At 40.2% G+C, this 60,948-nt stretch overlaps 4 protein-coding genes across 5 annotated transcripts; 2 read left to right on the top strand and 2 right to left on the bottom strand.

Moving 5' to 3' along the window:
• Nucleotides 1-1,041: 1,041 nt before the first annotated feature.
• Nucleotides 1,042-2,497, bottom strand: LOC115013765 (prostaglandin D2 receptor 2). The gene has a single exon (XM_029440261.1). The coding sequence runs from the start codon at nt 2,495-2,497 to the stop codon at nt 1,079-1,081; it is 1,419 nt and encodes a 472-aa protein (XP_029296121.1). The 3' UTR covers nt 1,042-1,078.
• Nucleotides 2,498-14,512: 12,015 nt separating this feature from the next.
• Nucleotides 14,513-25,496, top strand: vwa11 (von Willebrand factor A domain containing 11). Its single transcript, XM_029439763.1, has 17 exons — nt 14,513-14,695; nt 15,453-15,589; nt 15,714-15,858; nt 16,280-16,373; nt 16,686-16,814; nt 17,401-17,587; nt 18,212-18,381; nt 18,718-18,830; nt 18,923-19,039; nt 20,127-20,300; nt 20,415-20,547; nt 20,688-20,840; nt 21,610-21,702; nt 22,766-23,037; nt 23,192-23,325; nt 24,812-24,971; nt 25,122-25,496. The coding sequence occupies exons 1-17, from the start codon at nt 14,513-14,515 to the stop codon at nt 25,494-25,496; spliced, it is 2,769 nt and encodes a 922-aa protein (XP_029295623.1).
• Nucleotides 25,497-25,873: 377 nt separating this feature from the next.
• On the bottom strand, nt 25,874-36,937 carry LOC115013328 (mucin-5AC-like). Of its 2 annotated transcripts, none has more exons than XM_029439554.1 (5): nt 36,476-36,937; nt 33,223-33,356; nt 33,048-33,141; nt 30,526-32,897; nt 25,874-29,685 (listed from the first exon to the last, which is right to left on the bottom strand). In XM_029439554.1, the coding sequence occupies exons 1-5, from the start codon at nt 36,750-36,752 to the stop codon at nt 27,703-27,705; spliced, it is 4,860 nt and encodes a 1,619-aa protein (XP_029295414.1). In that variant the 5' UTR covers nt 36,753-36,937; the 3' UTR covers nt 25,874-27,702. The 2 variants fall into 2 exon arrangements, with proteins under 2 accessions (XP_029295414.1, XP_029295422.1); XM_029439562.1 differs by having other exon boundaries at nt 33,048-33,114.
• A 219-nt stretch (nt 36,938-37,156) lies between these two features.
• LOC115007837 (uncharacterized) lies at nt 37,157-48,632 on the top strand. Its single transcript, XM_029430856.1, has 8 exons — nt 37,157-37,851; nt 38,760-38,890; nt 39,110-39,218; nt 39,453-40,606; nt 42,528-42,909; nt 42,989-43,131; nt 45,259-45,361; nt 46,038-48,632. The coding sequence occupies exons 1-8, from the start codon at nt 37,596-37,598 to the stop codon at nt 47,207-47,209; spliced, it is 3,450 nt and encodes a 1,149-aa protein (XP_029286716.1). The 5' UTR covers nt 37,157-37,595; the 3' UTR covers nt 47,210-48,632.
• Nucleotides 48,633-60,948: the final 12,316 nt, after the last annotated feature.

The raw sequence follows: 60,948 nt of genomic DNA, 5'->3' as shown, positions 1-60,948 counted from the left end.
CTTTTACTCCTACATGTGGTAGTGATCCTCTTCAGCCTCTTGTGGCCAAAATAGGTATTACATCCTCTCTTTTCACCTGTTCTTAAGTCATATACACAGGAGGGAAAACTATTTGGATCAGACTTATCAGAAAATACATCACCAGAATCTTTATTTCCCTCACTTCTCTCTTGCCTTTCAGGGCTTCTGTTCTTTTTTTCATATTACATTTAATAATAAACATTTGGTGCAGAAGAAATATTTGTTTTCTTTCATCTCCCCTTATTTATATCTTGTTACCCCTTACTTGTTTTTTGGTTTATATTTACAGTTTAATTTAAGAAGGGAAAAGGTAGGGAATTTTAGGGCAGACAAATGACAATGATAACAAATAAGAAGAGCTCACTAAAAGGTTTCAACAAAGCCTTTTACAAAAACAAGTTGACAGAAAATTGACAGAAAAACCAAACCAGACCAATAATTTCTATTTGTGCAAACTTTGTTTCAATTTAATACCAGTGTGATTCAGACAATCAAAAACAATTTTCACTTATGGCATTGAGTGAAGCTATTCAATGCTGTGAAGTCAAAATGCAAATATTGGAGTAGGTTCCTACTGTAGAAAAGTAATACTAAGATTAAGACTAAGAGTCTACAGTCATGCCAACCTCATGGTGGCGCTGGATGCAAAGTCAGGGGATCACCAATGTAATCAAAACTCATCCTCTGGGGAACATAAACGTCGGTATAAAATTTCATGGCAATAGTTTTCGAGATAATTTAATGAATACAAAAATGTCAAACTCATAGTGGCGCTAGAGGAAAATTCTCCAGTCGATCCAATTATTGTTGAGATATTTCACCAACGTGATGAACAATCTGAGCGACAGATTGACATTGCAGTCCTTAGATCCAGGTGCTAGCATGGCTTAAAAAAACTGTACCAAACTAAATGACTTATTCCTGTTCCACATGCTTTATGTGGTGGTCCCAGCTTTAATGTGACAGGTCAAATAGGTCCATTGAATTAGGCTTACATGTATATTAAGACATATCAGCCATGATTACACAAAATCAAACACGCCAAAAGTCCAGCGTCTCAGCTATGCTCCACATCATCTTTAGAGTCTTGTCTTGTATGCTCCATGTTGGTGTCTTTAAGATCTTCAGAGAACGAAGGCAGTGGAAAGTGCAATTGGCTGTGAGGTGGTAGACGTGGTGAAAGTGAACACGTCGGTGACCCCGGCGTTGCAAGGTTCACATCTCGACTGCTCTTCCGCCGAATATGAGCTCTTAAACTTCTCCCTGGTACCATCAGTAACCCCCCTCCTTCCTCTACCAGGCCGTCAAACACTGCTCCCAGACTCTGTCGTATCCTCACGCAGAAGTTTGGGCAGCTGAAGGCATACAGAATGGGGTTCAACACGGGATTCAAGAATGCAATAGTTGTGGCCAAGGGCAGCCCCACCTCCACCAGGTCGAGATTTTCGAGCCAGTACTGGGCTGTCACTTCGATCAAGCAGATGATGTGGTAGGGAGCCCAGCAAAGTACAAATGCTGCGACCACAAATGTCACCATCTTGGTGAAGCTCTGGGACAGCTGACTGTGATTATGGGTAGTGGGTGACAAGGCAGTAGGTGTCAGGGGTGAAGATGGACCGGAGGCCGGAGGCTTGAGAAAGATATTAGTGTTTTTTGTGCTTGTCGGGGTATTTGTAGTTCCTAATGCCCCATCTTTGTTTGACACATTCAGTGCATCAATGAGCCTGCTGGCACTCTGCTTCCTCCTCCTGCTCCTGTTCCTCAGGCTGAGAACAATTTGGATGTAGCTCCCTGCGATTACCACCAGGGGGAACAGGAATGCGAGCAGGAACTTTGAGATAGCTGTTGCCGCCTGCCTCACTTTGCAATCGCTCTCCAGAGTGGCTTGAGAGGATGAATATAAGGCAAAATTATGATAGCACAGCTTCCTCCCATCCTGTTTCTCAGTCACTGAGCGGAACAGGAAGTAAGGCAGTGTATTGATTACTGCCCACATCCAACCCAACGCACACACCTTCCAAGCTCCCGGCACCGAGCGATGATTCTGGCTCCACACTGGCTTGGCTGCCAGAAGGCAGCGGTCCACTGAAATGGCTGCCAGCAGGAAGGCAGACACAAACATGTTCAAGAAGAAGATGGACGCCTGCGTCTTGCAAAGTAGGCTGCCGAGCTCCCAGCTATGCGAGGAGTTAAGATAGAAGGTAAAGAGTGGCAGCGTCAGAGTTGCCAGGAAGTCAGACATGGCCAGGTTGAGCACCCAGACAGAGGCTACCGTGCGGCGCCGCAGGCGGAAGCCCACCACCCAGAGGATGAGTGCGTTCTCCAAAATCCCCAGGCAGGAGACCAGACCGTGGATGCAAACCACCACCAAGTTGGCCTGTGTGTTGTTGTTGAGGCGGTGCTCCTTCATCCTCTCTAGCAGAAGACAGACCAGCTGTCCCCCTGAGGCATTTGGGGTGCTGGTTGAGTTTGACATCGGTGCTCTGTAAGAAAAAAGACAGCATCAAGAAGCTGATGGAGAACTGATTACAATCAGAGGCAGGGTCAGGAGGTACTGGTGCATGTCAGTGACAGCCCAGTACTGCACACATGTTTGTTCTTGTTTGAAAGCTATACACGTGTTGCAGTTTCTTCTGTAGCTGCTGCTGTCCATGCATGTTCATGGTGGTACGGTGGATAAGATTTACCATAACAGGGACGGTTGATAATGATAAGACCAATAGACGTGCCTTTGCATGTAGACAGCTGATAAATCCCCACTCCCTTTCCTCGTACACAGTGACTAAATTAAATAGGCACCATCATCGTCTCGCTTGTTAAACTTTATCGATCAATTACAAATCTACTTTGCTGCCGGGGAAACTAAATAGAATCTTGCGAAATGCAATTGAGTTGATAATAGTAAGAAATAAATCAACAACATGACTGACATGAGGTGATGAAATCTAATCTTCCTCTGCTGTACTCGGCTGTGTTAAATATGTCAAGACAGCATATCAAATATTTGGAACAACAGTCTCCTAGGTTTTTCAATTTGAATAGCAAGAGCAAGAAAGACATAATGCCAGGTAATTTCATGTATCATATTTTCACATGCCATGCTACAGCCTTTCAAGTAGCATAATGACACCCTTACGTAATGGCTTTCCTTGGGTGGCACATGCAGTTGAGAATTTCTAGGGGAAACTGGTGGACATACCAGCTAGTAGGTGTGCATCACACAAATCACTACAAAGGACTTATGTACAGTTTTTCATCTCATATTCCTCCCTCTCTGGAAACTGAACAAGTAAAAAAGAAGCATTTACAATTGTCCCTTTGAAACAAACCAAACATGTCAAATCCTGTTCCTGTGGTCTAACCACATACCAGCTCTTGGGTAACTGCAAAATATTCAGTTACAGCCTGGAAATGCTTGAAAAGCTAAGGAGAAACCAGCATGCGGTTTATGACGGTTATGTGTCCATCAATCTCTTTTTTATTGAGGTTAACCAATGAAACTACCAGTATATACATTCATACAGAAATGAACAGAAAGTGAAAGTAATAAAGGTAGTGTGTTTACGATGGAAACCCCATTGTCCCAGACTGTCTCCACGGCAATTTAGTCATCAGCATGGCTAGATGTACGATAAGTATTGTATATGTACGATAATTTTGCCCTCTGTGCGATGTAACAATGACAAAAGAGCCTTAATGTTTCGATCATTTGATCATTTTGTATTGCTTACAATCAGTACTTGGTTTCACTTCCTCATTTTAATTCATTTCTGGATAGCAAAACATGTATTTTATACGACTGTGTTTACGCATCTCTTTCTAGCCAATCACACTTGTTGTAGGCTGTGATATTGATGGACGTGACGATACACGTCTGTCCCGTAAGTCCCGTAATCTCATTTTGTAATAGCAGGCTATTTAAAAAACGGTCAGACTGACAGGCACCCCCCTTCTTACGCATCATAATTACTTCGGCTTGCTCTACAAAAACTCAGATGTAAGTTGATTTGTAAGTGTGTCAAAAAGTTGTTGAAATATGCGTCTTGTAAAATGTTAGCTCAAATGAATGAGCTGATACGGAGATGTTTGTCTGTTTTGTTTCAAATGGCCCAACCCAGTTACAGGGTAACTATCATTTTAAACTGTCACAGTGTGTGCAAATCAATAACCAAGCTGGTAGCAAATCGGCCTACGAAAGTCACCTGAACTGGATAACAATTAATGAGAATGAAACATACTGTAAAGAAATTGAACTAAGGGAATTTCAGCTATTTCTCATGTCCACTTCTCTCTCCCATTGTATTAAAAACTATTCAAATTTAGTGTTGCTGTTGTGTTACATCCGTCTTCAAATGTCACATCCCCCAGACTGCCTGGATGAGGTCAACACGGCACCTTGTCTGTACATGAATACAGACATGACATAATGCTAACGTGACTGCTTTCCACATCAATTGTAAACTGCATATATGGTAACAAATAAGAGGGTGTTTTTGCTCATAATAAAAGTTTTAGGTTATTATTTGAGATAGGATCATGACATGACAGCTACTTTTAAAATGATAAAACAAGTTAAGAAAAACAAGATGCTCTGTGGGTTTTATTCTCACTTCCTTTGATGATTAAATTTCCATGAACACAGAGTTGTGATTTATGGCTCAGTGTGCCGATGTAGGTGCCTGATAATGTAGCCGTGCACTTTAATGTACAAGTGGATATCTATATTGCACGTGTTTCCACATTGTGATTGACACTGTAACCGCTCATTATTAGCTGCTCTGCTGTTTGGTTGCTTTTGATGTTTAAATAGAGAGAATCAACTGGCACTTTGACATAAATGAGTTGCACCAAATATTAGAATCACATTTCAGTATGAAGCAATACAATGCACCATAAAACAAAGCTTCCACAATGACCATAAAGTTGAATCAACACTGCTCGGAAACTTCCACACCAAACTAAACAGTATAGGTGGGATTTTACATTACATGTCATTTAGCAGACGCTCTTATGCAGAGCAACTTACATTGAACTAAGTACAGGGACAGTCTCCATGGAGTAACTCAGGGTTAAGTACCTTCCTCAGGGGTACACTGGTGGCAGCCTGGTATTGAACTCCTGACCTTCTAGTGTTTTGTTTGGAAGACGTGCCACTAGACCACTAGGCCATCACCACCCATGTATAGCAGGGTTTACTTATTAGACGGCAGACATTCTCAGGCAGGTGTAGTTGTGGCAACAGAGTATATACAGTATATTAGGCCTATTTATTATATTCTTTTCATATATCTTTATTTATTTTCATATTTTCTTTTGCAAAATGTTCTATTTTATATTATGTCTATTGATGTTTTTGCATTGTTTATTATTATGCAGCATATCACGAGACAACTTCCTTATAATAAACAGTAATTAAAGTGTTTCTGATTCTGATTATATGAACATAGCAGAAAATTAGATGCCATATTGTAACAGTCTGTAAATCCCATATATCTATTCTCCTTTTTCATACAAAACATAAAACTGTATGATGAATGAAATCACCAGATAAGATACTTGTACTTTGCTTTATTTATTTTAATGTAATTTAATACTTCTACTGCACAACATCTGAGGGAAATATTGAACTTTTTACTCCACTACCTTTGTCTAACAGCTTTAGTTACTCCCCTTGCTGAAAACCACGTCTCTCCAGATGTGTTGATTTTTAATGTTTGTGATAAACTGAAGTATGTAGTGTTCCTTTTACGTGTTGATAAAATTCTCCTCTTTAAGTTAAATAGTCTTTAAAAATTCTCTGGGATCTGATGGAAAATGCATCGTCACAATCCCGGATAAGCAGTAGACGATGGATGGATGGACAAAGCTGAAAACAGGTTTTTCTGAGAAACATTCTAGAGATACGTGGTTCCCACAGGACAGAGCTACAAACATATGATGCATTTATACAATATGATGCATTGTGTAGATTAAACTGCCCAGCAGTATATACAGGAGTTCAAATGAGCACAACCATAAACACGTACAGCAGTAAATTGCAATATTAATGCGGCAGTAATATCAAATCAAACACATTTTATATAATAGTAAAACTGACAGGGAACATTTCACTGCACAGCCAATACTTTTACTTTGAATACTTTAAGTACATTTAGCTGATAACACTTACATACCTTTATGTATTATGAACTTTACGTAAAGGATCGGAATACTTATTTCACCCTGAAAGTAAATAAGCACCACATATGATTGGGCACAAAATCCCCACGTTTAAATTACATGATATACAACTGTCAATTAAATATCAAAAAAACATACCTACTTTGGGAGAATTAGAGCAGCATTGGGAAAAGAAAGTAGGTCTGCAACACACCTTAGTTTGCATTAAAGATTTCTTGTAAAAAACATTCCTGTTCTGTCCTGTTCCTCTTACTGTCACACACCCAACCCTCCAGTTCTGTCGCTTTCTACAGCTCTCCTGTTATGGAGACACCCACTGACTTCCTGACACCCACTGACACACACACACACACCTTCCCTAGCGTCACCCTATATGCCGGGAAGAAATTTGATGAATGGAGAGCTTGTGAACGTGTATGCAAATTTAAAATTAGACAGGTATATTGGAAATAGTGAGACATAGGGATCATGTACGAGAAATGGACTAAGAGACTGAAACATGATTCCTGTGATATGTCATCGTCTGTTCCACTTCACTGATCAAGGCTGAACTTGTGTGAATAGTTCCCCTGACACTTCATATACTGCACTGTAGTTTCCATGATGATACATGACGTCATCAACACAAAATCTTCACACTGACACATCCAAACTTTCTAACAACTAGAACAACAACATTCAAATATGACTTATGAAGAAGCTCACAGTATCTATGAGAGCAAAGAGTAAAAGAGGACAAAAGATCAGTGATTACAAAGGTCTCTGCCGCCATCTGGTGGTGAACAGATCAGTTATTCTTTATGAATGTTTTTTATGATACATTTTCAGTTTGTATAGCAAATTTCTAAAATATAAACAACCACTTTACAGGCAGAATCACAGACGTGTGGGGCAGACAACAAATGAAAGAATAAACATCAATGTCATCAATTCTTCTTGCACAAGGATTAAATGAAGGAATAAAAACTACAACAATCATTGCTGTATATTTCTTAAACTGCTGTATTGTCCATTAATATTATACTAGTGGTATATAGTATACTACTATAAGAAAATACAAACATGTTTGCTGATGTTTTAGGTGAAAGTAATTTGGAGGATTGTTGTGTAGACTCTAGTCTTGTCTAGTTGTTATCTTTGTACTACACATTGTGGCTGTAAAGGCCCTGTCACACATATCCGTATGACAGAAGCGTATGCCGGCGCATACAAAATATCGGCAATAGGTTGATATAAATTAAGGGTAAGTTATGATCATTTGAAGGACGCAGACGATACGCCGAACACGCCAGACATACACAGTTCCGTATGGCAGAAACATGCCGGCGTGAAATATGAAAATTAGCTCAAAATGTGTCAGAGTCCAAATACGTCCAACTTTTCCACAGCAGTGTCGTAGCTGACGCATACATAACGAATACATAACAAATTATTATACCTATGTCAAACATTGATAGCTTATCACTTACCTATTTAAAACGTATCAGAGCGTCTGGCCAACGGAGATGGAAAAGTGCCATCTGGTTCTTAACGAATACTACTTATACCTTACCTTATATCAACATACACCAGCGTAACACAGTGAGCTCTTAATGAATACTACTTATACCTTACCTTATATCAACGCACCCCAGTGTAACACAGTGAACTCTTAACGAATACTACTTATACCTTACCTTATATCAACATACACCAGCGTAACACAGTGAGCTCTTAATGAATACTACTTATACCTTACCTTATATCAACGCACCCCAGTGTAACACAGTGAACTCTTAACGAATACTACTTATACCTTACCTTATATCAACGCACCCCAGTGTAACACAGTGAACTCTTAACGAATACTACTTATACCTTATATCTACGTAAACCAGCGTGTTGCCGATATTTTGTATACGCCATATTTTTGTACATCTTATGTATTCGTTGGGCATTCGTCTGATACATTTTGTATAAGTAAGAGGTACTCTATCAATAGGTTAGACATGTGTATCTGTATATGTTCACTTTTCCGATCCGATATGATGAAAAGTTGGACGGATTTCGACTCTGACAAATGTTCGTATGCGCCGGCATACGTTTCTGTCATACGGATATGTGTGACAGGGCCTTTAGATAAGCCTGTAAATACGTATTACGCTGTGATGTTTAAATTAACAATCAAATAAAGCACTGTATTATGACTAAAGCACTTTTTAACTGCGTTATGGATGTGTTGTAAGAAAGTCTGTATGGAAAGTAATGGATTTTATTTTTGGAAATCCTATTCTGCTTTCTAGAGATAATTAGATGTGGCACACCCAGTTTTCCTCCCATCAATCTTGCACTTATTTCTTTGACCTCCTATGTCTCTAATACGCTGTCGTACCTCTGCTCTTTCATCTTCTGCTTTTTGTCCATTGCCTCACTTTCTCTTGAACTCACATTTCACTCCCCATTTCCGCTCCTTTACAACCTAATCCTGCTTGCTTACTTTCTCTGCTACGGCTCTTTCCATCAGTGACGTGCGGTGAGGTTCATGGCTGGGGAGGCACTGATTCTTTCAGAGTCAGATTTACAAATGTATGAACCCAACTGAGTAGCTTATTCACCGTTTTCTTGGCAGCATGAACATTGATGATTATTTTACATATCAGACACATATACACACACACACACACACACACACACACACACACACACACACCTAACCCTAACCCTAACCCAGACAGTGCATAACGAGACTAGACATGAGTGACTGTAATTTAACATGTGAACAATGAGACAAGACTAAACATAAAACATAAATATATTGACACACATGACAGGACGTTACAGGTATTTGCTCTGCACCCTCCATAGCGTTTTTAGTCTGATGCTTTGATTCATTTTAATATAGACTGCACTATCAACAAAATAATATTTTATTTAAGGTCAAAATTTAGTTTTTAAATATTGTATTGTTTTCTCTTAGTCAGATCCCATTTTCAATAAAATAGTGGTCTTACCATTTACTTGTAAAATCTTCCATTTTTGGCCGTCAGTCGAAGAAAGAAACTAAACAAAGCAATCCGAGGGGGGGCTCAGCTCATCGCTGCCTCATCTCGCATCTAAACAGAAAATACGTAAATTCAGCGATTTTGACTATAAAAATTATCAAAATTATTGGAATCATACAGAAAATGCAGTTATAGTTTATTGTTATTTGTTTAACTAGAGAAATTTGGCTTTCACAATAAATGTGTTACCTGGGTTAAGCTGCTCTATTCTTCTCCTCAAGCCTCAGTTACAACAAATAATACTCATTCAGAATATTTTCCTCTCCATAGGTCCACCAGACAGGGTTGACCATTGAACCCTCTGCTGTTCGCCATCGCTATTGAACCCCTCGCAATCGCGCTTCGCTCTAACCCCAGCATCACTGGGATAACCAGAAATGGCAGAGAACAGAGGGTCTCTCTTTATGCGGATGACCTTCTTCTGTACATTGCCTGCACTTGCCACACTGGACTCATTTAGTTTCATAGCAGGCTATAAACTTAATCTATGTAAAAGTGAATTATTTCCTGTAAACGTAACCGCATCTAAATACCCTTTGCATAATTTCCCATTTAAAATATCTCCATATAGTTTTTCATATCTTGGAATTCAAGTCACAAGCAAATTTTAAAATCTATTTAAGGCCAATTTTAAACCTTGTTTAGCGCGTATGCAGCAAGACTTTGAACGCTGGTCACTGCTCCCTCTAAATTTAGCTGCCAGGATCAACTCAGTGAAAATGAATACTCTCCCAAAGTTTTCTTATCTGTTTCAGTGTATACCTATTTTCCTCCGTCAAACATTTTTTCGAAAAATTGATAGCCTGATTTTGGAGTTTATTTGGAACAAAAAACCTCCAAGATTACATGAGGACTTTTTACAGAGACCAAAGTCTCTTGGAGGGAGGGGGCCTTGCCAAACTTTAGGTTTTACTACTGGGCCTCTAACCTAAGGATCTTGCAGTATTGGCTCAGATCTGGTACATTCCACCCCCCTCCTGCTTGGTTGGCTATGGAATCCTTCTCCTCTAAACCTGTATCACTGACATCTCTTGTACACTTATCCATCAACTTCCCCTTCTCCCCCTATGTTAAAAATATTATTGTTAAAACCTCCTTAAGGATTTGGAGCCAGTTCAAACGTCACTTTGGTTTGCAAGCTTTTTCTACCTCTGCTCCACTAGTTGCAAACCATGTTTCCCCCCCCCCCCCCCCCCCTCCATATCGGATGGTGCATTTTCCATATGGTCCAACCTCGGCATTAAACGAGTCAAGGATCTATATGTAAATAAACATTTGCATCTTTTCAACAGCTCTTAGAATTGTTCCCTCTTCCTAAAAATAATTGTTTTAGATATCTGCAAATTCGTGCCGGCGCATACGAACATTTGTCAGAGTCCAAATACGTCCAACTTTTCATCGGAATCGGAAAAGTGAACATATACAGATATGCATGTCTAACCTATTGATATCGCATCACTTCCTAATACAAAATGTATCAGACGAATGCCCAACGAATGCATAAGATATACAAAAATATGGCGTATACAAAATATCGGCAACACGCTGGTTTACGTTGATATAAGGTAAGGTATAAGTAGTATTCGTTAAGAGCTCACTGTGTTACGTTGGGGTGGGTTGTTGAACGCTGATGTTTTGAGCATTTTCAAAATTACCGGACATACCAGACGTGTGCTTCATAAGATATGCAGACGTTACGTTAGACATACGTGAATACGGAATACGTACGTGAATATTCACCTACGTAAATACAGTATGTGAATACTTACCTACGTAAATATAGTATGTAAATACCTACGTGACTACGTTAGAGGTATGTTAGATATAGGCTACGTCGGCTGACGGTGAATCCTACAGCCAATGTATTGATAATGAGTGGATAACCTATTCCTACCCTATGTTAAGATGATGCCTGACGACGGAGTAACTTATTAAACGTGTTTCTACAGTACAGCTAGCGCTCAGCATGTTAGCCGTTCTCCAGCATCAGCATGACGTGAACCAAATGGCACTTTTCCAGCTCCGTTGGCCAGACGCTCTGATACGTTTTAAATAGGTAAGTGATAAGCTATCAATATGTTTCATATATGTATAATAATTAGTTATGTATTCGTTATGTATGCGTCAGCTACAACACCGCTGTGGAAAGGTTGGACGTATTTGGACTCTGACAAATTTTTAGCTATTTTTCATATACGCCGGCATGTTTCTGCCATACGGAACTGTGTGACAGGGCTGTATATCTGCCGTGTTCAGCGTATCGTCTGCGTCCTTCAAACGATCACAACTTACCCTTCATTTATATCAACCTATTGCCGATATTTCGTATGTGCCGGCATACGTTTCTGTCATACGGATATGTGTGACAGGGCCTTAACCTGCCTGATGAAACGCCTCTGGATGCTTTTCTCACTCAGGTCCCTATCATGAAAGGTATGATCTCATATATTTACAGGCAAATCCAGACTTTATCTTCGACCTCTCTGAACTCTGTGAAGGCTCTATGGGAGGAAGATTTGGGGCAGGATATCTCTGAGGATCTTTGGGGGATATTCTTGCACGTGTCCACACCTCATCTGTCTGTGCCAGGCATGAGTTGATCCAATGTAAAGTTGTTCACCTCACTCATTGGACTAAAGTTAGGCTTTTCAAAGTCTATGACAATATAGACCCCTCCTGTGAAAAATGTCATCAAATACCTGCAAACCATGTGCATATGTTTTGGTCATGTACAGCTCTGCGTAACTACTGGAATGCAATTTTCAATACTGTCAGAGGTAACTGGGACACTTAGAGCCTAATGCCATTACTGTTGTCTTTGGCATCCCTCAGCTGCCTTTGCCTCGGCTCCAAGCTGATCTGATAGCTTTTGTAACACTATTGGCTAGACGTCTAATACTGATGAGATGGAAATCCCCAACACCGCTTTCCCACACGCTGTGGATAAAAGAAATTTTCAATAATTTACAGCTCGAAAAAATCCGATATACATTGAGAGGCTCTTCCGAGAAATTCAAAAAGATGTGGGGCCCTTTCTTTGCCTATGCAAAGGGAATCACCTTCCCAGATATCCCTGAATAAGATCCCGTTCCCTCCCTTATTTCTATTTATTCATTTATTTTAATTCTGACCTGAAGGGTGAGACTTTATTTATTTATTTTAAGTTTTCTGTGAGATGGATAATATGACCAAGCAGACTGTTTGTGTTTGTTTGTTGTCCTTTTTTAGTTGCATTGTATTGTATTGTATTGTATTGTACTCCTATAACATAACACTGTCACACACAACTGCTTTATCACTACTGTCAATTTGTGTATAAAAAATCAATAAACAAAGTAAAAAAAAAAAGAAGAACTTGAATGAATGAACTATGAATGTACCTTGAGTCATCTTACTACTTTTTATAAGAACAATACTTTTTACCCTACAAATGATTGTGTTTTTCACCCTGGAATGACAACGTTCATGTGTCAATGAACTGTCACGGTCCCATCTGTATCCCTAGTGTTTTCCGGTCCATGTTTTCCCTGTCTCTTTGTGTGTGTGTGTGTGTGTGTGTGTGTGTGTGTGTGTGTGTGTGTGTGTGTGTGTGTGTGTGTGTGTGTGTGTGTGTGTGTGTGTGTGCAAGGGAATACTGTATTACTCAAAGTCTAACCTCCAGTCCTCCAACACTAACTTAAGATAATTAATAACAGGCCAAATAATAATTTCTTAACATGCCCCACCTTTGTTTGACTCTTCAAACAGAGTAAAAAACTTGAACTTATCAATCATTATTGTGTCACTGCACTCAGTTACAGTGGGCGACGTTTGTTAAGGTGCAACCACATTTTATGGGTTTAAGATAATAATAACAATAAGCAGATCTTTATGAGGAAAACCTTTCCTGGGACGTCACATGTAGCTGTGTCATACGACTGATAATGAGAAAGATAATATACATGCACACACACCTCAAGTATCCACCCTACATCATATCTAGAGGGGTGGTGGGGCTGTATGTTACATTTCTATGAGAGTTATTGGAGTCATCACAGCTGAGAAACATCAAGGTATGAATGTATTTCAAAGCTTCATTTTGTTAATTCAATTGAAAAGGGCTGTTTTTATCAGATTATGTATTTCTTTGGAAGGGAAAGGAATCAGCATATACATTAAAGTTCAAATTGAGTTGTAAGTAATTTACATTGATTTAACTACTATTTACTTTTTCGTATATGCATTATGTTATGTATTAATACTTCTACAAAGGCTTATAAGGCCCATTGTAATTAATTTTTTAAAAGCCAGGGAAGGAGGGTTAAAATTCAGAGAATTTCCCGACACTAAGGTCATACATATACAAGAAAATATATATTTTCTGTATGGCCATAAATTGCCAGAAAAAACTATAGCTATAAAGCTATAAAAATACATTACATATCTCGAAATTGATACAGTAAAAAATGCTTGATTTTGTGTATTTATGTAGCCACAAATGTCCAAAACTCATTGACAGGAATTATTATTATTACTTCTCCAGTAACCTAAAGATCAAAGAATAAAGACATTTCCCTCACTATTGAGGAGGGACACAGGTAACATGTTTTACTTCTTGTGAATACAAACCAATTATTTAATGTAAATTTGTTTATTTTTTTCTTGCAAATCTTTGATTTTCTCGTAGATTTGACACTTTATTTATTATTTACATTCCTCAGTGAATATCAGAGTTCTTTTTCTTGTAAATGTACGATTCACTGATATTTCCCCTTCCTCCATCATTTTATTATATATCTTTGACCTACAATGGACTAGAACAGCTCTGTATATGTACATCTGAAACATGCAAACATTACTTTATAAGAGTTGGAACCTATTGTCCAGATGTCTTTCAGTTGACTATTTACATAAGAACTCTATGTGAATAGTAAATAAAGGACAAAGCAAAAAGTGCAATGATACGTTTGGTGGGGAGCGGCCAATCAGGACATTCTTCAAATGTGAACTAAACTTTGTCTATGAACTCCTCATGTCATGTTTAGTTCAGTACATTGAATAACTGCACCTGTAGAAATTCTTATTTTCTGTAAGAAACCCCATCTTATACAAAACCAGCATACGTTGTTTTTGTTGTTGGTTTGCTCTCATATATGACTCCGTTCCTGATCATTTTCCGTTTTATTTGTCATAAATATCAAATACTCTGATTCTAATGTTTGTTTTAATATATCTTCCAGAAACCAACCTGATAACTGATATCTAATCATTTGTCTTCCCGTAGATTGATCATGACTTCAGTGCTGGGCATAGCGCTGTTGACTTTGGTCCTATCAGGGTCCACGGTGGCCTTTGTCCCCATCGGGGGTGGGGCGTCCACTCATGTCAGCATTACAGGAACGGCTCTATTGCAAAAGGTGACGGAGACATGTCGGGTGGTGGCAGAGGAGGAAGGTCACGAGTTCAAACCCACGGTAAGATGGAAGAAAACAAAAGACAGCACAAACATAGCCACACACAACACACAGAAACACACGTTCACCTGGAGGTAAAACATAAAAAGCAAGGGAAGAACACATACATACTCACACTGATGCAATAAGGTCTACTTATTGCATTTAAACAGTACTGAAGCTGATAGTGAAGACAGTAGTAGAATCTTATAGGAGTTAGTTTTATATAGAACAGCAGTCAGAAATAGGCCCTAGCAGCGTTTAGCAGCTTTAGGGATCGTAATGCTGGTCTGCTGGGGCCTAAGTCTGAAATCCTTTTTTATCTAAATTCAGGATCACATTTAGGATTTGTGTTATTACAAAAACGCATTTAGTAAAAATCCTATATTATCTTAGACTAGGAGTTTAGGTATTAGAGAACGTTTCTAATTTAGGCATCTCCCAAGTTAAGAATCCCAAATTCGGATGACATAGACATGTGGACATAGACAGAAATTTGAAATAACTGCCAAACAACTGCCAAACATGGCAGCAAAACTGTTGTTAGGTTTGTATAGCAATGACAATGAAGATGGGGAACAACAATGACACCAATATATAATGATTGAAAGGATTTTCGTATTTGTATACAAGCATAAAAACTTATGTTTGTATTAGCACTTGCTTTGAGCTTGCAGGAAAATAGATGCCCTTAGTCATGTTATTATCACTTCATCATATCATTTGTGACAACCCCATACTTTAACTGTAACCTCTGGCCTTTGACCTCTGACTGCAGGGTTCGTCTCCCGAAGAGCTGGTCCAGGCCTGTCTAGGTCCCAAAGCAACAGGAAAAGTATCTGGTGCCAAGTTTCACTCTGCTCTTCAAGAGATCTACACCCAGAACGGACTGGTAGACCGCGACTTTGTCAACAGGTCAGAGAAAAGATCGAAACAAAGCCATTAAAATCATTAGACTGTGTTGCTAAGCTTGAAACATGATTTCTTTCTTACACTACGTTATAACTTAACAAACTAACTTAGTTCAAAATTATTTCAGTGCTCCACACCACTTCAACTCAGAGGCCTTTGTGGAGGGACGTTCCCTAATTATTGAGGGTATGGCGGCCATAAAGGCTAACATTCGCAAGGAGAACTTCCAGGCTGCTAGGGAAACACTGGGCAGAATCCTTCATACACTGCAGGTGAGAGGGGGGAACAAACAGCTGAGTATAGAGAGGTTAAAGCAAGGGTCTTCAAAGTCTGAGACTGTGGGCCTTCCCTCAGACGAAGCTTGTAAAAAGGCATCCCCTCAACACCCCTTCCGACGACACCTCCGCAGATTTCCCGCAGATTTGAAACAAATAGGGATGCTGCTTTGTTATCTTCAATTAATATTACATTACAAGCTAAACACATTTTGTTTGGGTCTGAATATGTTTTCACTTCCATTCACTGAACCTCTGTGTTAGAGGGCAAGGTGAGGTGGACATGGAGTAACAAACAGGCATATACTGGATGAAAGAATGATAAAGTTAAAGGAGGCAAAATCCTTAATATGAAATCATAACTCTGTCTATGTATATGTATAAAAGTGTTAAAGTGTATGTTTCCATTCACTGTCAGGACTTCTACAGCCACACTAACTGGGTGGAGCTGGGCTACACAGAGCCATACATCAACCTCATACGCCCAGACCTTGCTCTGGAAAACCTGGCAGGTGTGTGTGTGTGTGTGTGTTTGTGTGTGTGTGTGTCATACACATAGGATGACTATTGCTGTGGGTTGGGTAACATCTCATAAAGTACACTTTATCATTCAATCAGTTAGTCCATCTGCGAGTATATCTATAGACCAAAGTGTGGATTGTGCTGTTTCGTCTTTATGCCTTGATTCTGATTGGCAGCTGGGTGTGCATTATTTTCAGTAAACTATGCCTAGCTCGCCTATCACAGTTCTAACATGTAATATAGAGCAGAAGCCAACCTAATGACTGCTCATTGTGCATCTCGTGTGTCTTCTGCTTGTGTAGGTGTCGACACCGCCACCTGCAGTGACTGTGCCAGTGGGACATGCCTCAACTCCATCCTCCCCAACATCCTGAATGAAAAGAAACTCACATCAGGCTACATGGGGATCTTCTCCTCTGCCAAGCCCAAAGGTATCATGGACAAGCATGTCTCCAAAGCATGAATGCTGATTTATATAAGAGACAACATTTAGAATTAAGTCATTCATTTATCCAGAAATAGGAAGAGGATCAGACCAGTCCTACACCTTAAAGTAATAATTTTTCATTTTGGTATACATGCTTATTTGCTTTTATTGCCAAGATTACTGGAGAAAGTTGATACCACTTTCACATCTGTCAGGTTAAAATGTAGAACTTACTTGGCAGCCAGCGGAGACTTAAGGAAGTGAATGCTCCCGGCCAAGGAGTAGTCCCGCACATAACCGCCAATCAAACATTGTTGTTACCCTCCGCAATAACTATCGCACATCACTTTTATCTGACATTTAAGATGCCCCAGTATTTATTGGGTTTTAATGAAGTATTAAAATCCAGATGCAAAAATAATACTGCAGTTATTTTTAAAACATTTTTGTTCTACCTGGAGTACAGATATAATTAAATTCTGCCAGATATTTCAGCCTACCCAGAAAAGCTCACTTGAGTCCATAACAGGCTCAAGTCCACTATAAATAGCAAGTTCAACCATCGACCTGTCTCTTCTGCCCTGTGCCAGGTAAATGTAGCCATGGAGGGGCAGCTGATCTGACAAGCACAGCTGATCCTCGTGGAGGGATCAGCAAAGACGAGCGCCGCTCGGACAACTTGGCCCTCCACAACAGTGCTGTGAAGGAAGCCACAGCCGCCAGCCTCCAGCTGCTGCAGGACATCCGCTTAGCTGCCGGGAACAACGACTTTCTGAGGTACGACGAAAAATATCTCAATCTCGATTTAATCTTGAATCTCACATTTTGACTTTATACTTTCACTGTCCAAATCACAGACTGTATATAAGAAGTTAACGTAGTCACCGTGAAGTCACCCATTGTTTTGTAGATTACATTTTTGAAGCCTCGTGTTTGGCACTTCTTGCCGTTACCATCTTGGTTTTTTGGAACCAGCAAGACGAAAACAAGAACACCCAAACCGGACAACGCTGTGGTAGCGACCTGTCAATCACAAGCTAGCCACACCCCAAAGCATAATCTGCTATATCGTCTATTTTAATCTAAATAGAACCATCATTTATAATTCATGCTGTAATGAAGAAGACTTGAAACTAGCAAGTGAGACCATAAACTCATCAGGAAAATGTGTACTGGGGCAATAAATTAAGTGGGAAGTCATTTTCTCATAGACTTCTATACAATCGGACTTCTTTTTGCAACTGGTGGAGTCGCCCCCTGCTGGCCATTTAAATGAAAGCAGGTTTAATGAGTTGCCTGATTGGTTTCACTTTTCACAGAAGTTGTCTCTTGGACCAGACAGAGAGGGATGATAAGATCTCCCTGACCTTTTGTTCTTCGCTCTCTCTTTCTTTCTCACAGAATGATGGGGATCGCCCGCTCAGCTGTCGTGTGCTTTGTTATTGACACCACCGGCAGTATGTCTATTGACATCCATGCAGCGAGGGAGGTTGTTTATGAAATCATTGACAGCAAAAAAGGAACGCAGGACGAGCCATCAGAGTACATTCTGGTGCCCTTCAATGACCCCGGTATGAATTAAAAATGTATTCATTAGAATATTTTCTTTGATGTATTTTGTTCATTTGAAAAAAAATAGGGAAGAATTGTTTTTACCATAAAAACTTCCCTCAGAAATCTGAGCTAATGATGTCATTAAATCAGAAGAACAGCAGATTATTTTTACAATTACAATTTACGATATTTTTATCTCTCAAATGAATTCATTAAGCTTCCATAATCTTGGACTCCTGGAGGCGTTATAATAATGCCATAAAATGTTATATATGTAATGCTTGGCCATATAGTCTGTGTATGATCTTATATAAAGTAGAATTCAGCCCCAGTTTTCTCTGCTTTACATGAAGGCTTTGGACCTATGGTCAGAACAACAGACCCTGATAAGATGAAAAGCGAAATCTCTAAGCTCACAGCATCAGGAGGTGGCGATCTCCCTGAGATGTGCCTGTCAGGACTTCAGGTACTTTAACTATGGTTGTATATTTTTATGAAACCCTTAAAGACTGTGTTGATGCAGATGAACTGACTAGGTTCCTTGTTTTATATCACCAGTTGGCTCTCACCGGTGCCCCTGCCTCCTCCCAAATCTATGTTTTCACTGATGCCGTAGCCAAAGACATCGGCCTCAAGGACAGTATTGTTGCTCTCATCAGGACCACCAAGTCAACGGTGAGTACTGACTGACACCCAATGATGGCCTTTGTTCATTACGATTACTTGGTGTACATCATCTGAAAGCTCGGAAACTGAAGATTCATTTGAGATGCAGCTGAGCACTGTGTTTCAATTTCTTTAAGTCATACATCTGTAATATGTGTTTTGGTTAGGCGTCTATTCAAATGTAGAAAGTTTGTAGTGCATAAGGGCTCAGAATAATATGATCATGCTCAATTATGTCTCATAAGTTTTTTTACACAGATTTAGTGCAGAATGTAACCATCACACTCAAGAATAATAGCACATAAAGACAAAAAGACCTTGAGGAACACCATAGAAAAAGTAAAGTTGTGATTTGGTATCATTGATAACTTGTGTAAATTTCTGTAAGAATTGCATTTTTCAGTGTTTGGATGGCAACCACTTCTGTTCTGGAAACTGCTAGAAAAAAATGTTTATTGTTAATGTACCAAGGAAAACCACCCTGCGACTGATCTCGTTCTCTAGTTTGTGTTTGTAAAGTTTCACAAACCTTTGATTATCCTCAAGCTCACAACAGCTAATTTCCTACAGTGAGGTCAAGTTTAAAAAGAAAAAAATGGTCCCACTATAATGAAATAGCTACTATGGAGTCTCAGCTTTCTAGTCATAGCCAATTTGTGCAATTCCAAGAATGTTGAGAGACCCCAGCATACAGAAATATTCAAATACACCACTTTAAGTATAGGCGAAATAAAAAGAAATTGTACTGCATGCAACAAACTGCATGGGATAAGCATAAAGTCTGTAAAAGATACACTTGTAGGTATCCATAGAACCCATTTTGATTCGGATATCGAGAGGTCAAGGGACCCCTGTGAATATGGCCATGCCAGTTTTCCCCTCTCCAAAATGATGCGTTATTTAGCCTCTTTACCGATAAGCTAGCCATGACAGGGTTGGTACCAATGGATTTCTTAGGTTATCTAGTTTCATGTTATCTGTCATGTCTTCACTCAAGCTTTAAAAACTGAGCCTGCTATAGACTAGGAGAGTTAAAGTGACTTAAGTTAACTTGAAAGGCTAGGGGTAAATTCTCCACATTAAATTATCTCCACAGGTGTCATTCTTCATGACCTCAGCCATAAAGAGGCGCCGGCGTTACTCCAGAGCTGCCACCTTTGAGGTCTACAAGGACCTAGCTTTGGCCTCTGGAGGCCAGGCCATCCAGGTGACCAAGAAGCAGTTGTCTGAGGCTACAAGCATCATCCTCGACACCTCCACTTCAGCTCTGGTAAGATCTAATAGTACATTCTCAGAAGCATGTGCCGGGCCTTCAGTGGTTAGACCAGTTTCAAAAATAAAGCAGTAAATCATCATGCTCTTCTTGTTCTCCCCACTCTCTCAGGTGACAGTTCTTCAGCGAGCGAGGAGCCCCGGGAAGCAGGAGACCTTCCCCTTCATGTTGGATGAATCTCTGAAAAATATCACCATCTACCTCACAGGAACAGCCATTACTTTCACGCTGACCAACCCTGCAGGTAACACACCATTCACAATGCACCGTTTGCATCAATTTAAGACAATGTCAATGTTTGAGACTCATTTGGGTGTCATTCTTGCTGAGTATATAACTGTGATATATAGTTATGACTAATAAATGCATGCTGACAAATTTCAGGTGTGAGTCAGAGCCAGAGTGAGGCCAGCGGAAAGCTGGGAACCCTAAATACAGTGGGAAACCTGTGGAGAATTCGTGTCGACGCTGACAACCAGAGCGGAACCTGGCAGATCAACATCAACTCCAAGCAACCATACACACTTAAAGTCACAGGTATATACTTAATGTGTATATTAAAAGGTATAGTTCAACATTGAGAGAGATATTCTTAGTTGCGTTCTTGCCGAAAGTTAGATAAAACGACCGATGCCACTCGTTAAATATAAGACTATGACAAGCAGCTGGTTAGCTTAGCTTAGAATAAAGACTGGAGATGGGTGGAATACCTAGCTGAGCTCTGTCCCACAGTAGTCAATCTGAGATTGTAAGGCGACTAACTGAGACTTTAGGAAGATACTGCTCACTGCCAAAATATAATCCAGCACATAACACCAGTTCAGTTCGGTTTTTGTACGGATTAAACCAACAAACTGAGGTGATAACATATACATAGAGAGCTGTAAGTGGCTTTTGTTAACTGTGGACAGAGCCAGGCTAACTGTTTCCCTCGCTTTCCATTCTTTGTGCTAAGCTAAGCTAATTGGATACTAGCTGTAGCCTCATGTTTACTGAACAAACATGAAAGTGGTATTGCACTCATTCAATTTTTTGCAACAAACTACTCATTAAACCTTTGTCAAGAAAGCAAATAAAAGTATTTCCCAAAATGTTGAACTATTCCTTTAAATTAATCCGAGCCCACATTCGCACTGACCCCAATGTATTTTATTTCATCAATCGCATATTTCATCTTTATTTCCACCGTTTTTTCGTTTTCTGTAAAATAATTCAACACTTATTAATACACAGCTTTGGGTCAAACTTAATTCTGTTTTTATACTTTGTATCTGTATTTTCTGTAAGTATGTGCTTGTGTTTCCAGGCCAGAGTACCATTACCTTCATCTATGACTTTGTGGAAAGCTTCAAGGGACCTCACCCAGGTTATGCAATAATCAGTGGGCGTCCACAAGCAGGTACACTATAAAGCAGTTAAAATTTTAAGAGGTCCAGTTAGAGAACATTTCCGCGAGCAGGTCCGGAGCATCATAATGTCTAACTTGCGTTATGAATTAGTGTGCTATATATATTGAAGTAGCCTAGTAGCTGTATCAACTGCTGACAGGTGGCCTATTTGCTTTATTTTGTCACAAATCAAAATCATATTGAGCTCTGAGTGCTTATTTTTGCCGGTTGGAATGCACAGATTTGATTGGCTGAGTAGCATCACGTGGGATGGCTTAACTCGCATGTAATTGGTCTGTGAGTTTCCTGAACCGCTAAACCAGTGCCTTAAAAACGAGTGCAGTGATTCTCTAGTTCACTCCTCTCCTTTCCTCCGCTCTGTTTGTGTGTGTAGGTGTGTGCGAAGCGCTGCCCTTCGTGATACAGAGCGGAGCGAATGTGAATGCGCAAAGCTAAAAAAATAAAATAAAATGCGCCTTTAAAATAGAAGTACCGGTCCGGGTCCGGATAGGTCGGCGTCTGGGTCCGGACTCGGCCCGTGGTCCGCCTGTTAGTGACCCCTGCTATAAAGCATGGATGGATTTCTGAATGGGCCCAGCAAACACAGGCCCCCCGTGGCCTTCACTTTCAAAATGTCACTCAAAGAGACGCATACTAACCAGGAAGAGACTCAAAACAACTACAAGGAGACTCAAACTGACTACAAAGAGAACACCCAGAACCAGTATACATTTTATCATTGCAAATATATGAAAGACATTAAATGCTTAAAAGCCAACTTTCTCAGCTAAAAGACTTCCTGTAGCTAAACTACAATCCCTTTAAATAAATTATGCTAAAGACCAGTGGTTGGAAGAAGAACTCGGTTCTTTTACTTGGATAGAAATGTGCCACACCATAGCCCATAATTACTTTGTCACAAGTAAAAAGTCATGAAACATCCCTCCACAACCCATTCCCAAAACTATCCAATGTCACTGTTAAATCATTCAAGCACTTTTGGCATGAACATTAATGTTCCTCTTGTTCTTCCCCCCAACCTTGCTTCTTCACTTCTCTCCTCTGGAAACCCAGGCCAGCCTGCCACTCTGATGCTCTCAGTGCTTGGTAGGAAAGGTCCGTCCTCGATGACCATAGGAGAAGTTGCCCTGGTAACTTTGTCCAGTCCTGAGACCGTTAGCAATAGCACAACAACTGACATGGGCAGCGGAAACATCCTGGTGACTGTTAATGCAGTACCTGAAGGGGAGTTTGTGGTCACTTTGAAAGGAACTGACAAAGTGTCAGACAGTAAATTTCAGAGGCAATCTACCACCCAGATGTCCATCTCCAAAGTCAATATCCAGGTCCGTCTCTTCTCAGCCTGTGTACACATACAAGCATGTTTTGTTTGATTTAATGGAAGTAAAACCAAACAAATGTAATGTAATATACAATTGCAGTGTTATCACTCTTTTCACCTGTTTTTTTCCCTTCTTTTTCATTTGCATTTCCCTCTAGGCTGTGGTAGACAGCAGTGTGAGGCCAGGAGAAGCCTTCAAGCTCACCTTCAGTGTCCTGACCCAGGGCTCTGGTGGTCAATACAAAATCAATGCCAGAAATGACAGAGACTTCCCCATGACCGTACCATCCCGGTGAGTGGGAGCAGCCATAAACAATTTTTTTTGTTAAATATCACTATTAATATTGACACGTTCCTAAGTCTACATTTTCCTGCCGCCTGAATCTTAGGGATAGATTACACCTGGGTGGAGTAATTTTGTGCAATGCCACCCCATCAGTTGGAGTAAACATTAGAGTTAGGGTGCCAGCATACTCTGTCAGAACTCAGAAGTCGGATTAGGGGGCCCTGTGTCCGACAATAGAGCGGTGAGATAGCACTTTCCCTTGTTTCGTGTGAGATAAAGTTTGAGATTAACACAAAATTTGGAGATTTTCATGTTTTGTTCCAGGACATAAAATACACCAGTAAATATCCCTTTGTGGATTGTGAAGCTTTTAAGGCCCTGTCACACATATCCGTATGGCGGAAACGTATACGAAACATAGCTCACAATTTGTCAGAGTCTAAATATGTCCAATTTGTCATCGGATCGGAAAAGTGACGTATACAGATACGCATGTCTAACCTATTGATAGAGAATCACTCACTTATACAAAATGTATCAGACAAATGCATAACGTATACAAAAATATGGCGTATACAAAATATTGGCAATACGCTGGTGTACGTTGATATAAGGTAAGGTATAAGTAGTATTCGTTAAGAGCCGGCAGTGTTACGCTGGGGTGCGTTGTTGAACGCTGAGTCTGTGAAAATGTTTTGAGTGTGTTCAAAATTTTCAGACATCCCCAACGTGTGCTTCATAAGTTATGCAGCCATTACACATACATTAGACATACGTGAATACTGAATACGTACGTGAATACGGTAGAGGTACGTTAGATATAGGCTACGTCGGCTGACGGTGAACCCTACAGCCAATGTATTGATAACGAGTGGATACCCTATTCCTACCCTATGTTAAGATGATGCCTGACGACGGAGTAACTTATTAAACATGTTTCTATAGTACAGCTAGCGTTCAGCTAGTCTTGATGAATACATCAACCCAGCATCAGAAAGCATGGAGGATGCTGAGAGGCTGTGACAAGAGTACATTCTAGCCGTTCTCCAGCATCAGCATGAATGAAATGACTTTATTAAAACATATGGTTCCCGTGCTTAAGCCGCGCTACAATGTGCCTTCACGTGTGCATTTTTCTCCGTCCGTTTTGCCTTCCTTGTATAAACGAGCGAAAGCTACAGTTCAGGAATTGCATTCCACAATTCCATCACAGATTTGAACCATCACTCCACAGGGAACTGTCTCCTTGGTGGAGGTATGAGAGCATTTTACAGTTACATTGTGGATTTCCCATGTTTTTTTAGGAGTGTTCACACCGATATAGGCTAATAGAATTATTTGAAAGTCCGTCCCCCACAGTGTCTGGTCAAATGTACAGCAGTTGATGACCCCTTGCTGTAGACTCTTCATCTCTTTCATATTTCAATCTAAATTTAAATGCGTGTATTATTCCTGTAATCACACAGTGGATTTGTCTCTCGTCTCTCGACAGTCTCACCTTGACAACTGGAGAACACACTAACTCTACCATGACTATTACGCCACCTGCCAACACACCATCAGGCACTGACGTCACTCTGACTCTGGACGCCATGTCGTCCAGTGGTGCCGACTCCAATTACATCGTTTTGAGATTCTCTGTTCTTACCAAGGTAACCAGACACATCCAGGATTACAGTTAAGAGTGGAAACAATAAGTGAATTAAAAAGCTTTTGAACATAGCCACAAAGATGGCTTATACAGATCCACATCGCCCTTTTACTGTGATTCATGAATCAATTTCCGTTCTTGTTCTCTCCAGATTACAGATTTTGTTCAGCCTTTGTGTGAAGTGGTGAATGTGCTGGCTGATGATTGCCCTGCGGATGTTTCTCAGTGTGAACCTTTCAAGTGGGAGCTCTCAGCCCAACTGACCGATGGAAATGGCACCGGGATAGAGAGCATCAGCTTGTATCGGGGCAGTGGAAACCTCAGCACCACCTCCCTAAGCACTCACTTCATTCAGGCCAACTACATAGCCTCCTGCTGCTCACAGATCGTTGAGGTTGTGGCTCTAGATAAAGTTGGAAATGTGGGCAAGTGCTACCATTCCATTGTACACTCTGCTGGCCCTCCCGCTTTAACCATGTCGCTGTGGTTGTGCCTGCTGGTATCTGCGCTTGTAACAAGGTTTTAATGGGGCTTTGGCACTCTGGACACACCGTGTTCAACCTAATAAATACTAATATAATAAACTTCCTTCTGGTGTTGGTCATCTCATGCTCAGATATCCTGCTTGAATAAAAAAAATGACACAATGGATGATGATTGTTTACCTGTAGTCAGTTAGAAATAAAATGGTCAAACATTAGCATAAATACCTGAAAGTGTGTGACAGGAAAGATATCTTAAACAATGAATTGTGGAAAAAGTCCTGATTCATTCCATCGGTTATATGAATGATCTAAAATGGAAATGTCCTTACTGAAGAAAATTATTAAATGATCCTACAACTCAAGAAATGATTCAAAACAATACAAAATGTTTTCGGACAAAAGAAAGTGCACAAGCAGGGTTCAGTAGGTGACCTCTACATTTATTAGCTGCTTTATCAAATGACAGGACCAAGAAAATATACATAGCAATCAAATAAATGTAAATCAAGAATATGTAGGAATTCTTACATGAGGTTTAGAGTTCGAAAAGACGGATGGATCAACGTCGTCTAGGAATTATTCAAGGATAGTTAGCACTTTGAGAAAATGAAAAACAAGCTTCAATCACGTCTTTCGGGGGTGGGGGGGGGATTTACCAAAAATATGACATTGAATCTGTCTTTTGGACTACGGCACAATGTTGAACACAATGGCAATACAAAAGAAAAAGGTTGAATTTCAGTTTAAATCAGACTTTAATCTGCTCAACTTTGGACACAGCTGTCGGCTAAAGCGGCGCTCAAGTGCTTCATTGCTTGTGGGGCAGCGACACATCCTTGCTTACACCAAACATGTGTTGTCGAGTGAAACATTTCTGCTCATACCGAGCTGTGTGACGATCGTGACCATACATTCATTTGCTTTTCGAAGATTAAACACAGACTGCAAAAACATTCATGGTGAAATTCTCCTTATGTCCAGTGTGACATCTTTATAATTCTTGTCTGTGGTGGTAAATTATTGCACAAGCTGTACAATATTAACCCTTATTGCTATTTTCGTAACAACAGCAGTGAAGCGCAATGCAATAAAAGACAATAAAGTCAGTCATTCTTTTTTTTATACATTTACCAAATGTTCCAAAATCACACTAACAGCTGTCAGAATGTCAGTTAAGTCTTGCAACAACAGTGGAAAAGGAGCCTTCAAATACTTCTTGATATTTGGTATATGCAACCATTTTTAATTTGGTAGCCTTAGAAATAATAAAAAATAAAAATAAATTCAATAAATAATAAAATAAATTCAAGTGATATCAAAACAGCAAGATATTTTAACATATCTGCTGAGATTTTGGTAAAACTGACGGTTTATTTGTGATGAACCAATAGAATAAAATGTGAGGCGGATTAAAATAAAATGTATGACGGCTTAACATGCAGATGTTTGCAGTATCTTGATTTGTTTTAAATCGTTATCGAAATCAGGGCATTTTGTAAGAGATACCCACTGTGCGTTCTAATACCCATACTACCATACTATTCAGTATGCAAAACAAATATTTAGTTTGTCCCAATACATAGTATGTCAAATGCAATATGCCAAAAATACCAGGATGTCCTTCTGCATTTTGCAGTATGCAAGGCAGCATGCTTTTTCTGGCTATAGTGACCCACAATCCTTTGCGCGGGAGCTATGAGCAAAAAGGGTCAAAGTTCAAGGTGCAATGTTATGACGAAGTAGTATGTCCTAATTGTATGCATACTTTATGCAACAGTACATGGTATGTAGGGCAGCTGCAGTACGTACTAAAAGTAAAAAGAAAAAGTATGGGATTTGGAAGGCAGCCCCAATGTTTTAAAACTGGCTCTGATGTAAGCTTGCAAGTCTTGTGATATCACTTGTTCAATAAAAAAATAAATAGAAAAAAGGACATTATTAATTAAAATAAGTTATTAATCTAAACTCAACTCTTGGCAATAAAGCAATAGCTTTTTTTTTTTTTTTTAAATAACTAAACCTTTAAGTCTTCATAAAATACAATAAAAATAAATCCTCCTCTGATGAACACAGCATAAAAAAAGATCGAAATTCTCCATTTGCGTTTGATTTACAAATACATTCAATCAAAGAAAAAAGTAAACTGCTCCCTTTCGCACTAAATACTCTGGCAAGACATTACATCGGTCATTATAAAAGACATTAACATTCTCAGTGAAACAGGGTGGCTTCATCGATGTCCATCTCTCATGGGATTTTATGAACATTTTTAACATGCTTTTTCAGATGGCCCGACTGCGTGAAGTTCTTGGGACAGTGAGGGCAGGAATGTGGTTTCTCTCCCGTGTGGATATACTTGTGCCTTTTCAGGTTGTTGAAGTCTAAAAATCCTTTTCCACAGTATGGGCACCAGTGTCTCTTCTCCCCATTATGCCACCTTAAATGCACATTTAGTTCGACCCTCCTTGCAAATTTTTTTTCACAGAGGTTGCAATGGAATGGTTTCTCTCCCGTGTGCATCCGTATGTGGGCTTCCACATCTCGTTTTGTGAAGAACCCCTTGTGGCAGATTTGGCAGATAAAAGGTTTAATCCTCCTGTGCACCATCTGGAGGTGTTTGGTGAGGCCAAAACGATAGACAAAGCCCTTCCCGCACTGCTGACAGACATGGATCCTACCATTGCGGTGCACCCGGCCATGCCGTTTGAGACCTTTGGAGTCTGTGAAGCTCTTACCACAGAGAGTGCACGAGAAAGGTCGGCGACCTGTGTGGAGACGAACATGGCTTTCCAGGGCAGCAATGCTGCTGAGGACGCGGCCGCACTCCCCACACTGGTTCTTGAGCAGACGCCTACCAATGACTGATAAAGGCTGCAATGGTGATACAACAGGTGGTCCTTTGACAGGTATGGGGAAGAGAGAAACACTTGGGGGGAAAACTAGTGGCTGATCAGGGGATCTCGTCTCTTTCTTCCCCCCTGCTGGAGGCGTTCTACTGGCCGACATTCTAGTAGGAGTCCAAACAGCTTTAGTGATACATTTTCTCACCACCTCACGATTTTCTGCTAACTGGCTTGTTTTAGCTCCATTCTGCAATTTTGATTGACTAGAATTTCTCATTTTTGCTATCGTTTTGGCTTTTGCTGCTCTTGCCAACTTCTTAGCATTCACCACTCTTAAATTATTTTTAGGACCAGAACCATCTTGACTTAATCTGGCTTTCTTAACAAGAGTGGATTCCCTTGTCTTTCTAGGTTTGACACCATTTTTAACCAATTTAGGCCACCTAACACTTGGGGAGCCAGTTCCAATCTTAGCGATTTTATCACTAGCATCCTCCGCAGTAATGCTATACCTAGGACTGAAGGAATTGGATTCCCTTTTAATCTGTGCACTGCTTAAAACATCTTTAGGCAAGGTACACCTCCTACGGCAGAAAGAAGGCGATTCCTTGAAAGACACTTTAGGGCTAGTACCAGTTTTACTTAAATTATTCCTCTTAGGGCCCACAGAAGTGGTGTTAGTACTTTTTGGGCTAGCACCATCTCTAATTGAACTAATCCTCCCAGGACGCACAGAAATGATTTTGGTCTTTTTAGAGCTAGCACTTTCTTTAATTGAGCTAGATCTCACAGAAGTGGATTTTGTATTTTTAGGGCTAGCACTTTCTTTAATGGAGCTAGACCTCCTAGGGCTCACAGAAGTGGATTTTGTCTTTTTAGGAGTAGCCGTTTTAATTAAGCTAGGCCTCACAGAAGTGGATTTTTTAGTTTTGGAGCCTACACCATCTGGACCTGTACTAGACCTCCTAGGAGAAGCCTTAAACCTCTTAGAACTGACAGTAGTTGGTTCACTAACAGTCCTCTTGAGTCCAATACCAGCTTTACCTAGTCCAGATATCCTGGGACGAATGGAAGTAGGGTCATTAGTTTTCTTTTTTGGAGAAGTAACATCTTTAACCGCTGCTGGGTTTTTTGGGCTGAGAGGAATATATTCTCCAGTTGTGTTTTTATCCTTTGGACTGTCATTCTTTAAGCTACGGTTTTTAGGGTGTACAGTGCGGGTGTTGGTTTCTGTGCATGGATTTGTTTTAGTTCTTCTAGCTTGCAAGCGAGTTTTGAGATGGCTTCGGAGTTTGGCCACAATGGATTTTGTTTGTAACCTTTTCTTGTCACTGGTGCTGGTCTCTGCACATAAAGGTGTGACATCTACAGCGTCATTATAGGATGCCTATAACAAAAAGGAAAGATACAAAAATGTATTTAGCAACAAATACATACAGAGAATTGACAATATTCTTTGCAAGAGTTCAAGTTAAATATGAAAGAAATACAAACAATCAAACAAACAAACAAACATGTGCACATGATGACCATCAATATTATGGTAAGGAACATTTCCCACCAGTTAATAAACTTGTGCTTACTTTACTCATCTTTAATGTTGGATGGCTGTGTGGCCCCCCCTTTTCAGGCCCACTTTCACTTTGTTGGACGATATATTGTCCCAGAAATAATTGCGATAAATTATATTATTGTCATTTTAAGACCATTTTATGCCACTAAAAATATATTAGCATAATAAATGACAAATACACCCTTTCTTAAGATTATTCCATTGTAATTGGATATTAAAATACCAAAAATAAAAATGTATCATAAATAAAATAAAACCACACAACCAACACAAACTATAATATGGACAATCAGGCTCAGTTAACAAAAATATGCAATGTCTGCGCAAGTTTTACCTACCATTATGACATGTTGGCTAAAACGTTGGTGAAATTCTTACGTAAATAAACACAACGTGCAACATTGAAGTCAGCAAAAATGATCATGTCCATATATCACATGATAAGTCGATAACTTAATTAGTGTGCCTGACATATGAATTCCAAAAAAACAACAGGCGAGTAATAAATATATATCTAAATATATAAAATAAATACCATCACCTCCCTGGCTCATTATTCTTCCACCTACAACTTCCTGAATGTGGAAATAGTATTTAAACCCTCATGATAATCATATCGCTAAACAGACTGGGAAGTGTTTACTATTACATTACCTTTGTTGGGTCTTGCGTAACAGGTGTCACTGCCAGCTGCGCCAGGAACTGGGCTTTAGTCATCAGTGAATGAGGATCAGATGTGTCCTTGGTGGTGATGGGGGTTAGATGTATGAGTGAAGCTGATTGTTTCTCTTCTATTTGTGGCCCATTAGCTGACGCACAAGCTTCCACTGCAATGTTGATATATTCCTCATCCAAATTAGTAGTAGCTTCACCAGTTGTAACAGATACAGCTGGAGGCTCAGTCGTGTTGATGGCTATTGTTGAGTTCTCAAAGACTGGTGCCGACACCTTGAATGTTGTAGATAGCCCACTGTTGGGTGAATCTTCCAAAATTGTGCAGTATTCAGAGGATAATGATGCCTTCTCTTGAATATCATTTGGCTCTTCTAACATCTGAGAGGTATTCAGAGGCAGAGCTTCTTTTGAAATGAATTGAGTTTCAGTAGATCCATCTGTAGGCGTTCTTGAGACCAAGACTGCTTCTTTGGCTGATACTGTAAAAGGGAGCCTGGTTAATCTTACCACAGCAGAGAGTTTTTGCTCTGCAGTTGGAGGTAGCGCTGGAGACGCAGAGTTTGAACAGGAACAGTTTTTGGTAGGTGCATTTATTGGTTCAGAAACAGAGTCTGTTTGTTTGGGAGATTCCAAGTTCGGGTCTGATGTTTTATCCTTCTTTTGAGACATTGTGGCCACTACATCGGAAGCCGTTTGTATATCCACAGAAACGCTTAACTCATGTGATGAAGAAATCAACTGCGGCGTTGTCACCTTAACAGGAGCAGCTGATTTGGCTGACCCCTGCTTGGTGTTCAGAACAGTGGTCTGTGACTGATGTTTCCTTGATGTCACAGCAGACACCTGTCTTGGAATTATAATTGTTATTTTTGAGTGTTGTAGGATCTCTGACTGTGGGTCTGTTGAGGTGGCGGTCGAATGTGAAGCAACAACAGGAACCGATTTCAAGGACGTTATGTATATTGTTTTCTGAGGAACAGAGGAAACGGAAGGTGATCCGAGAGGCAAGCCTGCAGTTGTAGAGCCTGGGAGTATACTCTGTGCAGCAATAACTTTTGACAAAACAGTAGGAAGCTGGGTTGGACACCGAGCTGCCATTTCATGCCGTTTTGATAAGGATACTGATCTTGGCACTAGGATTATTTTACGAGATACTGCCATAGCCAGTTTGCTGGATGCTACCGATGTTCTCAGAAGACAGGGAGGGTGCTGCTGAAGTGACCGCACACTTGTTTGAATGGCAACAGTTGATGAGGACCTTAAAGATGTAGCAGTGTGGGATGGAGTGACCTTATGCTGTTGTTTTGGTATGACAACATTGTTGTGGACCTGAGCTTCATTGGTTGGAGTGGCATCTGTAGTCACTGGAGTGTCACTAAGTTTTTCCGCAGCTTTATGAGTGTCAAGAGGAAGTGGTGGGGTCTGTGGCTCAGCTGGGACCTCGTCCACAGTTTGTAAGGTAACCACATGGGGAGCACACTGGGTTTTAAGTGGTACCGCCATATCTACCGTTGACTGATTCATGGCTTCAACTAATAGCATTGCATCCTGAAGAGTTACAGAACTGCGGCGTTCTCTGGGCTGACCTGTTGGAGTGTTTAATGTTTTACTTGCAGATAAAACTTCAGTGGATGGAGTATGAATTGTCCCTTTTTCCTTTTCAATAGAAAGTTGTTGAGATTCAGATGTCTTTTTCTTTTTAGAGGAACAGTTTTTACTTAAAGATGCTACTGAAACAGCCGGCGATCCAGTTTCGTTCACTGGCCGTTGCAGACGTTTAGATTTATTTGGCGGCCGTCCTCTTCTACCTTGTCCTGACAACTCAGGCTGGGGACTAACCTCACCTTCTGCCACGCAACTTTTTAATTTTTCACATGCTTTTTCTTTATCGAGTCGTGTACGTTGTTCCAAACATTGCCCTGTAGATTGCAGAGTAACGTCATCCTGTTCATTTACGGACGTTTTCCCCTCTCTTTGACATCGTTGGGGGACCACTGATGGTTTCTCTCTCTCAAGGGGTCTCTCAGCCTCTGATTGATGCTGAGCAACCACTACTGAGTGTTTTTTAGATGCTATGACTTCTCCCTGTGTTTCTGAGAACTTCTGACTGACTCCATACTCTTCTTCCATATTGTCGTTTATTGAAGCAAGTGAAATGACTAGTGAAGGCATCAATTCAGAAGATTGGTTCTGGGCTCCTTGTAGACTGCTATCAATTCCCAAAAAGGATAGTTCCAGGGCCACTGGGGTCTCTACATCTTTTTGAGGCATGGGTATCTTTCCAGTTGAACATTCCTGGTTAAGGAGAGGCCCTTCATTTTCAGCTCCACAAACAGAGGCCTGTGGTGAATCTAGGCACCGCAGTGACAGAAGTCACAAAGGAAACAGGAGAAGAAATAAAAAAGGTAAGAATATTGAGTAGCGAACCGCAAAACATTTTGTAAAGCTTACAAATGATCAAACTTTAGTTGAGAAAATAAAAGTCAGTTTTAATTCCTCACCTGCTTTATCGCTCAAGACTAGCCCGCAAACCGCAGTGGCCTGAACTTCCTCTTGCTTTACAACAGACTGCGGAGAAGAATCATCATAAGAGTCCTGCAGCGGGATGATATACGTTTTAATTTCAAGAAGACATCAAAGTTAAAATACGTTTGTTGATTGCTAAGATATACACACCTCTTGTTTGACAACTATGAAGGCCATTTGAGTAGTTCCCTCTCCATAGTTGTGGTCCTGCAAACTGTACTCCATCTCCTGGGGCCTCAAAGGTTGACATTGCTCCACTAGCACCGTGCGGAAAGGAACAAGGTCTGTAAACATGAACACAGAAAAAACAGGACAATTGGTGATTTTTAAGACTTATGTCCTGAATATATATATTAAAAAAAAGGTTTATAATTCAAACTGCCAAATCCCTAAATGCTGATTGGTGTGACTCGAGGTAAATACATTTAAAAGAAGGCTGCTATTAAACAAAGAACTAGCTTCCCAAATCTCCCCTGGCAGCTCAACTAAGGAGTTCGAAAAGCTCAGACAACAAAATGCAAAGGGCAGTGAGATAGTATGAATACACAGTTGTATATTATTGTTGTAATTAAAATATTAATAAATATTGATGTCATCTGCATATTAATAGATATTAAGATAGTCTTTAACATCCTAGATTGTTTATGCTCAGTTTCCCCTCCATCATTTGGCATGTACATGGTACTGTACATGTTCTAGTACGGCTGCTTTTATGGTTGTAAGTAGGGATGTCACGAGCACCGAGATTCGTGATAAACGTGAATAAAAACAGTTTTCACAGCAATTAAAATAGATATTAGAGAGGGAATTATGACCAGTATGCAAACGTTAATAAAAAGGATTGTATGTGGAGTACATGGGATTTATTGTTTTCTTTTAGGTTTTCTTTACGGTGGTATCGAGAACCGTGGAATTTCACTGGTATTGCTATCTAAATTTCTGGTATCATGAAATGAGTTAGAGGAGAGTGTAAACCAAGTGTCCTTTGGGGAAAATAACTATGGTGATGGAATAGCGTATGCCCCTGCAATCATGCAACAGCAGCTTGTCTATGGACCTGGCTGGCGCTTGATTGGTTGGTCTTCTTATGCTCAAGTCTAAAAGGATTAACGATTTATGTCATTGCTTTTAGTAAAAATGCCAAACATTATCTGTAAATAGGTTTTGGGCGATTTGGTCCGGCAGAGCGAGCAATTTGAATTGTTCACTTTGGGCTTTAGGAAATTGTGGGAGGCAGATTTCACTATATTGTGACCAAACAAATAAGTAATTAGTTGAGAAAATAATTGGTAGATTAATCGATAATGAAAATAATTTATTTGCAGCAGCTCTATTGAAGTCTATTGCAACATGACCCCACTAATGCATGTTTAAATGAATGCACAACTATCCCTGTATTTGAATGATTATCGCATTGCATCCCTCTCTATAATGGCCGGCTTTTTACCCTGCCTTCGAATGCAGCTGTTAACACATTGGATTCCTAGTCGGACAACACATCGTACAAAAGCACTTCAGTACGCATTCCTGCCTCAGTTAAAGGGAATATTGCAACTCAAGATGGCTAGCTGGCTGTGGCTTTACACATAAATAGGGTCGGTCAATACACCAATACAGACCTGGATTGTAATTGATTGAATTGGGCTGAAATCATTCCTCGAATAACTTGATACTAGAAATCATTGATGCTAATTACTTGAATTGAAGCTTCATTTAATGTCAATTTTGAATTTGTGCAACAATTAAAGCAAAACAAATATTGAGTTTTCAAAAAAGAAAAAGGGAAACCAATTAGTTGTTAGTTTTGTGTATTTACTATTGCTCTTTAATAAAGCAAAACTTTTGTTCCAAAAGGCTTTTCCATCATGTAGCATGTACTATTCCAACGAGTGGCAACGTCTTGCTGTAGCCTTTATGGTTTCATTCCTAACTGGATCAACACAGCCTGTAGGCGCGAGTAGGCAAGAGCTGAGTGTTTAAAAGTGTCCGACTATCCTTCGCCCGATCGCAACCACATCAAAGATATTGCGTTGGCTCAGTACACCACCGTTGACAGCCAGATGTGTGCCATACAGCCAAAACTAGGCAGCCCACTGTCCATCGTAGCTTTTGCCATATTTCTGGTGTTATCACGCACAACAGCATGCACTTTGGATTGGTCCATTTTCCACGTTTCAAACATTCTCTGTAATTCCTCCGAGACACTGCGGAGTGGGAGCCAGCATATTCTTGAGGGTGTAACACTGCTTTAATCAAGATGAAATCTTTGTCAACCCACTGTGCTGTGAGGCTTAGCATGCTCACAGGGCTTACATCCAAACTCCAAATATCAGTTGTAAAACAGTGAAATACTCCCACACCACCGGCATTTTGTTTCACTTATTTCAAAACAAATCACATGTGTAAGCAACGGGTGCCCACATGTGTCAGATTGCAAATAATCAACACAACACTAAGCCAGCGCGAAACTAATGCGAAAAAAACTAAATGTATAAACATTACTACTGTCATCGGCACAAGTCACCTTATTTGCAGATAGTCCGATTACAGTAAATCGGCCTATGCCAATGTCCAGATTTATCGGTGCATCCCTACTATATACATATAAATATATACTGTCCAATAATAATAATAATAATAATAATAATAATAATAATAATAATAAAGTAATGTGTGTATTTGTGTTATGTGCCTAGCATAGTCTTCTCTAAAGCTTGGGATCCAAAACAGGGAGGGAAACCACACTTGGCGTCAGGGTGTGACATTATGGTTGTACACTACTAAACTGATGATAAATAGTATTCACTTTGCATTGCACATTTAGTACCATATTGACTTCTTACTTTAATTAAATGACTTGGACTACACACACACACACACACACACACACACACACACACACACACAGTATATAATATTAGTATAAAATCCTCGGCATGGAAGACTGAGGTGAAACAATTTCCACGACCATAACTCTTAACACAAACGGCTACATTGTATGATCACATCACATACTTATTCAACAATTAGTAAGAATTATAATAGTTCTATATTCATAGAATGTTCAATTAAAGTGAGAAGTCAAAATGGTACTGAATGTGCAATGTACAGTGAATACTGTTTTCAGCAGTCTAGTACTGTATACAACCATAATGAGAAGCCAACACTGCTGTGAACACGCTGTCACAAAGCAGTTAGCCAAGATAGCATTGTATGGTTTCCCTCCTTTTGGATCCCACGCTTGAGACATACATGAGCGATGCTAAGCTACTGATACATCATTAGCCAGGAGCTGCTCTACGTATCCCACAGAACACGAATATACTCATATTTAGGCATTAACAGTCAATTATATTAATCACGATTACCAAGCTTGTGGTGGGTAATAGGCATCACAACTTACCACATTGAATCGCTCGGTCACGTCTCTCGGAGCCGTCGCTAGGCCCTGGAAGATGCTCACTTTCTCTGGTAACGTTACAAACAGTCGGTTGGTTTCTCGCTTTCTCAAACTGGCAGCATCTTGTTTTGAGCTCCTCGTTCTCCTTCTTGATTTTGGATAGTTCTGCCTTCAGCTCATCGACCATAGTTTCGAAAAGTTTCGTAGTCTCTGCAATTGCAGCATTGAGCATGCTCTCCATGACAGAAGAGTACTTCGTCTGAAAATCATTCGCCGACATTTTGGTATGGTTTTACCGTTCGTCCAAGTTTCGACAGGAGTCTACTTTTACCAGTACATTTACTGAGACGTTATTAAAAACACGACATTAGGAAGTGGCTCAGCATGTCTCCTTCCCGTCGTGACCAGACGGCGGTCTCTGCTTTGTGTGACGCACTTCGGTGGAAGGAGGGAGTTGAGTGAATATCCGGTGATCCACTTAAATGTCAAACTGTGTGTTTTCAATTTTATTTAATCAATTGGTAAGAAATAAATAAACTGGTACATATACGAGTAATGTATTACCATTAACGCTCTGTGTACTGAATACTGACCAGGAAGCGTCATTCTTTAACAGACACCCATTCAGCTGAAACGATTAAGATTGTCCCAAATCACGACCCGTATATTTATAATCTCGGAAGTGCGGTTGTTTACGGAATCAGAAGGAAATGCGAAAGCTCAACGGAATTTGTAACGTTAGATAAAACATTGAAATAGTTTTTCTACCAAACCTTCCTTGCACTGAACATAAATTATATATATTTTTCTGTCATTTTACGTTTGCTATAATTGATTATTGCATAGCGGTGGGGATATTGAACGTTACATCTGAATCACTAGTGCAGCAAGCTAGTTAGCTAACAGTGGCATTACAAGCGACTTTACAGTTTGTATGTCATTAACCTAGGTTTGGTGTGATGGAAGTAACCAAACGGTAAATGTGGACCGACCATTATACGTATCGAACCTGTTTATCGTGTCCTGGACTGAAAACTGAGTTTAAGACACTTGCACGTCCAGTTTACAGATACCAACGTTAGCTGATAGCTGCCACTACACTAAAGTCTCTGAAGTTGGCACAATGGCCGAAACTATAGTAACGTTCCAGTCCCAACTTTCTGGTGTTATGGAAACAGTGTTCAAAGCTGCCATGTATGAGATCACTCGACTGGTGGAGGACAGTTTTCTGGAAGAGGTAACACGGTGCCGGGAGCAGGTGGAGTCCCTGAAGAGGCGACTGAAGTGGTCGGAGGGTCGACGTAAAGAAAGAGAGGGAGACAGGAGGGGGAGATGTCTCGACTGCGGGAGAGCCGGTGAGGAAAATCCCAGAGTGACAGGTGAGTCTGTCTGTTGGTACTCATCTCAATTAAGCCATTATTAATTCCCAATATTATCATTTAAAATGATGGGTGATGCGTCCTAGAAAATCATCTTTAGTATCATACGTGTGAAAACAAATATAGGCTATTTCTAGGAAATTGATCTGAGTTTAATATCAAAACATAACTATCCTCGAGGAACATAAAACTGATATCTTGTACCTGTATTTATACTTACACTTCTTGTATTTATATTGTTCTATTATTGCACTACATGTTTGTTATTGTTTGTACCTTATCTTGTTGTTTGCACCTTGTGTTCATTCGTTCATTCTTTTGTTTTGCTGATCAACAACTGTGTGTAATGTGAAAAAGGTTTGTTGGTGGTGACAAATCCACATATATTTACCACCTACCTCTTTAGGTCTCCTCGGCTCTCAGAGAATTGTATGTCTTTTAAAGTTTACAGTTTTGTTCACACTCAACTTTGACTCCAGCACCAGCCAGCAGGCAGCTGCTCAGAGAAAACGCTCTGATACACCAACTGTTATCTACCTGCTAGCAACGAGCTGGTGAACATAGAGGAGCAGCTGGCAACTAACGAGCCAGATATTTCCCTCATGACTTTCTTGAGACCAAATCAGAACTTAAGCTAGAGCAAATATTGGACTTTCAAGCACAACTCCAAATGAGTTCTAATGTTGCTCTGTGTCTGCTGGATGTGTTTGTTCACAACTTGTCTCTGCTGCACCCACATCTGCAAATCAGAATAAAGCTTGGTAGAGCTGAATAGAAATATTGACTATAGCTGTCATATTTGGGTGTGGAGTTTGACCCCTGATGAGCCTTCCTAAATTCTTCAAACGCAATAAAGAATATTCATGCTCCTTGATATAAAACAATTAAATAATGTGTCTATGTTCTAGAGAAAAGTCTTAAACAGGAGAGTGTGTTGCAAGAAGAGACAAATAGTCCGGAAGGCCCTGATGGAGAGACACCTTGTCGTGAAGAGGAAGAGGCAAGACCAGAGGCCCACAGTGCCATGAAGGCACCACAGGTAGATGGCCGTTTGTTTAAATGTTTAAAATGTGTGTTCTAAATGTGTTTGTAAGCACAGTCAATGGTCATTGTTGTAATTAAGTAATCTCAGTAATAACACTTTTTTTTTTGTCTTTTGTTTTTATTGTAACTTTTAAATGCTGTAGCATTTAAAAGTGCTACAGTTATAGTTTCCAGAGTTGAACCTCCTGCTAATGTCTTTCTGCTCCTCTGCCAGTCTCCAGATGTACAGGGGGAAAAGATGGATAGACCGTTCAAGGAGGAAGTCCTTCGGATCACGCCAGAAACTAATGAGTCCCAAGAGAGATGGGGAGTCAATTTGGAGGGTCAGTCTCTTCATATTTTAAACAGACAGTTCACCCTAAAATGTAAAATACATATTTCTCCCCTTACCTGTGTTGATGTTTTATCAATTGTTTTGGTGTAAGTTGCTGAATGTTGGAGATATCAGCCGTACATATGTCTGCCTTCTCTGTATTATAATGCAACTAGATGTCACTCGGTCAAAGTGACAAAAGAATACATCTGAAAAACTCACCAGCAATGTTTCCTCCTCTCAGAGTCATCAGGTGTGCCGGGGCCAAGTAAACGTTTCAATGACCAGAAGACCCCAAAGTGCCACGTGAGCTGGGAAGCAGGCTATGACCAGAGGCCAGAATCAGGCCAACACTGGCGCTCGAGTGATCCATCCGAACCACTTTTCCAGAGCAGGTATGGTATGGAAGATTTGGGCGGCTTTGACAAGACTGCCTATGGAGACTCCAATATGATAGACATGGGTAACCTGGATGGGCTAGAAGGATCGCCACCCCACCTGGGTGAGGATCTGAGTTACATTGGGCACTACGAGGGGGACGTGGAAGCACCAGAAGGAGCCGAGCTACAAGTTTACCAAGCGGGTGCCACACGGAATAGAGGGGACGCGGTCGGTTCACCTGCGGGCTCTCCCTCGAGGACGAACATCGATGTGAGTGGAGAGCTCAGTTGTTTATTGATTAATGAAGAAGGGTATCTACAAGACCAGAGCATCTTGTACCCGGAACATGTGCCTGGTGATCCAGGCGGCAGGTTGAACTTCAGGGGCCAGGGCATTCGTAGTGACCCGTCTTCAGAGGATATGTATGGGCCGTCAGGTGCATACAATGATACCTTAAACCTGGGAGAGAAGCTGCAGCCTCAGGCAGGAGGGAGAGGAGGGAGGAGACACACCTGTAACCTGTGCTCCATGTCCTTCCCTGATTCTAACTTACTAAAGACCCATAAGCAGACACACAAAATCTCCGGACAAGTGCCACCGTTCTCCTGCACACAGTGTGGAAAGACCTTCACTCAAGCCTGCAACCTCAAAGTCCACCAGAGGATTCACTCGGGGCAGGGCCTCCAACTCTGCAGCCACTGCGGTAAAGGTTTCTCTTCTTTCTCTGACTTAAAGACGCACAAGTGCGGCCAAACAGGCGACAAACCTTACTGCTGCACCGTGTGCGGGAACCAGTTCAGCCGCCTCTGGAATCTGAAGTTGCACCGCAGAATTCACACACAGGAAAAACCTCATCGTTGCACCATGTGCGATAAGAGCTTCACACGGGCGGACATATTGAAGGTTCACCAGCGCACCCACACGGGGGAACGGCCATACTGCTGCACTGTCTGTGGCCGCAGCTTCAAACGCCTGGATCATCTGAAGTCACATCAACGGAAACACATGACTGATCTTTAAAACTAGAGACGTTTGGGGAGAGAGCGTCAAAAGATTGTTTATTGTATAAGGACATTTAAAAATGAATGTTTTTATTTATGAGCCATGGATGTTTTTTGTTTTTCTCCTCTTAAACTCTAAGTTATTTAAGTTTTTATTTAAAAACCTTTTGTTGGTATGAAAAATATTGGACAAAGATAAAATCCGTCTTATTTGTACCAGTATATCGCTGCATACTTACTGAAAACAAAAAGTTTTATTATCATGGTGAATACATTACAGATTCAAACTAAAACTAATGTTTTCTCTAAGATTTGCTATTTTTGTTTTAATCCTCACTTGAAAATACTTGTTTTTTCCTTGGAATAAACTTTATTAGAAAATTATATTTTAGTCTGTAGATATGGTGGTTTTCTTTGTACATTTAAAAAAAAAAAATGAAAGTCTATAATTAAATGCTACTGTAAAGTGAATTCCATTTGGTAAAATTAAAAAACAAAGCGCATTTATTTATTACAGAAATCCTCAAAATGAGTACAGCAAGCCTTCGCACAACTATGTAATGCATTAAGCTTACATGTTTATCTATATACCTACGAAGAATGTGTCAGTAAAGACAATTAGGGTAATATGATCAACACGTTAAAACATAACAAGTGAAATCTTTTTAGGGTTCTTAAATAAATGAGTACTCTAGATGACATTTCAGTGGTTTCTCTTTTTCAGTGGAGGGTTAATCAGAAACCCTCCTTTTGCTAGAAGAAGGATGGAAGGTGGTTGAAAAGAGAGAAGGGAGTTTGTATAGAATATAGAGGTGGGTCTAAAGAAGAAGTACCCTCATATCTAATCTGCTCTCATCTGAGAAAAAGGATTCATTAAAAGTCAAATTCCTTTTTGCTGAAAGAGGAAGAGAGGCAGTTTGACAGAATAAAAAAGGAACATTTCTGTGGTTAGAATTATACTGGAATTCAGAGTGTGCTGTTGTGTGTTGCCTCACAACCAAAGGGTTCTGGGTTTGAACCTCTATATCTGGGGGTTACCTGTGTGGTAAATGTAGGTACATTTAACCAAGGGGGATAATAAAGTACCCAGTTTTGATGGAAGTATCAAATACATTTAGTTCCGCAGGAGTTTCTCTTATTAAAAGGACGGTAACATTATATTTTTATATACATTTCATGACATAAATAAGTCCTAACCAGTCAACTCTGTCAGCTTTGGCCTTGCAAGGTTCAGGGTTGATTTAAAACAGGAGGTGGCATGTTAATACATTTTCCATCCATTTACATTTAGTAAGAAATGTCAATATTAAAACCAGCATTGAATTGTTTCATCAGAGAATAAAAAAAGGAAAGCTATATCATTTAGTTTACAGCTAAAACAAACACGTTAAATTTGACTGCTTGGTGCAGCCTATGGGTTTCACTTTATTTAAACGCGGTTTGTTATTCACACAGACTTCATGTAAGGCCACCGTACTGCGTTGTGAATGACGTCAAGAGTAAAAACAAGAACCACCGGCGAGTCTTGAAAAACTAGCTCGGTTAAACGCTTAGTGCACATCGATTTGCTTAGCTAAACAGTCATTACTCGTGGAAGTGTGAATAGACGGGCACGTTAGGCTCGACTATGGTTTATATAATTCGTAGTTGTGTAACGTTACGGTTTCTTGACGGTTTGACGCCGTTAACGTTGGTTAGCATACGAATGCTACCGTTAAGCTAAGTAGTCACATTAGCTGGCTAGCTAGGTGACACATTTGAATTGATATGAAGGCATTTAGTGTCTGTAAATAGCTAGTTGGGAATCCTTAGTCCAACCCTTTGACATTTGTAGTTGAATTAAATTAGTATATTGCGCATTACGTGAAACGTAGTGGATGTATAACGAACGAGACTGCTCTGCGATAATGGTGTACCACATAAACAACCTGTGGTAGCTTTTTCCAAGAACACATCTTAAATTAGAGTCCTTCTCCATCACTTTTAATTTAGTCGTTTTAAGACACGGGACCTTGACAGTCTACATCATGTCGGACCTGGACACCCTTATTGTAACTTTCCAGACCCAGCTCTCAGATGTGATGGAGACCCTGGTAAAGACAGCCATGTATGAGGTCACCAGGTTGGTTGAGGACGGCTTCTTGGAGGAGGTGCAGCGCAGGAACCAGGAGGTGGAGGCCCTGAGGATGCAGCTGCAATGGGCTGAGAGGAAATTAGGTGACCAAGGAGGGAAACCTGGGAGGTGTGTGGACTGTGCCAAGGATGTTGTGAAACTGTCCAGTGACACTGCAGAAGAAGATTTCAAAGAACAGCAGGATGGTAGGAAAAACCTGAAAGTTATTTCTATAGGTATACAAAACTGTATTATGTCAAACTACTTCAGTACTTGTTTTTTCAGACGTTTTGGAGGGCTGTGGTGTGAAAGAAGAGGGGGACTCTGTGGAAGGGTGGACAATAAACCACACACAGGAAGTCATACCAGAGTCGACCCAGGCAGCAGGCACTCCTGCATCCACTCTCAGCCCTGAGAGGAGATCACAGGTGGGTCACAGGACTATCTCACAGCAGAATTAAGGCCCAGACACACCAAACGGTCATCAAAGAACAAGTGGCAACGGAGCAAACTGTTGCAGACGTTGGCCAAAAATTCATATTTGAACACACCGCAAAGACTACAGCCAACGGCAAACTAGCACTTACGTTCTGCGCCTGCTTGAGACTCTCATAACAGCTGGCAGCTGTAGTCTGTATTCGTCATTAGAAAAGCTAAACCGCAAGACCTATGACTGTAAATATACAAGCCGTTGTTAAGATGCACACATTAAAACAAAGCAGCGTTTCTCGACCATTTTCACACCACTCTTGCTGACCACTTAGCTTCATTCCAGGTAGCCATGTCGTCGTGCACATATCTGTGTATATGAGTGATCCGATGAGATGAAGATGAAAAATGAAAATAGACTTGTCCTCTTGACTTTAGTTGTTTGTTTTCCTCACGTCCATCTCTCTTCTCGTGCACTGATTTTCTGAAATGAGCAGCCAATTGGAGTGATTTTTTTCTGACAGTCTTCAGCATGTTGACCCGGTGGCGAAGGCTGTCGGCAGGGCCAGAAAGTGCCAACAGTGTGGCTTGGTGTGTCAGGACCTTTACTCTCAGGCTACACCCACACTAATACGTTTTTTTTAACAGGCCTGATAGCACATCACATGACTATTCACATACACTGGTCATGCATGTGCCGGTGTAAACAGGATGCAGATTGTCTACTTAGCGGTTGGTTTCTTGGTTACAGAAAATACAAGAGAAGTTTTGTACTTGATATAGTAAAAGGTCTTGTTTGATACTTATCACAGTTACAAGGCTGCTATGAGGTTACTATAGCCTATGTTTTGCTCTATCTCTCTCACACACATTATTACACATAAGTATTACTACATTGTGGCTCAAGAAATTTAGTCAACATGCGTCTCACTCGTTTCCCCTCATTTAGTTGTTGACTGTACTGGAACTTGTAGCTCTGCCGAACTTCAGTTGTGCAGAACAAAATAATTCCTCCATTTTATTCTAATCGCCTTCCTCAAAGCCGCACATTCTCCCTTCAAACGTCCGCTCTTGACGCAAATCCAGACCTCCTCAAACTCGACGCAGCACTCCTGCCATGCACTTCTCGACTGCTTTTCCAGCTCTCCATAGAAAATGAATAGAAAGCGATGAGATCCTCTCCGTCGCCGGATCTGGTGGACATGTAGCGACGCTTGCCTCCTGCGCATGTAGACAGAAGTAGCATTATAAAATGCAGAATTTAACTGCCCAACCGCTGCCGGCAGAAGCACAAGGTCAACAACGCCTGTCATTTGTTGTCCGTGTTTAATTTAACACTTGTAGTCACACGGTAATCAAGGCTGATGTTTGTTTGTTTGTTTGTGTTATGTGATGGAGGCGTAACCGATTAGGGAAGGACACATTGTGACGTTTTCAAAAGTCTCTTTTCTGCTCGTCCAGACTAAAATATAACCCCAAAGTTTTCAAACTAAAATAGAGTCAGCAGCGTTTTCAAGTGTTAACGTAGCAAAAGTAACGCGTTTTAAAAAGGAAACGCATCAGTGCGGATGTAGCCTTAGTGACGCTACATCAGTGTTGTTCTGAGGGGCTTATGCATGTTCTCTGACATGACATCACTTAACATACATGCTTTACAATGTTGGATCTAGTCTATTTTTAAACGGCACATAATAATGTACAAAACGAAATAATTTGCTTCCTAACTGTATTCATGTTTTTAAATTCTGCTATGAATTTAGCGGAATAGGTATGTTAAACACAAGGGTTAGGACAAATCTAATTATAACCCATATAAAACTGATTATATAAACTATATTTAATGAAACATTTGGAACTCTGTGTAAACTGGAAGTAAAAGGGTTGCCTAATAGAGTAGAATATGGTGAAAAGGATAAGTATAATAAGCTTAAGCTTCAGCCTACAACGGACAATATAAAAAATGTTTTCCTTTTTTTTTAATGCCTATTTATTTATTTGGATGTACATATGTCAATAAATACCAACATAAACTACTACTACTCCTACTACAGGACAATTCTTCACAGAACTTCCAACTAACAAATCAAAATGAAACCTTATTGTCTGATGTGTTCTGTGCTGTTCAGACAACAGAAGAAGAAGATGATGTGTTGCCAGCTGTGACTGTGAAGGAAGAAGAAGTGAATAAGCCGTCTTGTTCTTCTGTGCATTGGAGTGGTTCCCTTGATGGTGAGTACTGTGCTCTGTCACCAAGGTCCATTAGTTTACTTTGCATATTAAAGGGTTGTTCACCCCAAAATCAAAAATAATAATAATAATAATAATTGTGTGTTAATAAGCTTTATTTGTATAGCACCTTTCATACAAGAATTGCATCACATTCATCACACCATTCTTGTAAATGGTTTAAACTATCAGAACCATATTTTGAAAGCATGAGATCAACAATGCGCCCCTGTGGCCTTTCAACTGGTTTACTCCCTTCGGTTAAAGCCAGTTTTTCTCCAATACACATTTATCAGAGAAAATTTATGAAATCATTTAAATTAGTTTAAAGTGTCACCATTAAAAGGCTAAAGTAAAAAGATATAAAATATCACCATTAAAAGGCTAAAGTAAAAAGATATAAAATATCACCATTAAAAGGCTAAAGTAAAAGATATAAATATCACTATTAAAAGGCTAAAGTAAAGAGATATAAAATATCACTATTAAAAGGCTAAAGTAAAAAGATATGTGTTTTGCAGTACATTGCTCAGCTTTCTGCTGGTTCTCCTTTCCGTTTCTCCAAACTGGAGGCGTGCTGACCGCCATCTACTGTACGTAATACACTGACTGTGGATAAGTACCTCAAACAACCTAACTATCCTTTTAATATAACCCCTGTTTCTATTCATTTATCTAGGTGACGCAGGACCTGAATCACACAGCTCTACTGAGATGACACAACCAAATCAGATTCAAGACAACAGTGAGGAATTATTGAGGGATGTTATGAAGCAAGACCCACAGATCTCTGCTGCATATGTCTTTTCCGACGAACAGGAGGAAGCTCACATGGCTACAGATCCATCTTTAGAGATGGACAGTGGTTGGGCTGACCTGACTGTCACAACTGCTGGATTGCTGCAGATTCACAGACTTGCAACAGAAATTGACTGTGATTCAGCTAAAACTACTTGTCCCCTGAAGCAAACCGAACAGGAGCTGTCCAACTCTGTCACCGCAGATGTTGATGATCTGGTTACCCCGGCAGGAGATCACATTTCATCCTCAGCGTCCCCAAAGGCAACACTGCGAAACAGTGACACCTTGGGTGTGACTATCAAACAGGAGGTTATCGATTCTGATGGGTGTGACAGCGAGCCTAAAGAAAAGAAAACTAAGTCTGGGATGGCGTCTTTCTCATGTTCAGTAAAAAAACACAGACTGAGCTCAGAAGCACTGAGGCAGAACCACATTTCCCACAAAGCCACTTTGCAGGAGGTGATGAAGCTGCATTCCAAAGTGGGGACAGGTCTCCGATTGCAAGCTGCCTTACAGCACTTCCACAGGCCGATGAAAAAGACCGCTCACGCACACACCGCCGCAGCGCTGTCTGTAGCTCACTCTCATGCTGTGAATCCCCTCAGCAGAACTCCTTCCACGTCTAAAGCCGCTCCGCCTCCGCCACTCTCAGTCCCGCGAGTTCACCTGGGCGACAAACACGCCGTGGCACATAACCGGACCGGTGTCCCGTGGGTCGGCATCAAAACACATCAGTCTGCAAACTCCCATCACGCCAACCCTTTACCCCATCCAGACTCTCACGCAGGCCCGAGGCACCTCCTGCGCTGCGGCCAGTGTGGGAAGTGCTTCCCCCACCCCAGCAACCTAAGGGCCCACTTGCAGACCCACACGGGCGAGCGGCCCTTCTGCTGCTCCCTCTGCGGCCGCAGCTTCACCAAGCTGAGCAACCTCAAGGCCCACCGGCGGGTCCACACCGGAGAGAGACCGTACTGCTGCTTGGCTTGTGGCAAACGCTTCACGCAGAAATGTAACCTGAAGCGCCACCAGAGGATCCACCTGGATGTATGATGAATGGACAGCCGGTGATGCAAAAAAAGACAAGTTTGGTGTGTTACTTTTAGATTAAGAAGTAGCGATGGGCAGATGAAACCTTATGAAGTTTTGGGGCTTTCTTTGTATTTGTGCCAAATAACAATTGAAACTTCTGGGCTTCAGAAACACAGTGACTGCTCCATCCACCTCTTTTTAGGTGCTTTTCTAATTTGCGGTTTCTTGGGTTTTTCACCGTTTGAGGTCTGGCTGGCGCTCGCCCTCTTCTACTGCAATGGACAAATGACTCCATCTACTGCTCATAATCGCAGAACGGTAGTGGATGGGGGGGGGGGGGGGGGGGAAAGCATTTGTTTGCGTTTTCTTTCGCTGTTTTCCCTCAAACTTCGGTTCACATTTACACTACATTTATAATGGAAACCTGGTTTGTGTCATCTGGTGGCTTGCAAAACGTATAGCAGCTCTTCAAACAGGACAAATCACTACAACACCTCGCTGATGTCAATGGCTTTAGGCTCGTGTGTGCAAGAACAGTTCAATAAACCTGCGTGTTACACCTGTTTATAGTTTTGATCAGAAGCGCTGCATTACATACATGGTGTTGTGCAACATGTTATGATAAAATTATTAATGAATCATCCAAAAATCCTACATATAAAATTTGCTGACACAAACCCTTAAAGTACCTTATTGGTGTAGCGTAGGCCCAGTGTCACTGCAGGCTCATGTGAACCTCGATATTGCTACTGGTGGATAGTAGTCATATACACACACAGTCAATGTTATACATGCAAGTTTCAGAAAAATCAAAAGCTATCCAAAGCAAAGCCTACCAATTTGTGTTTGTGGAACTTGAACTTGTTATTTTTGAAGTCACTGAGATGTCAGAAATACTAAAAAACTTCATAGTAAAAGGTGTTTATTTGTGCAAGTTTAGCATGAATAAATGTTACCTTTCATCTTTGGTTTGTGTTAACATTGGAATCAGATGATAACCTCAAATATTAAATCTCCATAATCTTATACACACACAGCCTTTATTAGTGCACAGCTGAATAGATCCTGAAATAAGCGCCCCTAACTAACTAATCCATGGACATGTTTTTTTAATATTCTCCTCTCTTCTTATCCCACTAATGTGCTCATCGCAAAGTTTAGCTGTCAAACTGAGAGAAACGTCCTGAAGCACCTGTGACGTTTCAAGCTTCGATATCATTGGCCCATCTCTTTTAGGGTTCCTTTGCAATGGACTACAGTTGCTGTGATGCAATGCTTCCTGTGTGCTCGTCTCTTGAAGTGTTTGTTCCATCTTCTCCTGTGCATTCCAGAACGGTTCATCTGCTAACTTGTACTGTTGAAGGACGAACAGCAGTGTGTCGTGCGTCATGCACAGGGATAGGTCAATTGTCAATAAATATTTATTTATTCTGTGAATACTCAATTTCTTCCATTATATCGATTTTCACCATTAACCTGCTTAAAGGGAAATTGTGGACTCCAAAAGTTATTTACCTAAATATTTACGTCTTGAAAATGCATTTGAATAAGATTCAAGAGAGCTCCAGAGGTTTTTAAACTTGGTTATGAATAGCACAAAGCTGCAGTGAAGAAACAGGTGAGCACACACACACACGACATATTCATGATTATCTATTATGAATAATATGTTAGTGGAAGTATAAGAGTTGAGAATAGTGTCTAAGGTGTTCATTTTATTACACTGTATTTGAGTCATAGATTTCTCTCAAATTCACCAGAGGTTACATAGATAAAGCCTCATTTGCATAATAAAACATATCATTTCAGAAAACTTGTAATACAAAATAATTATTGTCTTAATAAAGGTAATTACCTGGGGAAGTGTCTAGTAGCATGATATCTAGTAGCATGTTTTGCCCTATTCACCTGATGTATTGTGATGTATTGTACAATACATATCTTTAAAGGTAATTCTTCTCTCAAACTGAGCCATAATTCTCTAACTTCAGCAGCACTTACAAACATCTATATTCTGAAGGTTCTCACAGAGGGGTTTGTTCATCATTCATAGCCTGATTCATAAAACATTTGATTCCTAAAATCATGGCAAACATTTTAATGGCTGTTAATGATTATTAGCTGAGTAATGTATTGGTGCAAAGAGATATCTAACACTCCCTCTGTACAAACCTTTGTCTCTAATATGTCAACAAAATGAAGCAATCATTTTGAACCTGGCTTTATCCGATGTTCACATTTCTGTTGAAATGAGCACATATTTAATAAGATGATGCCTCATGTGACTATTTAAACAACATTTCAGAAAGTTTCATTGTGATATCTAATTTGAATATATGAATATGAAGGTATGTTCTAACAACTTGTTTCCCATTTGTTTCTGCTAAAATTGCTGTAATCTGAAGCTTTGGAAGAACTGACAGCACTGACGTGTTGTTTCACGAGTGATAACATAATTTATACTCTGGCTTAATGCATACATCTCTGTCAGCAAAGTTTTCAAAGCTCCTCCAAATATACCTCACTGTCCAGTTTTACAACAATATTGTAGTATCCTAATTTACCACTTGGTGTCAGCCTTTCACCTAACTGTGCAAATATATAACATCTCAGAGATAGTCAGATGATATTAGGCCTCAGCTGCTAATGCATTGATAGAACAGAGAACTCTTAAAGATATCATTTCAGTAACAACTAATAATTCATGGTTAGAAAGTGTATGTAGACATGTAGTGGGAGGTAGCTGTTTTTCATCGTTCGTTCGTGTGTGTGTGTGTGTGTGTGTGTGTGTGTGTGTGTGTGTGTGTGTGTGTGTGTGTGTGTGTGTGTGTGTGTGTGTGTGTGTGTGTGTGTATTACATATCTCATGTTGAGGATTAAGCTTGATGTGTTGTATCTGTAGAGTCAGAGCAGCACTGTGCAGGTGGTACAACTGATAACATTGTAATCTTATTTTCAAGGTGAGGAGAGTGTGAGAAAGAACATTTTGGATTAAAGCGCAGCGCTACTGTTCTAGATCATATCTTTTCTTTTTGATGTTTGAACCCCATAACAAGAAAAGTTATCTTTAAAGAGCAATTGAGAAATACCTACTTAGCTGAATCTGCAGTGAGCATAATAGATAGGCTGTGTGCAGCTTGCTGGCTCTCCGTTGAATGTGTGGGAGTGCGCAGTATAAACACCTTCCTGTATGTTAGCCAACATACATCTTGTGTCTGTGATTCAAACCGATGAGCTCAAACAAGAGCTACAGTGTGAATTAAAGGTTCAATGTGTATGATGTGCCAGAATTTAAACTGTAACCATTAAAACAATGAACTGACATCATCAACAGAGTGTGAAGAGGTAACAGTGTTGACGTTATGTCAACTAGCGTCGCTCCATCCAGTCTGTAATACCACATGTTCCTCTAGAGGTGATAGTGAGTCTCTGTAGCTCCAGTCTGACCTCAGTACAGAAGAAGAAGTGCAGCTGCCTGACTTGTGAGTATTACAGCCATGTTCCTGTTTTATAGTTTGTTTATTGCATTACATTCAAAGTGACAGAAACAAGAAAACCACCCGCACCACCTCGCCTCGTCCTCACAGCCACCAGGAGGTTGTTTCAGTGTGTTTAGCTGTCGGCAGCCCCGGGATACAGCGTAGCTTCAGTTAGCTCGAGTTCAGCCACAGCACCGGGGAACTGCAGACTCCCTGTTGCTACGGTTACACAGGTCCAGCAGCCCGCTGTGACTGCAGGGCGGGAGCTTCTTCTGCTGAACTCAAGTCTCTCCAGCCGCTGACTGGGACTCCGTCTGACGGAGGAGGCTGCCAAGTGCCGGCTCTGCCAACCTCTCTCCTCCCCGTGGGGCTGCTCCCCGTGGGGCTGCTCTCCTGGCTGCGCCGCCACCAGGAAGACTGGACTAATATGTGGGTCGTTTTCTAGTTTTCCACTTTGGATTTAGTCCAATAAACAAACTAACGTAACGTTACACTGACAGGCATCACACAGGAGTAAATGTAATACACAATATAAATAATACATTAGAATACAATAAATATGCAAAACGACTACAACTAAAATATAAACATTAGAGATTGTATGGACCCAGTTTAGAGGTGTAATACTGCCCCCTATGTCTTTGGAGCAGGTGACTCAGAATTACACATTGAACCTTTAAAGAGACAGTTTCCAAAATCAAAAATACAGCTGAGCTGCAGAATGTTGGAGATATCGGCCATAGAGATGTCTGCCTCCTCTAATATAATGGAACTAGATGCACTCGGCTTGTGGTGCTCAAAGTGCAAAAAGAAATACATTTGAAAAACTCAACAGCAATGTCTCTTTCAGAAATCATGACCCGGTTACTCACGATAATCCACAGACCTTGTTGTGAACAGTTTCATGTTGAAAATATTTTATTCTCTCTCTTCTATTCATGGACAAGAGGCTTGTACTCACTGGTTGGAGGGTGTAGTTCGATAGAAAGAAAATAGTTCCTACTGTTACTGTTGTGAGCAGTTTTGTGTAGGAACTATTTTCTTTCTATCGAACTACACCCTCCAACCAGTGAGTACAAGCCTCTTGTCCATGAATAGAAGAGAGAGAATAAAATATTTTCAACATGAAACTGTTCACAACAAGGTCTGTGGATTATCGTGAGTAACCGGGTCATGATTTCTGAAAGAGACATTGCTGTTGAGTTTTTCAAATGTATTTCTTTTTGCACTTTGAGCACCACAAGCCGAGTACATCTAGTTCCATTATATTAGAGGAGGCAGACATCTCTATGGCCGATATCTCCAACATTCTGCAGCTCACACCAAAACAATGTAGATGGTAAATAGCACTAAGAGACATCTTTTTTTTTTTTTTTTTACTGAACTGTCCCTTTAAGCTCATGTGATAATTAGTTTTCACTGTAATTGGACAACTGTGAAGTAAGCATTTCTCCTGTAGATGTTTAATTAATTTTAAAAAAAAGAGATAAAAAAAAAAAAACACCCCTCAATACGCTTTCATTTCCCATTCCTCCTCTTCTCCTTGGCCTCCTCATTCAGTCACATATCCTGTTCTTTGTACAGACTCTCTTTCTGGCCCTTCTGTGAATCATAAGCCACTTTATGGCCACAGTATTATGAGGAATAAGAGACTGTGGGTCTTTTTGGCTTTTCCTTTGCCAATATTGAGAAACTACTTCAAGCTGAGCTGCTGTTCAGTTGGATTTGGTTTTTAAAAAGTACTGGAAAAAAAATCCGAACAGCAAAAGAGAGTAACTGGATCTGGACAGTGAAGGAACATGGAGATGCTGTGGTGCTGACTTCAGGTTATTATCAGCAGCAGCCGTGACTCTTATTAAAGTATACTAGATATGGAGCCTCTGTGTGGTTCCTTAGTGTCATACTGCATAAAACATCAACTCTAAATTTATTCATACTTTCTTTGGACCCTTCAACACTGAAATACCATCCTCCCAATATCTAAAAACACAAAAACAGAAACAGGTTTATTTCCAAGTAGGTTTTCATATAGAAGGAATGTGCCTTAATTATTGTTATTATTATTTTATATATATATATATATATGTCACAATATCACATTTTCATGGATTATCACACCTCCAAACATTCTTTTAGATGTGATTATATGATTTATCTTTTATTTAATAAAACATATAAGACATGAAATAAAATAAAAAATATGGGGGCCCTGCATCCCACAAAAAGTTCTTCAGCAAAAATAAAAAAGTGACAATAACTTTTGTACAGTCCCTCAATCACCTAAATGTAGTACCTTTTAAGTACCCCACACACAAGAAGCTTCAGTGCATTCCTCCACAATCATGAATTGTTTTGGCTTTGCCCTCAGATCTCCCACTGTTTTTTAATATGTTTAAAATTGTAACGTGTGCAGCTCAGCACCGTCTGGTGGTTTTCATCCTCCACCTTTCATTACAGAGGCCGTTAACGTCTCCCTGAGCTGCGAGAGACAAAGACAAATGAGAAAAAGGACAGACAACAGCGAAAGCAGACAAAATGTGTCAAAGGATAATGCCACTTTGAATAAGAAGACACAGATTTACAGTTTCTGAATAACACACAGAATTGTCATCGCTTTACATCCTGTTTTGTTTTTTGTTTTTTTTACAAGGCAATCAATATAAGTATAAGTATAAGCAGTGCATGAATGGATTTGGAAAACAATTTTCTCTTCCTACTTAGATAATAAAACATTTCTTCTTTTCTCTTCTGTGCCAAATCATTTCAATATTAAATTCAGTGCTTAACAGGCTACTGAGTGCACTGTTGGGGATTTTTGCCAAATGTTGTAAGGCTGGTGTGCCTTATTCATAACACCTTCATATTTCATAAAAACAGCTCAGGCAGAAGAAATTGAACTTTGATGTGTTCTTCATTCTAACTTTTATTCCCATTTGTTGTAAATCCACTAAATCCATTAAGAGGGCCCGGCTTAAGTCCTTGAGTTTCACCTCCTTTTTACTGTGTGAAAGAATAAGTGCAGCTGCTGAAGAATGTCGGCAGCACTTTAAGGGACCGCATATTCACAAACATTTAGACAACACCCACAGCGAGCTCCTCACTTAGCCTTTCTGCTTTATGAAACTATTCATGGAGACACATATTTCAGTGTGGAGGTGGAGTTGATGCAGTTGACAGGTGTATAATATGATAAGAAAAAACATTTGTTCTGATTGGTCTTGGTCTTAACTTTGAAATGTATAGCTCACACGAAAAAATCACACTTTTATCAAGAGCAAAAGTCAGGATTTGTGAAGAATTAGGAATAATGGTAATATTACGTTTAATAAATGTCATCTATTGGAAATATGTTTTTTTATTTTTTATTATTTTGCATTGTTTGCAATTTTGTTTTTTGTGTGTAATTGTGTGACTTTGGTGAACTAATACTTCAAAACACTAAAGTCACACAATAACGCTAACTTAGTAACCAATCGAGCCAGCGGTAGACCTGCGAGGTAAAATTACTGTTTTTGTTAAAGGAGTCTGGTGGAAAGGGCTGTCTGACAGCAAGGTAAAGTGGTGAGCATATTCTAAATTTAGTGTACATTTAACTGGTATTAATTTCTTTAGGTGGGCCTTCTTTTACGTGGATAAAATACCTTTTGCTGCTGCTACACAGAAGTACATCGCTTTACCTCCTGTCTGTTTGTCCCAACTGGAGGCGTACTGACTTCCATCTACTTGAGGCAATGCACTGCTTATGAATAAGTACCTCATACCACCCACTTCAAAAACTCCAAACTATCCCTTTAAAGCAGGGGTGGGGAACCTCCGGCCTCCGGGCCGTATACGGCCCGCGAGACCATTTGATTCGGCCATCGAGGTAATTCGGAAAACGCACGCAAATAAAATCCACTAGCAAAAAAATAGACGGCAATATTTTAAACGGGCGACTGACTGTTTTTCCTGGCCAAGGTCAGGGTTCTTGAACACAACACGAGCGGAACGTGTCATCACGTTGTCACATCATGTCAAAAAACTTCAATTTTAAACGAGACGGTCATTGACATCAGCGAACGCAGCATGGCGAGTGTAAAACAGAGAAAGGTGGATGTGGAATGTCGCACTTTCCAGGAGAAATAATCTTGAGCGTCATTACAGCACGAAACATGCCGAACTGCACGAGCTGACAGGACGAGTGCGTTTGGATAAAGTTAACGCTCTTCGGCGGAGTTTGGCCCAACAAGCAGCTCTCTCCAGAGCGTAACATACAAACATGGAAAGATAGAGAGGTAGACCACCACACCAAGAACAGACTATTCCACCACTGCTGTGCAGTTATCACTGCCATGTGCAATACTCACTTTATCTTCTATCAACCACTTGGTACTTATATTATTTTTATTATATTTAATTATTGTGTTCTGCCTTTGTACTTCATATGTTCTTTTGCTGGAACAAGATACATTTCCCCGTTGTGGGACTAATAAAGGATTTCTGATAAAACAGAAAGATACATGGATAAAAAAAGTTGCTTTTGTGCATTTAGCATATAAGAAAAGTGAAATGAATGGGCTGCGTCTTAAAACATTTTGCAAAGGTTATGAGTTCAAAGTATGGCCATCGAAGGATGTTGTAAAAAAAAAAATGGCCCTTGATAGGAAAAAGGTTCACCACCCCTGCTTTAAAGGGACAGGACATTGATAATTGCCATGTTCCAAGCAATACTTGGAAGCTTTTGTCTATATGACTCAGTTTTCCTTAAAAAAGAGTTCAGTTTGTTCGCAAGGTCTCAATCCGCTGTTAGCAACGAGGTCATCTGCATGATTCCTTTTAGTTTAAGTGTTCTCTTCATTTTTCGGTAAATACTGATGAATTGGTTTCAAGAGGAAACTCTCGGTTAATAACATTCCGTGGCATTCAAAGACAACTCTTGTTGGTAAGATAAAATACATTGTGAATACTTTCCCTTGACACAAATATGCACTCCTGTTCTATACTCAGTGAACAGGATTGAAAGCGGCCACTTGACATTAGGATTTATTTATGAAAAATGTATGTATTTCTATGTCTCAGCGCACGCTCGTGTGTGTGTGCAGAGAGAAGGAAGGAGAACAAGAGTCAAACCAACCAATGGGGTTCACACTGTCAACATCAATGGACAGCCAGGCACATCTTTCATCAATGTGTGTGTTTGTGTGTGTATGTGTGGGTGTGTAATAATAGCTGTGCTGGACTTTTTTTCCTGCCAGTCTCACAGTTTGACGCTTGTTTGTCCTTCAAGTCTGGCAGAAGCTTCTGAAATCACATAATGTGTCTTGCTGTGTGTAAGTGCTCCTACAGTGGACAGACAAAGTGACAGAAAAATCTACTTTTTCACCTTAAAAAGGTATTCTGCTCACATAATGACTAAGAATGTATTGTACCAGTAATTTAAATTGCCTTAAATGTCTGATTTATTATACACTTCCCCCTAATGTACCTTTTGGCATGGACCAGAGCAGCATAGGGTCAGGACAGATCCTGTTAACAAGGCCTTTGAAATGATGGGAAGGCCCGCAGTGTTTCTCTCATTAGTAATCTGATGTCATTTTATCCTTGAATATGTTATAATGAAGTATTAAGTCAAATTTATATTCACCACACAGAGTCTGGGTTTCGGTTCGGTTGTTTTGTCCAGGGTTAAATTAACAGCTTTCACACCAGCGCAAATGAAACGCACTAACGGGGCAAAAGGACCGGAGTTGGTTTTAACCGAACCCCTTTAATTTTGTCAGGTGGCCAGAACAATGACTCCAAACTAATGATAATTATGCTCCAAGTCTGTTGGATGTGAACTGTAAGCAGTTTTGCTAACACATTTGTCATAACACCTATAAATATAAGGTGATAATCTGTCACTGTTATATTTTCTGTTAGTTTTGCTGCCCCATGTGGCCGAAAAAGAAAACGATTACAGTTTTAAGTCTTAAAAAAAGATTTTGCTACAGGTCAGGACAGTTAAAAAAGATTTTGCTACAGGTCAGGACAGTTAAAAAAGATTCATATAAATCATGCAGGACCCATCATATTGTAGCTCAGGGTTACAAATTATTGCAATTCAGACGTGCTGTAATACAAGTATTTAGTAGCAGAGTTGTGGACTCGGGTCACATGACTTGACAAAATCAAGACAGACTTGCAACTCGACTTGGACTTGAACACCAATGACTCGTGACTTCTCTTGGACTTGAGCCGTTTTGACATGAAAATACTTGACAGCCCAAAGATTTAAAATGGGTTATATAAAAAATTGTGCCAGGGTTCAATTAATTTACGTTAACGCTTTTCACGTCCAGCACGTTGACACTTAATTCCCCAGATCCACTTTGTTTAACTATCCATCCAGTGTTTTTATATTTATCTTTTTATTGTATTTAGACATAAAACAAACATGTCGCAACATACAATTATCACAGATAGTCTTACAGAAAATGTCTTACGAATTCTGGAAGAGAAAGCTTCAAAACATTTTTTCCTAACCCTAACCCTAACCCTAACCTTAACCCATACAACAATACAGGGCAGAAACACACATCATTCATTCTGTTGTGGTAATGGTTAATAGTGCTTTGAAAGTGCAATGTCAGCACTACTTTCATTATAAGTTCAGTCATTGTATGATATTACTCTTCAATAATGAGAACCTTTCGGTGCTTTGATCATACGGACCGTGCAAGAGGTCTCGTTGAATCGCACTCAGTGTCTGTCCGTACCACCACACATCAAACACCTGGCATCCTTTCTCTTTGTTCATTTCTTTTCAGAAGCCTTCATGTATCTTTGTCTTACTTAATTCAAATGAATCATCTTTATGTATTAGGCTTGAAGTAGTTTTCCACTGCCATTCCCGCCATAAATGGCAAACTTTTGAAAAGTCTTCAGCGCTGTTTGACTCTGCTGGAGAGGATGCGGGACTGACCAGCGATGCTCTCTGCTGATGCAATTTCTTCATGTTGTCATGGACACAGTATTTGCACATGTGAAAACTGTCAGGACAGTCCTCCTCCACACTGACTGATAATGCAGTTTCACTAATCAATAACTGGCAGAACTTTGTCTCATGTTGCTTTGAAACCTCCTCTGTTCGTCAATTCTCATCGCCGTTCAGTCTAGGATAAATTGGTTTTATTTTGGTGCCATTGTAAATCTGAGTCTGTTTCTTGAATGTCCTTTTTCATGTTGTGTTTTCATCATGTTGGACACACTTTATATGTCATCCCTTGATCTTCCTTGTTTTTCTTTCTTTTTTGGCATTCGACTCCCTTGGTGTAAACAATTATTGCTCAACACATAGTGTTGTAGGGGAGGCGTCAACATGTTGATCAATGCATTTATTGTCATTTAATTGCAACAGCACAAGCGCACACTCTTCCTCTGGTGCAACATTTTCAGCATAGTATTCCTCATGTTGAGCTTGTAGCAGCAGCACTACGAGGATACGGACCATCGCAAATTGCCACTGCCATCACGCAGCAGGTTACATTTTTTTTTAACTACTTCCTCTGTCTCATTGTTGAGAAGCTGAAAATGTAATTTACGTGTCTGCTTTTTCTAAAGCACCGAAATATATATAAATATATTTACACTTATAGAGAGTGGATTTAATTCTCTTCTTTTTTTCTTTTCGCTAGTTCAGTGATTGAGTGTGTATGTGTGTACTCAGTGAATCTATGCATGTTTCTATACTCGCCTGAGTTTTTATTTTATTTAACCCTTTAACAGCCACACAGAATCATTTTATTTTGCAGTTGCATTTCCTCTTTATTTTGGGCACTAACAGCAAAAAAATGCATATTTGTCCTCTTAACTGTGGTGCTATTTATCGTTCTAGATTGTTTTGTTCTGATTTGCCATGTGTTGGAGATATCGGCCGTAGAGATGTCCGCCTTCTCTCCAATATAATGGAATTACATTGCACTCGCTTTCATTATTTCAGCTTGATTTTCTAACTAAAATCTCTCTAAACATTATCCTATTACTTTCCAGCTGCCAAAATCCATGAGCGGATCTGACAAAAACATTGATACATTCATCTGAGACGCCTTCAGTTATTACCGTGTGCTCAGAGCAATAAACTTAACCAGCAGAAGCCGAGTGATTTGCGGACTTTTTGCCCCCTGGGTTTTTGTCTCTCATGCTGTATACATTGTACTCAATTGAGGTTGTTGGAAAACTGCAGGCACTACTCAGGGTTGAAATAGGAAACTACCTCGCTGCAATATTTCACACAGAAAATAGTTTTTACTATAGTCAGTATTATCCTAAATTGATGCAGGAATTAAGCATAAATAAAATCAGTAAAGCACAGCAATGTGAGAAACCGGAATAAGATGAAACATTTTAGGTGCTTATTAATGAAACTGAAAGATTTTAGGAAGAGTTGGCCCCTTCTACTATTAATTTATTATTGGTATTTCAGCAAAACCCGTCTTTTCTGAGCTTGCATGAACACGCTGCGCCACAAATCAAAAACAGACTGACATTAGAGGTTCAATCAGCCGAAAGATTGCTGCTGAATCCCCAAACTGCCATTTGAAAATGTCGTCAGGAGAAATACACCAGCTCACGCTCCTGAACAATCATTACTTTTGAAGAGAGCGGGGACGGAGGTCATTAAAAGTTTATGCTACTGAAACCAAACGTGATAAAACGTGGCCTTTTTAACAGGTTGCTGAATGATATGTGGAGAAAGGAGAAGGAGCAAACTTCAGAGAGAGTCCTTCACCGTTGTTCATTAAAACCTTCTCTTATTGTTATTGTTGAGTCACAGTGATGCACTTAAAACGTGTCAAACTGATTACATAGATACTGAGAAACTGAAGTCTTCCTTCATATGAGCGGTTTCTGTTTTTGTTGAAACCCTGTTCCGTCGAGCTGTTTGGCGACAACTGGAAGCTGCTTGACATCTTTATCATATATGTTCACGTTCTATGTGTAATGTCTTCATATGGATTGTCTTTATTGTCATTCCATTTTCCAAAAATGTTTGGGCTCAAATAGAGTTTCTGTGAGGTGATCTTTGGATGAGGATACAAGTAGACACAAAAATCACAAGAAAACTCTTAACAGTAATACAAATACAAATATTATTTATTACATTAATGGCATTTTATTTGTTTAGAAAGAGAGTGCCTTGAAGTTTTCTTGTGATATTTTAACATTTTATTACGTTGGTTCGTTCTGTAACAACATTAAAGGGGCTTGTTTGAAACGTTTTCCTTATCCAACGCGAGGGTCTGATAAAACAGATTGTAAAGCACCCTGAGGAATATTTGCGGTTTGTGATATTTGGCTTTATAAATAAAATTGACTTCAGGCTTTGAAAATCTGTGATTAGCAACATCATGATACTCAGACATTTGAAAAAACCGTCTGCTTTCAGTAGGGGTCAGTGTTGCTCCATTGAAATGTGTGAGACCAGCCGCCTTTACCGCTGTGTGTGTGTGTGTGTGTGTGTGTGTGTGTGTGTGTGTGTGTGTGTGTGTGTGTGTGTGTGTGTATGTATGTATGTATGTATGTGTGTGTGTGTGTGTGTGTGTGTGTGTGTGTGTCATTTGGAGTTGAACCTTGTCAACATAAATTGTCACGACATCCCACACACTCACACAAACAAAAACACACTAATCTCTACTCTCGTCTAATTTCTACAACTATCAAGCAGATGACACTTTCCTTTACACTGACTGGTCTTTTTTTGCTTTGTGAAGTGTCCTACCCTCTGGACACACACACACACACACACACACACACACACACACACACACACACACACACACACACACACACACATGTGGTAGTGATTGAGGAGAGGCAAGACAGACTGAGAGTGGAGAGGGATGATACGGATGGTTTGTATTTTCCCCTGTTTCTCTTTTGGTAAAGTGAGCCACCCAAAGCAAAAGGACACACACACACACACACACACACACACACACACACACTTTTTTTTTTTTTCTTGCTCAAGAGGGAACAGAGCAGATGGAATGAAACCCTACAAGGGGAAAGAAGCATTAAGATTGTCCGAAGAAAATGTCAAACACACACTTCCCTATGAGCTTTTCTCTATGTGGAATGAATGTTTTACAGTGTGTGTATGTGTGCACAAGTGGCTATTGGTAGGAGACACAAGTAGGATGAACTTTGTGCACGAACATGTCCGTGTATGTGTGTGTTATCAGTGTCAACCAGGATGATTTAGGTTGCTTTAACTGCGTAATGTTCATCTACTGTCCAGCTAAAGCTTCTCTCGCTCTCTCGC

Source organism: Cottoperca gobio, chromosome 1 (genome assembly GCF_900634415.1).
Source record: "Cottoperca gobio chromosome 1, fCotGob3.1, whole genome shotgun sequence".
In the NCBI taxonomy this organism is placed as follows: Eukaryota; Metazoa; Chordata; class Actinopteri; order Perciformes; family Bovichtidae; genus Cottoperca; species Cottoperca gobio.
Note: the sequence above shows the minus strand (reverse complement) of the source record. Positions and strands in the feature narration are given on the sequence as shown.

Coding starts and splice junctions, on each gene's coding strand:
- LOC115013765 (XM_029440261.1), bottom strand. CDS start 2,497: ATGTCAAACTCAACCAGCACCCCAAATGCCTCAGGGGGACAGCTGGTC.
- vwa11 (XM_029439763.1), top strand. CDS start 14,513: ATGACTTCAGTGCTGGGCATAGCGCTGTTGACTTTGGTCCTATCAGGG. Junction 18,382..18,717: donor GGTGCCCTTCAATGACCCCG/GTATGAATTAAA, acceptor CTTTACATGAAG/GCTTTGGACCTATGGTCAGA. Junction 20,841..21,609: donor ATACACACTTAAAGTCACAG/GTATATACTTAA, acceptor TTGTGTTTCCAG/GCCAGAGTACCATTACCTTC.
- LOC115013328 (XM_029439554.1), bottom strand. CDS start 36,752: ATGTCGGCGAATGATTTTCAGACGAAGTACTCTTCTGTCATGGAGAGC. Junction 32,898..33,047: donor AGTCTTGAGCGATAAAGCAG/GTGAGGAATTAA, acceptor TGCGGTGCCTAG/ATTCACCACAGGCCTCTGTT. Junction 29,686..30,525: donor TTACGCAAGACCCAACAAAG/GTAATGTAATAG, acceptor TTTTTGTTATAG/GCATCCTATAATGACGCTGT.
- LOC115007837 (XM_029430856.1), top strand. CDS start 37,596: ATGGCCGAAACTATAGTAACGTTCCAGTCCCAACTTTCTGGTGTTATG. Junction 37,852..38,759: donor GGAAAATCCCAGAGTGACAG/GTGAGTCTGTCT, acceptor TCTATGTTCTAG/AGAAAAGTCTTAAACAGGAG. Junction 42,910..42,988: donor TTTCAAAGAACAGCAGGATG/GTAGGAAAAACC, acceptor TTGTTTTTTCAG/ACGTTTTGGAGGGCTGTGGT.